The 72,089-nt window shown below is 44.0% G+C and overlaps 1 protein-coding gene and 1 pseudogene across 1 annotated transcript; one reads left to right on the plus strand and one right to left on the minus strand.

Annotated features, from left to right (window-relative positions):
• Positions 1-649: 649 nt before the first annotated feature.
• Positions 650-3,273, plus strand: LOC109891898 (homeobox protein XHOX-3-like). The gene is made up of 3 exons (XM_020484361.2): positions 650-987; positions 1,317-1,555; positions 1,958-3,273. Exons 1-3 carry the CDS (start codon positions 984-986, stop codon positions 2,426-2,428), a joined length of 714 nt encoding a protein of 237 aa, XP_020339950.1. The 5' UTR covers positions 650-983; the 3' UTR covers positions 2,429-3,273.
• Positions 3,274-7,549: 4,276 nt separating this feature from the next.
• On the minus strand, positions 7,550-41,498 carry LOC109891899 (tubulin polyglutamylase ttll6-like; annotated as a pseudogene).
• Positions 41,499-72,089: the final 30,591 nt, after the last annotated feature.

The raw sequence follows: 72,089 nt of genomic DNA on the forward strand, positions 1-72,089 counted from the left end.
TAACAGGGTTCTGATGGAACATAATCCAATGATCACGTTGATCAGTCAATCAGCACCCCATTTACAAGTGCGCACTAGGCGCAACTGTATTGACACATTAGTAAGCACATAAAGTAGAACATTTCCTCTGATTTTAAAGGTACCAACTCGTATTTCAACGGGGGACTCGGATACATTTTGGAACCATATTTAATTTCAAATGTGTTAAATGCATGTAGCTACGTTAATATTTATGTTTGACTCTGTAGCCGATCAATAATATGTTTTTACAATGTTTTAAAGCATGTCTCTGTTTCAATAATCATGAACATCATCATCGCCAAATGTGTTTACATAGGCCTAATTATATCAGTGTATGAGTTGGTGTTTTAAATACTATTTATGCCAAACTATACGTCTAAACTGTATTAAATCGGTCTACACTATCTGAGAAAATTTTAAATGGCCAGTTTTGCACAAATTTACGAACATTAAGGTTCTAATGATTGACTTCCAAAAATACAAACATCAAACGCCACAGAACAATGAGGGTTGGTCTATTTCGACATGGAAGCTTCTGTGACAGTAAGGAAAGGGAGGTCGATCTTAATTCTCCATAACAAAAGTACAAAGACTGGTCGGAGACCAAAGACAATTGAACACCTCATTCCCTACTTGCGCCCAGGCGGCGCCTTGGCGGTTAGACCGTGTCTCTCATTAGCAAAATATGTCTCGACCAGGGAGATATAAACGCTAGAAAGAAGGAGAGAAGGAGGGGGATTCAAACGGGGCGACAAAAACAACTAATCACATCTATGTAAAAGAACTTGGCTCAAGTCTGCAAACAGAGCGTCAACAAGGCATGGAAAGAGACACACATTTTGGATGATGCAGTGGCGCACGCATTGGGAATCATTTGAATTTTAGGCGAACATTTTTAAAGGAGTCAACTTTGTTAATTAAACTTGAAGCCAGGACACAAATAAACTACAAGAATCGACATTATGCGTAAGTAGCCCTAAAGTATTCTCAAATATTTTAGTAGTCTGTACGTAGCCTTGGCTTCCACGTGCTGTGGAAGCCAACCGATAATGTGCTCTAAGGCTATTCTTTTTTAGGCCCGTGCTACTTTAGTAATGTACGCGTAATTACGCATGGACAACACATTGCCAAATAGTATGCTACGGGTGTTTTGGTATTCCTTTCGAATAGTAGGCCTATCCTATTGAGAAGTTTGGATCCAACCAGTTTGCAACAGACATCCACTTTAATTTCTAAAATGAAATCAAAACTGTTCTTTTTCATTTAACTTTACGTTCAATGTTTGTAATTTTCAGTTGCAGAGGGCAGAGAAACGCCGGTCGCCACAGTGGTTTATACAAACAGTGGACATGGAGATGAGCCATGCCCGCGCAGCTCAGTCAATTTTATTGACCACAGTCGGCGACACCGTACTGCCTTTACCCGGGAACAACTGTCCCGCCTGGAGCAAGAGTACCTCAAGGAGAGCTACGTTTCTCGACCGAGGAGATGCGAACTGGCGACAGCACTGAACCTCCCCGAGACCACAATCAAGGTAGTTTACCCTAATGCACACATGGAAATTCTATTTAATTACCTCTCATTCTTGATCATTTTGAGAGTTAAGACTACACTTGGCCCTGACCAACTTTAATAAGTCACTTTAATATGCATATAAATGGCTTGGCTATGCATATAAAAGGCATGACTTCATAAATGAGGGAGTTTAGCAACAGCTTCTGCCATTCACTTTTTTATAGGTAGGGAGTGTCAGTTCAGGCTCCTGAACTACCAGTTTAACAGTGATGGTCCAACCTTACCTGAATGTAAACAAAGCACATTTGTGATGTATTATAGTGTGGGTCTACTGTAATTTATCATTGAGAAATGTGAAGCAGCCCAGGTGTAGTGGGCATCTCGGTTGGTCACTCCTTCCTTCCTCTCCCCCCAACCCCAGGTATGGTTCCAAAACAGGCGAATGAAGGACAAGAGGCAGCGTCATTCTCTCAGCTGGCCACACCCCCTGGACCCCAACCTGTGTGCCCTGATGGTGAGCCAGGCTGCAGCAGGCTTACCTTACTCCTTTCTCTCTCCCCTCCCCCTGCACCTCTACTCTCACCACGGAGTGGGGGCAGGTGCCCCCTCTGTTCCCAGCCCCTTCGCTGCTCCCCTCAGGCCACTGGATCCCCTGCGCCTCTCTCACTCCCCCTACCCCAGGCCGGGTGGTATACCCCCAACGGCCCTCTACCCCCATTCCAATGTGATGCACCATCCCGCCACTTGCCCCTGCCCCCTCTGCCTCCACTGGGGATCAGACCAACTGTTCAAAGCCAGAGGGCTGAGCACTATCGGCCTGAATCGACCATGCAGTCCCAAAACTATGGCTGCCAGTCTGGACAGGAGGGAAGAGGTGCCTTTGCCCAGATGAAGTTTGCTGCAGTAGCTACCAGGAAATTATGAAATGAAGTCAATGGTGGTGACAGTACATTGAGCACAATCACACCTCATGATCAGATAAACTGCCCTCCCTGGAGGAGTGCAATTTGATCCAGCTTTCCATGTTGTTAGAGCTCTAGATTTGCATGTGTCTGTCTGTAATAACACAGCTGGGGATGTTAATACTGTTTTATTTATTTGTGTGAAATGCAACGTTCTTTCCAGATCAATGATCTTGAAACACTCCGGCCTTTACACATACGGTAGCTAATACTGGGGATGACCTTGAGGCAATAAGAAACGTTCGATTTGTTGTAATTGCGTGTTATTATGTGCAAGAACGAGAAGTTTCATTCTAACTGGTGATTCACTAAAAGGCAGAGGAGTTCCATTAGTAGAATGTCCAATTAGACATTGAAGGTAAAACAATATATTTAAAAAAAACAGACATTTTCCAGTCCATAGAAATTCACATATTTCACTGTTTGCTCTGATAATCAAGTATGAATCTCAACACATGAGAAATGGCTTTGCAGAAACTACTGTTGCTCATGTGTTTGTCTGATGTTTGCACTATTCTATTATCTTGTCTAGAATTGAAGAGAATTGCATACAGTGCCAGAATATGTGAAGGCGCAAAGTGTAGATAAGATTTTCCTTTCCATCTTTCGGAATATGCAATGAAATATTTTAGTTAATACATATTTATGAGACATCTCTGGTTCAATATTTTAAAGAACAAATTGTGATTGAGTACACTTGTTTGCATCAACAATGACATATATTACTCTGTCAAGCATACTTTTACAAAGTAAATAAATAAACTCAACACTTCTCAAATCAATCTACATTTTCAATGTACTTTTGAATGGTTCAATTGCACACATAGAACCTATATTATAATCATATGACTGTGTCTTATCTGATAACAGTTCCTTGGTCTAGGGCAGTAATACCTTTTAGTGTAAGGACAGAAGCTTGGAGACAAGAAGCAAGTACAGGGAGTGAACATTTAATAAACAACGGACATGAAACAACACGGGCAGCATCTGGACATGGGAAACAATAGGACATTAATGCTGACACAGGGATCAAACTGAGGAAAAGACAGATATAGAGGGGGCAATCAACAAGGTGAAGGAGTCTGGGTGAGTCCACTGAAGCGCTGATGCTCGTAATGATGGTGATTGGTGTGCGTAATGATGGGCAGCATGGTGCCCTCGAGCGCCAGGGAGGGGGAGCAGGCGTGACAGTACCCCCCCCTCTAGGGGCGTCACCCGCCGTCCCACCTGGACAGGCCTGACGGGCCGGCCGAGGCATGGAAGCCGGCTGAGGCGTGGGAGTCCGACGAGCTGGCTGAGGCGTGGGAGCCCGAAGAGCCGGCTGAGGCATGACTTGGGGTGGGAGCCTGCAGAGCCAACCGAGGCAAGGAAACCTCTTGAGCCAGCTACGGCGTGGAAGCCTGACGAGCCAGCTGAGGCACCCCCGGGTCCTTCGAGAGCAGCACACGGACCTGACGTCACCAACCAAAACAAAAAACAATATGGGTGTCAGCATTCTGTAAAGACAGACGCTGGGAGATGAGAAGCAAGTACAGGCAGTGAACAAATAATAAACAAGGGACGTGAAAGAGAACACGGATCTGGACAGGAGAAACAAAATTACATTAATGCTGACACAGAGATCAAACTGAGGAACAGACAGATATAGAGGGGCAATCAACAAATTGAAGGAGTACGGGTGAGTCCAATGAAACGTTGATGCGAGTAACGATGGTGACAGGTGTGCGTATTGATGGGCAGCCTGGCGTCCTCGAGCGCCAGAGAGGGGGAGCGGGAGCAGGCGTGACAGTTAGACTTGTTTAGATTACTGTAAGTAGTTCTTTGTCTGATTCAGCAGTAATCCCAGACAGACTGTAGACACAGAGGCTATCAATTACATTATTGCTATTTATTGAAGTTCAGGTGCCCTGTTATTATAGATTGTATTACACATACAGAGACTGCATGTTCTTACCAGGCTAAAAATAGAGAAATTATAGTACATGCCAAAACATCAAAAGATAGGAGGTCAAATATGGACAGATTTTTTTAAAAAGGACAGCGAGTAAAATAATTGTTAAAATGACGAATAGAAGCCCTCACTGATGTATGCCATAATCAAAGTAATATTATACTGTAGGTCCGGGAATAAAACAATATCAAAATATCCACCTCTCATTGAAGCTGAAAACAAATGAATAGCCTTCTGCTGGACATGGTTGCAGCTGTGTGCCATTATGTGAAACTGCAAAGCACAACAACCCTCCACATCTTGTAAATTGTTCGTAGAGTGGTCATAAAATGTTCTGGACAGAAATCTGCAAAACAATGTTTGTAATGAAGCTCTGTTAACGTCGTAAAACAGAAACATGGATGGAAGAGTTCGCCCTCCTCCGAGACAGACACAAAACCAACCAATTAGAACACAGCTCTGATAATCAGACTGGAAGTCTGGTTTAACAAGTTGACCATCGGGACAACACACTCTGCTCCAACTCAAACCTGTGCTGTTATCAAGAAGAACAACAGAACATCACACTGCCTTTCTATACTGTAGTCCCAAACACTGAGTGTCCATACAACCGTTTCTTTGCAAGTCTGTCATATCATGAAAAGGTGATAAACCGGGCTACTGGAAAACAGAGGATAATTCTACTTCGCAAGTCTTAAAACTTGTCGAGATCACCCTTCTCAAATGTAGATCAAACACTACTTTAATGATTTACCTACAGGAGTGGTCTAGAATATATTACAGTATGTGTAACAATGTTTTACTGCACATCTTTTTGAAAACAATAACTTTTACAGTGATATGGATACAGTTCACTGAAAAATCAATATGGCACTTAAAGAACAAAAACAAACCAATAACTGCAGCACTATAAGTGCTTGCTACTGTATGCTACATTTTGGGGTGTATTAAGGTGACCGAATGAAGTTCAATGGAAGTTTTCAACCCTATGTTCGTTTCAAATGAAATCAGTCTAGATTGATTGCTTTTATCTAAGCACTCATAATGACTGGGCAGATGATTTCTAAGTGCCAGCAGTGGCTTAGATTACCCTGTGGTCTCCACACCTGCACAGGTGCTTAACAAAGTATAGGGAGAGATTAGTCTGTCTGAACACAGCTTATGTTGGCGGGACACCAAGGGGAAGAGCAGCCATTTGTGAAGGCTCTTCTGTCTAGGGTTCATCTCTACAGATCTATTGTGATCATGCGTTTGCCTGACTAAATATGACTGGCTACCGAGACTGTCGAGGACAGGTTATATAAAACAATAGTATCAGCAATGGGAAAGGAACTCCCCCCCAAAAAGTTGTTGCAACCACAACATTGTATTAGAATGGTAAATCATATGTCGTCATGAGTGGTCATCGTGCCCTTGGATGAAATGACTGAATACATTTGTAAGCAGTTTATTGTTGCATAAATTAGTTAGCAATTTGCCTTCAATAAAATCACTTGTGAGAGGCGCAACCTGCTGGAATGGTGTCAGCTTTTATAGGGACCAAAGGGAATGGAGAATTGCAGTCGTATCCAGGTCGGTCACAGTAGCAATGATGGATAAGGTCTCTCAATCACCAGTCTGTCCTCTGCAACGTAGCTGGCGTAAGATACAAGTAAAAACCTGTTGTCTGAATCACAATCCCCTGCCACCGTCTTGACCAATGCTACTCCAGACCAGCACAATCCCTCAGCATTCAAAGCACAATCTCCAATTCAAAGAACAATCTCAGAGTTCTGAGCTCAAAGAGCTTTTGTCTTTCATATGAACAGTGACTGCTGAATGAAGGAATGAAGCGATAGGGAATGGCCTCTGTAAATGCCATGGAAACACTAGATGGGAACAGAGAGGGGAATCTCTTTCCCTCTGGAAGTCTGCATAGGTAATAAGATCAGACAGACACTGGAAAGGAAGGCTCTCTAACTAGAGAACTATGGGCAATCCAAGCAGCGAAAGCAGAGCAGACAGTAAAATCTCTGTTTCCCATCCAGCGTTTCTGCCTGTGTCTGGGGAACGCCACTGTGTGATATTTACTTTATCCTGCTGCTGGACATGCTAACAACATGCTAACGACATGCTAACGTAGACTCTTTCTCTTAATGGCATCAACAGCCACAATGCTCTGCAACCAGACTTCAACACTTTTATTTTCACATGCAGCTCATAGTAAGAAATTGTTTACGTTTTGGATTGGTTCACAGACCTTAAACAAGTTCTTGAAATGGCATCAAGTAAATAAGGTATACTTTGTAACCCCCCCCCCCCCCCCCAATGATGAATTAATAAGTACTTTCAAATATACTTAATATTGTAAATATGACATTAATGACTACTATGTGACTTGACAGAGATATATTCACAAGAAGCTGCTGAGGTGCTGGATTGTGTTTAACAACTAACCATAACTACGCTCAATGTAATGTTTCCAAATGGAGGCCTACCTTTTTAACCTTCAGCTACCAGACATCTTGTTTTTTGAAATGCTTCCCCTTGTGTTTCCCACTAACCCTCACAGCCAGCCAGCCAGCCAGTCAGTTCCACAAATGGGATATAAATACTGTGGTGGATAACCATCAGCGCTTCAGACAACAGGACAAGTTACAGCCTGAGCATAAGCACCTGCTAGTTCGAGTTGAAATGATGTACCCACCTGAACATTTCAAAACAGCGCTCCGTAAAACATGAACGAGTAGTGACAGATATCGATTTAGATGTTTAGACATTTTTGTTAATTTGATGAAAAAGTCACAGAGACTAAATTGCTGTGTCTCTCGGTAGAAGTGGTCAGATTGAGGAGTAATGTCTCTTGATGATGCTTGATAGATGAACCAATGTTCCAACCACATTCCCATCTGGGCAAAATCATCTTGGCGGAGTTAAAACAAGTGTGAGCATGCAATCCACAAGCATGCCTGTAGTTATGTTGACCTGTACAACATACAGTCTCAACGAGTCTCAGATCGGCTGGTTTCGCTTGTTCATGGAAGGGACAGCAGTCTTGCCGGGTATCTACGTCCATAGCTTCTTCTTTCACCAGGTCCCGGGAGTGATGGTGGTCGATGGCCTAATCACAGCGGTTGACCACGGTCTGGTCTGTAGCCTGGTATATCTCCATCACTCCGTACGATGCCACAAAGTGTGAGAGCTGCGGCAGCCGGATGTGGGCTGCGGGAGTGAGAGCCTTGTGCTGCATCCACTATAGGTCACGGGTCGAAGACAAAGACAGCTGCTGTGCTTTCCCCAACAGGTGTAGGAAAATCTTATTTCACCCACCTTGTATTACCCATTTGCCCAAAACCTCATGAGAGGTGATATTTGTTACCACAAACAATCTTATATGTCATTAGCTGATTTCCTACCTGCTGTTCTGTGACGTGATGTGTATTGGCCGCTTGGTCATAGGGGCTAGCTTAGAGATGGTGTAGAGGCCTGGGGAGCGCTGGGTCCTTCACATACCTGAGGGAGGGGCAGCCTGGGGTGGGGCAGCCTCAGCGTGGTAGGGGGAGAGCCCTGCATGTGCATTTCAGCAAAGCTGTTGTTGTTGTTACCCAGCTTACCCAGAGAGGCACTGAGGATGAGTCGTGGGGGAGGGAGGGGAAAGGTTAGGTGAGGAGTATGTATGACAAACGATAGGGATCTCTATCAATGTGGGGAAAGCAGGCATCACAGAAAAAGGAAGAAGTGGGATAGTTAGTAGTTCACTTACTGGGTAAGAGGAAACATTGTTCACTACGAATCGGTGCACTTCACACCCAATTTGGGCACATGCCCTGGAGAGGCATGGTGGAGACACTGTGGCCCAGCCCCTGGGGGTGCAAGTCTTGGTCCCACTAGGGCCAATAGGGCTAAGACAGAACAGTCCCGGGAGGGTGACACTCAGACAGTACAGAGGGCTCCTTATCTTTGGTCGCACTGCAGCGGTCACCCTACGACTCCAGCTACACAGAAATCATAGTTTAACATCAGCATGTGGTAGAGCAGGGGGGTCAAACTCAATTCCTGGAGTGTTTGCAGGTTTTGGTTGTGTCCTTTCAATGTGTCAAATGAAGTCATGAGGGGAGTTCCTAACTAGTCAATGGCCTTAATTGATTAATCAAGTACAAGGTAGCGAAAACTTGCAGACACTCAGCCCTCTATAAATTGAGTTTGACACCCCTGTGGTACAGCTCTCAAGCATCCATTCACTTCTCCAATGGGGGTTGAATAAGAATTGATGGCATTGTTTGTCTAGTGGCTAGACATATCTGTCCCTATGTGTTGCCCATGTGTGTTGCTGTCTATGTCCCTCTCTACACTTCTAGATTAGTATATCTGGACTAATGATTGAACATTTCTGGGGGCACTCTAAAAGTTAGGATTTCTGAGATTGTAAATATGCACCTCTGGGAATATTAATGTGCTTTGAATTATTTTTAAGTGACCAAATGTATGTGTTAGCATTTATGGGCTATTAAAATAGCATGTGTGTTTGGATTTATGGATAAGCCTATATAAGGCGTGGGTCAACCTTTAATAGAAAACATGGTATTTGCACGTTTACAGTAATGGGATGTTTGAAGGAAATGTTGTTGGGCTTTTTATTAAAGAAACATGTTGTTTTACTGTTGTTAAATTGCAGTCTAAAGAATAATAAGTACTAACCTTTGAACCTGTATAATCTGACATCTTTCAAATAGCTGCTCAGGTATTTATATATGCCTGTCTGTGTACAGCATATACAGTGGGGCAAAAAAGTATTTAGTCAGCCACCAATTGTGCAAGTTCTCCCAATTAAAAATATGAGAGAGGGCTGCAATTTTCATCATAGGTACACTTCAACTATGACAGACAAAATGAGATTTTTTTTCTCCAGAAAATCACATTGTAGGATTTTTTATGAATTTATTTGCAAATTATGGTGGAAAATAAGTATTTGGTCAATAACAAAAGTTTATCTCAATACTTTGTTATATACCCTTTGTTGACAGAGGTCAAACGTTTTCTGTAAGTCTTCACAAGGTTTTCACACACTGTTGCTGGTATTTTGGCCCATTCCTCCATGCAGATCTCCTCTAGAGCAGTGATGTTTTGGGGCTGTTGCTGGGCAACACGGACTTTCAACTCCCTCCAAAGATTTTCTATGGGGTTGAGATCTGGAGACTCGCTAGGCCACTCCAGGACCTTGAAATGCTTCTTACGAAGCCACTCCTTCGTTGCCCGGGCAGTGTGTTTGGGATCATTGTCATGCTGAAAGACCCAGCCACGTTTCATCTTCAATGCCCTTGCTGATGGAAGGAGGTTTTCACTCAAAATCTCAAGATACATGGCCCCATTCATTCTTTCCTTTACACGGATCAGACGTCCTGGTCCCTTTGCAGAAAAACAGCCCCATAGCATGATGTTTCCACCCCCATGCTTCACAGTAGGTATGGTGTTCTTTGGATGCAACTCAGCATTCTTTAACCTCCAAACACGACAAGTTGAGTTTTTACCAAAAAGTTATATTTTGGTTTCATCTGACCATATGAGATTCTCCCAATCTTCTTCTGGATCATCCAAATGCTCTCTAGCAAACTTCAGACGGGCCTGGACATGTACTGGCTTAAGCAGGGGGACACGTCTGGCACTGCAGGATTTGAGTCCCTGGCGGCGTAGTGTGTTACTGATGGTAGGCTTTGTTACTTTGGTCCCAGATCTCTGCAGGTCATTCACTAGGTCCCCCAGTGTGGTTCTGGGATTTTTGCTCACCGTTCTTGTGAAAATGTTGACCCCACGGGGTGAGATCTTGCGTGGAGCCCCAGATCGAGGGAGATTATCAGTGGTCTTGTATGTCTTCCATTTCCTAATAATTGCTCCCACAGTTGATTTCTTCAAACCAAGCTGCTTACCTATTGCAGATTCAGTCTTCCCAGCCTGATGCAGGTCTACAATTTTGTTTCTGGTGTCCTTTGACAGCTCTTTGGTCTTGGCCATAGTGGAGTTTGGAGTGTGACTGTTTGAGGTTGTGGACAGGTGTCTTTTATACTGATAACAAGTTCAAACAGGTGCCATTAATACAGGTAACGAGTGGAGGACAGAGGAGCCTCTTAAAGAAGCCCACCCAGCAAAAACACAGAGAGAAGCTCCTCCAACCCTTAAGTCACAGGGGGGTCAAATACAGACTTATTTTAGTTTTAATTGGAATGCCATCAGAGGATGGACTGTTTAAAGTAAGACCGGAATGGAGCCCAAGCCTCATTAAACAGTTTGGGGTTACCCACGTGAATTTAATTAGATTTTTTCTAGTTTCAGAGAGCACAACACATCTCTCACCCAATATTTATAAGATGGGGGAGCTGCCATCTTCCAGCTCTGTAGTATTAGCCATCTAACTAAAAGAGTACTACCCATGGGCAGTACTCCAAAAAGGGCTGTAAGGGGAGACGGATCTATAGTAGTGTCATATATATCAGAGAAACATTTAAATATTAATTCCCAGAAACCTGACAGTTTATGACAGCCCCAAAACATATGCAACAGTGTGGCTGGTTCCACTTTACATTTGACACAGGTAGGATCAAAATCAGAGAATATTCTTCCAAGTTTGGCCCCCGACCAGTGGATACGGTGAACCACCTTGAATTGAATGAGGCTATGTTTAGTGCTAAAAGAGGACGAGTGCACCCTGTGCAGCACAGATTCCCAGGCGTCTTCCCCAAGTTCCTCCCCCAAATCCTTTTCCCATCGAGTCTTTAAAGGCACCAAAGAAGGGTTCTGTAAGTCATGAATGATTGCCTATACATCTGAAATTGCACCCCTAGGAAGCTTTTTCAACTCCAAGATGCTCTCTATAGCTGTATTCGCAGGCCTATGGGGAAACTCAGGTGTGTTAGCTCTGACAAAGTTTCTAGTCTGGAGATAGCGGAAAAAGTGGGATTGGGGGAGATTGAACTTTTCCTGCAGCTGAGAAAAAGAGGCAAATGTATCATCAAAGAATAATTGGGCTAGCGAGGAGAGGCCTAGTGAGTGCCAAATGCCAAATCATTCAAAGATGGAGGAAATAAAATGTTCTGATTGATTGGGCCTGATAGAGAAAATCCTCGGAGGCTAAAGGCTAAACGGAACTGATTCCAAATTTTAAGAGACTGCTTTACAATTGGGTTGACACACCTTCTGCCTAGGGACACTGAGAGAGACGAGCACAACACAGAGGAAAGTGCTGCAGGTTTACACGATTCAGACTCCATCTGGACCCAGAGTGGTCTCGGGCCAGTAGGATCAGTCTGCAGCCAGTACAGAAGGGCTCTGAAATTTGCAGCCCAGTAGTATGTCTGAAAATTTGGTAGAGCTAAACCCCCCAATGACCTAGGCTTCTGTAAATGTTTTCTACCAATCCGTGGTACCTTGCCATCCCAAATAAAATGTATGAATGTTTGATCCAGTGAAATAAAAAAAGATTTTGGAATAAAAATGGGTAAACATTGAAATAAATATAAAAATTTGGGCAACACACTCATTTTAATGACATTAATCCTTCCGATAAGAGAAATGGGTAGCGAATTCCAAAAAGTAAAAGATTGTTTCAAATTTTTGTTTTTTTCAAGTTTTCCTGAAACAAATTTGAATATTTCCTTGTCACTTTAACTCCCAAGTAGGTGAATTGATCCCGGACAATCCTAAACTGAGAACTTGTAGAAGAGCACTTTAAAGCAGCCTTATTTACTGGAAAAAGCTCACTCTTGCCTAGATTCAGCTTGTACCCTGAGATTGATCCAAACTTTTTAAGAACAGATAGGGCACGTGGCAATGAGGTATCAGGGTTGGAGATAAACAAAAGGAGGTCCTCAGCATATAGCGAGACTTTCTGCTCCAAGCCCGCCCTGATTATACCTTGAATGGCATCATTAGAGCGTAGTACAATGGCGAGAGGCTCGATTGCCAAAGTAAACAACAAGGGGGAGATCTCTCATCTTTTTAAGTGGGAGAACTTGCACAATTGGTGGCTGACTAAATACTTTTTTGCCCCACTGTATGCATAGTACCGTACACAGTTGACTACTGATAAGTGCACTTCAGATAAGTGTACATTTGGAAAAGTGCTCACCTTGGCAGCCATGTTGCTTATGTATTGCCGTGAGTCAGTCTTGACAACAAGTGGCACTGTGACGTCTTTATAGAAGGGCATTCCCTTGAGGAGCTGGTACACCTGGTCTACGATGCCCAGGTCTCTGAGCAGGCTGGCTCTCAGCTGCAGCCCCCTGAGACGAGGAGGCAATGCAATGTTATTCATCAGGTACCAGAAACATTGTTTTTGGGGGGGAGGGGATTGAGGTGACCATAGGACACAGCAGCAGGCAGAAGACAGTGCTCACATCGAGATGGACGGGGCAGAAGGGCACTTTGTGGATTTTACCCTTCAGGCCCAGTCTCTGACACCTCCTCTGGCTCTGTTTCTCATGCGGCTCCTGCAACTGCTCTCTGCACAGAGAAACGTTCCTGAGTATACTTTGTGTAAACAAGCACTACTCTGTATACAAGCACTGCTGTGTGCGCCACACATGGACACAAACATCCCTGCTATGTGTATAGTCTATCCAGGAAACCTGCATGCACACATTATGTATGGCACTGAGGTTGGAACTAACGTGTGGGTGATGTGTGTGTGTCTACCTGGTGCACCTCTCTCTGGCCTTGGTGGCAGCAGTCTGTTGGAAGATGGAGCTGCTGTGTTTGAGGTACTTGTCGTACTCCTCCCTTCCCGGGCAGGGGAAGATCCTGCGGAGGCCGCCCAGGTAGCTCAGGGCTACGAGGACCAGCTGCTACTGGCTCTGCTCCTTGCTCCTGGAGCACAGAGGACATTGGAATTGGCTTGGTAAAATGACATTTTCTTTGTGCTACTTTTTCATTTTATGTTTGGATAATTGCGTATTACTCAGCGCAGACTCTATTATGAGTCTGTGCAGATTGGACCATAAAACTCATAACAGCAGACTCTATTATGACTAAGTCAAGGCAGACTATTATGACTCAAGAGCAGCAGACTCTATTATGACTCAGAGCAGCAGACTATTTTGACTCGAGCAGCAGACTATTATAACTCAAGAGTAGCAGACTATTGACTCAGAGCAGCGGACTATTTTGACTCGAGCAGCAGCCTATTATGACTCAAGAGCAGCTGACTCAATAGCAGCAGACTATTATGACTCAGAGCAGCAGACTTTTTTGACTCAAGAGCTGCAGACAATTATGACTCGAGCAGCAGACTATTATGACTCAAGAGCAGCAGACTATTTTGACTCGAGCAGCAGACTATTAAAACTCAAGAGTAGCAGACTATTGACTCAGAGCAGCAGACTATTATGACTCAGAGCAGCAGACTATAATGACTCAGAGCCGCAGACTTTCATGACTCGAGCAGCAGCCTATTATGACTCAAGAGCAGCTGACTCAATAGCAGCAGACTATTGACTCAGAGCAGCAGACTATTATGACTCAGAGCAGCAGACTATTATGACTCAGAGCAGCAGACTTATGATTCAAGAGCAGCAGACTCTATTATGACTAAGTCAAGGCAGACTATTATGACTCAGAGCAGCAGAGTATTATGACTCAGAGCAGCAGACTTTCATGACTCGAGCAGCAGCCTATTATAACTCAAGAGCAGCAGACTATTATGACTCAAGAGCAGCTGACTCAATAGCAGCAGACTATTATGACTCAGAGCAGCAGACTTTCATGACTCGAGCAGCAGACTATTATGACTCTAGACTCTATTATGACTAAGTCAAGGGAGACTATTATGACTCAAGAGCAGCAGACTATTATGACTCAGAGCAGCAGACTATTATGACTCGAGCAGCAGACTATTATGACTCGAGCAGCAGACTATGACTCAAGAGCAGCAGACTGTTATGACTCAGAGCAGCAGACTATTATGACTCGAGCAGCAGACTATTATGACTCAAGAGCAGCAGACTATTATGACTCAGAGCTACCGTTTTTTTGACTCAAGAGCAGCAGACTTATGACTCAAGAGCAGCAGACTCTATTATGACTAAGTCAAGGGAGACTATTATGACTCAAGAGCAGCAGACTATTATGACTCAGAGCAGCAGACTATTATGACTCAGAGCAGCAGACTATTATGACTCAAGAGCAGCAGACTATTATGACTCAAGAGCTACCGTTTTTTGGACTCAAGAGCAGCAGACTTATGACTCAAGAGCAGCAGACTCTATTATGACTAAGTCAAGGGAGACTATTATGACTCAAGAGCAGCAGACTATTATGACTCAGAGCAGCAGACTATTATGACTCAGAGCAGCAGACTATTATGACTCGAGCAGCAGACTATTATGACTCAAGAGCATCTGACTCAAGAGCTACAGACAATTATGACTCAAGAGCAGCTGACTCAAGAGCTACAGACAATTATGACTCAAGAGCAGCAGACTATTATGACTCAGAGCTACAGATTTTTTTGACTCAGAGCAGCAGACTATTATGACTCAGAGCAGCAGACTATTATGACTCAGAGCAGCAGACTATTATGACTCGAGCAGCAGACTATTATGACTCAGAGCTACAGATTTTTTTGACTCAAGAGCAGCAGACTTATGATTCAAGAGCAGCAGACTCTATTATGACTAAGTCAAGGCAGACTATTATGACTCAAGAGCAGCAGACTATTATGAGTCAGAGCAGCAGACTATTATGACTCAAGCAGCAGACTATTATGACTCAAGAGCAGCAGACTATTATGACTCAAGAGCAGAAGACTATTATGACTCAAGAGCAGCAGATTATGACTCAGAGCAGCAGAATATTCTAACTCTGAGCAGCAGACTATTATGACCCAAGAGCAACAGACTATTATGACTCAAAAACGACTAAAACAGGCTTACATTGGCCAGTTTCATCATGATTTTCAAAACAATTGTTTGTGATACGAATGTAAAATGCATATCAAACATCCTTCCTCCCAATTAAGTTTCTATGTGAGAATTGCCCGAACAATCTGAGATATTTCCGTGCCTTCCTAGCGTGGAATCACCTTATTATGACTCAGTGCTATGACTCCATAACATCCATGTGCTGTGACTCTATCATGACTCAGTGAAGTGACTACAATGACTGTGCTGTGACTCTATTGTGACTGAAGTTTTGCAGGGTCGTCACCACACCTTGTCTCCTTGGAGCGGACGTGCTGCAGCCAGTCTCTGATCCTGCGCCTCTTCCTCGGTGGCTTTGAGTCGGTCACAGGCCCCCAGATTATACATACAGCAGCCTGTCCTTCACCTCTCTGTCCAGCCTGGGGTCTGTGGTGAAGCTAATGGAGTGGTTGATCTCCACACACAAATACACAAGTACATCACACTGTAAAAATACATGAGCAAGTGAGCGTGTGTGGTCTCACCTCTATCAGCCAGGGCTTGAGGCGGTGGTTGATGAGCACGTCGAAGCCCAGGATCTCGAAGTAGGCCCCGGTGGCATTGTTGGAGGTGGCGTGGTGCAGGAAGCAGATGTGGTAGCTGTGGCAGAGCACTGAGTGGGCTGAGACCAGAGCCTTGATCGCCACATCCTCGATGTTGGCCCACAGCTTCCCCGTGTCACAGTGCATCGTCTCCAGGAGACGGGTCAGCGTCAACAACTTCCTGTAAGGAGGGGGAGAGAGACAGACAGAGGGGAGAGACAGAGAAAGACAGACAGCGAGCGAGGCAGCAAGAGAAAGACCATTCAAACAGTCAGACAGGAATGTCGCCACATACAGTATTGGTTGTGCATCGTGTCATAGACCTGTTCAATGTCCTTGCCTCGTCTTGCGAACACTTTTAACCATCACAATGTTGTCTGTGTGTACACTGTAGACACACGTTCATTTTCACTTGATCCCCACTGTTAAAGTTCTAGAAGTTAGTTTTGTTTGGGAGGCTACAATAAGCTCAACATACCAAGGCAGTGACGAAATATGAGTGGCAGTATATCAGCCTCCTGAGTTGTGACACATGTTGCAAATAAGATTGGCTGCTTGGCCTGCTGACAAGCCTGGCTGTGGCTCTTGCATACTGATACAAGTATGGCGCGGGGGACCTGGGCCGGAGATGGCCATAAGTCTCAGAGTGAGACATGACTGACAGCTCTGACTCGTTGCTTTTAGACCGACATAAATTGGTCCAGCAGCTTCATTCTGACACAGGTCGCGTAAGCATGCTCTCAGTTTTGTGACAGACAGGGTTTTCTCAAGTGGATTGAGCTGTTATCCTAATGAGAGGGAAACATATATAATTTATACCTAAAAGAATAGAAGTTGTGCTTGCCTTTCCCTTCCTGGAACCAAGCACTAGTACATGTCCACGCTAGAGGAAAGTGTCAAATACAGCATCAGAGAGAAAGCCCAGGAAGACCCGTGTCAATAGATCACCTTTCGATGCCAGCGTTCTCATCCCAGACAAAGTTCTCACTTTGTTTGTTAATGGCGTAGGTGGTCAGGTACATGAAAGAGGCCAGTGTGTGAGATAGAGACTGTCGAAGAGGAACTTAGAAACCAGGAGTACTTTCACAGTGCTTGCATGTTGGGCATTGTTGCTAAGTCTTTTATGACAGAGCTAGTAAAACGTTAGCTTGAGTCAGTCATTAAGGGGGCCATATCACTGGTAAAAAAAAAAAAACTCTTTGAGAGGCGCAAGATTGATCACACCCATTGTAGGTCTGAGTTCAAGGACAGATGTCTATCTTATCTAAGTCCGTCTGCCTGCGTGTCTGTGTTTGATTGTGTTCCTGTCTGTCCCTGTCCCCTTGAACACGCTTACAACAGACGGACGATATGCAACATGTCAATACCGACAGAAAACAAATGTTACCATGTCTATGGTCCCTAACAAAACTACACAGTATGAACACGAAAGACCAATGACATTGTGTACATCTCATGTTTATTTCAATGTTAAACATGTTGCCCGCTCATTCCCCCTTCTGTGGTTGTGCCCATTGTGCCGTGCCACACCACATTGTTGCGGGTGGAGTTGTAGCGGCTGGTGCAGAAGCGGGCCAGCCGCTCCTTATACAGGAAGATACGGAAGGGGTCGAAGACATCACCAGCACGTAGATGCGTAGGTCAAACTTGAAGCCATCAATGACCAATGGCTGTTTGTGGTGGCAGAGGGAGACAAGAACAACAAATAAGAATGGCTAAGACAAAGTAGAATATCTGGAAATTATGACAAGACAGGTTGAGAAAATTGCTGTTCTGCTTTACCCTGACAACTCAGTTAATGGATATGATAGATTATACTCAGTAATATTGAATACAATGGGAACAGGAGCAACATACATCTCAACGGTTCCCAAAGTTTTCCGTTCCGGGGACCACCAAATCAGTCAAAAGCTTTTGTGGACCACCATTCGTGGAGTTGCAGTATTTAAAATAAATACCATTTAGAGTCAATTTTTATCAATGAATGTCACAGTATAAAGGCCAATTATTATTATTATTATAATGATAAACAATCTGCATTGCGAAACATTATGTAAAATTGCTTATTATACCATTAATAATCCCAGCTGCATCTTTTTCTTCACATCTTCTTGTAAGTGCACTACTGTGTAGTTTCATACTGTGTAGTTTTAATTTTTTTTTAAAGGTCAACAGCCAAAGTTCATCCTGCTCCTATTCTACTTTCATAGATGATTTAGATCAGGGGTTCCCAACCATTTTTCCCCAGGGGCCCCTTTTTCACATGTAAAAAAAAAAGGAATTTAAAAATGTTGTTTATTTAGATAAGAGTATATTAAATAAAACACCAGCTTGAATTTGTTTAATTTGAAGGACCTAGGAAAATGTTTGTTTGAAGCTCATTTCCTGAAAGACTCATTACATATTTTGGTAGGCTATTTAATGACAATAATAATAATGGTAATAATAATAATAAAAATCATCATCATCATTAAAAAAAAATATGATAAGGAAGGTAAAGTCAAGACCCGATTTCCCCAAATGTTATTCTGCTACCAAATATGTTTTAATAGGATAATTTATATGAACTCTCAATTTAATTATACTGATTCTCTTTTACAGAAAGTGATTTGATCAACTGATAGCGACACTGGGAGACGAGAAGCAAGCACAGGGAATGAACATTTAATAAAAAACGAACAAGAAACAAACAAAGGCAGCGTCTGGATAAGGGAAACAAAACTATAGCCCCATCGATAAGAATGGGGGCGTGTTCGGACCTTCTTTTCCTGTAGTCCACAATCATCTCCTTTGTGTTGATCATGTGGAAGGAGATGTTGCTGTTCTGGCACCACACTGGCAGGTCTCTGACCTCCTCCCTATAGGCTGTCACATCGTTGTCGGTGATCAGGCCTACCACTGTTGTGTCGTCGGCAAACTTAATGATGGTGTTGGAGTCGTTTCTGGCCATGCAGTCATGAGTGAACAGGGAGTACAGGAGGGGACTGAGCACACACCCCTGAGGGGCCCCTGTGTTGAGGACAAGCGTGGAAGATGTGTTGTTACCTACCCTTACCATGGGTCGGTAGTCATTTAGGCAGGTTACCTGATTTGATTTGAAATAAATTTGATTTGATTTGGTTACCTTAGTATTCTTGGGCACAGGGACTATGGTGGTCTGCTTGAAACCTGTTGGTATTACAGACTCAGACAGGGAGAGGATGAAAATGTCAGTGAAGACACTTGCCAGTTGGTCAGCGCATGCTCGGAGTACACGTCCTGGTAATCCGTCTGGGTGGCCCGTCGGGAAGTCCAGGATCCAGTTTCAGAGGGAGGTGTTTAGTCCCAGGGTCCTTAGCTTAGTGATGAGCTTTGAGGGCACTATGGTGTTGAACTCTGAGCTGAAGTCAATGAAAAGCATTCTCACATAGGTGTTCCTTTTGTCCAGGTGTGAAAAGGCAGTGTGGGGTGCACTAGAGATTGCATCATCTGTGGATCTGTTGGAGCGATATGCAAATTGGAGTGGGTCTAGGATTTCTGGGATAATGGTGTTGATGTGAGCCATGACCAGCCTTTCAAAATACTTCATGGCGACAGACGTGAGTGCTACAGGTCGGTAGTCATTTAGGCAGTTTACCTTAGTGTTCTTGGGCACAGGGACTGTGGTGGTCTGCTTGAAACATGTTGGCATTACAGACTCAGACAGGGAGAGGATGAAAATGTCAGTGAAGACACTTGCCAGTTGGTCAGCGCATGCTCAGAGTACATGTCCTGGTTTTACTGTTTGCTTATGGCCGTATACACCTCATTGAGTGCGGTCTTAGTGCCAGCATCGGTTTGTGGTAGTAAATAGACAGCTACGAAGAATATAGATGAAAACTATCTTGGTAGATAGTACGGTCTACAGCTTATCATGAGATACTCTACCTCAGGCGAGCAAAACTTTGAGACTTCCTTAGATATCGTGCACCAACTGTTGTTTACAAATATACATAGACCGCACCCTATGTCTTTACCAGAGGCTGCTGTTCTATCCTGCCGATACAGTGTATAACCCGCCAGCTGTATGTTATTCAAATCAAATCCAATTTTATTGGTCACATACACATGGTTAGCAGATGTTAATGTGAGTGTAGCGAAATGCGTGTGCTTCTAGTTCTGATTACGCAGTAATATCTAACAAGTAATCTGACAAATTCACAACAACTACCGTATACACACAAATAGACAAAAATGTAAAGGGATGAACAGAATATGTACATATAAATATATGGATGAGCGATGGCGTGCGGCATAGGCAAGATGCAGTAGATGGTGTAGAATACAGTACATACATATGAGATGAGTAATGTAGCATATGTGAACATTATTAAAGTAGTATCATCTAAAGTGACTAGTGATACCTTTATTAAGTCCATTTGTTAAAGTGGCCAGAGATTTGAGTCTGTATGTTGGTAGCAGCCTCTCTATGTTAGTGATGGTTGTTTAACAGTCTGATGGCCTTGAGATAGAAGTTGTTTCTCAGTCTCTCGGTACCAGCTTTGATGCACCTGTACTGTCTTCACCTTCTGGATGATAGCGGGGTGAACAGGAAGTGGCTCGGGTGGTTGTTGTCCATGATGATCTTTTTGGCCTTCCTGTGACATCGGGTGCTGTAGGTGTCCTGGAGGGCAGGTAGTTTTCCCCCAGTGATGAGTTGTGCAGACCGCACTACCCTCGGGAGAACATTACGGTTGAGGGCGGTGCAATTGTCGTACCAGGCGGTGATACAGCCCGACAAGATGCTCTCGATTGTGCATCTGTAAAAGTAGTGTTTAAGATGACAAGCCAAATTCCTTTAGCCTTCTTCACCACGCTGTCTGTGTGGGTGGACCATTTCAGTTTGTCCGTGATGTGTATGCCGAGGAACTTAAAACTTTACACTACTGTCCCGTCTATGTGGAAGGGGGAGAGGGGGTGCTCCCTCTGCTGTATCCTGTAGTTCCACAATCATCTCCTTTGTTGACGTTGAGTGAGAAGTTATTTTCCTGACACCACACTCCGAGGGCCCTCATCTCTTCCCTGTAGGCCGTCTCGTCATTGTTGGTAATCAGGCCTACCACTGTAGTGTCGTCTGCAAACTTGATGATTGAGTTGGAAGCATGCATGGCCACGCAGTCATGGGTGAACAGGGAGTACAGGAGAGGGCTGAGAACACACCCTATGGGGCCCCAGTGTTGAGGATCAGCAGCGTTAAATGCTGAGCAGTAGTCAATGAACAGCATTCTTACATAGGTATTCCTCTTGTCCAGATGGGATAGGGCAGTGTGCAGTGTGATGGCATCGTCAGTGGACCTATTTTTTTATATATTTTTTTAACCTTTATTTAACCAGGCAAGTCAGTTAAGAACAAATTCTTATTTTCAATGACGGCCTAGGAACAGTGGGTTAACTGCCTGTTCAGGGGCAGAACGACAGATTTGTACCTTGTCAGCTCGGGGGTTTGAATTTGCAACCTTCCGGTTACTAGTCCAACGCTCTAACCACTAGGCTACCCTGCCGCCCTGCCGGGAGGTAAGCAAATTGGAGTGGGTCTAGGGTATCAGGTAGGGTGGAGGTGATATGATCCTTGACTAGTCTCTCAAAGCACTTCATGATGAGGTGAGTGCAATGGGGCGATTGTCATTTAGTTCAGTTACCTTAGCTTTCTTGGGAACAGGAACAATGGTGGCCATCTTGAAGCATGTGGGGTCAACATACTCGGATAGCGATTGGTTGAATATGTCTGTAAACACACCAGCCAGCTGATCTGCGCATGCTCTGACGACGCGGCTGGGGACGCAGTCTGGGCCGGCAGCCTTGCGATGGTTAACACGTTTAAATGTTTTACTCATGTTGGCCACGGAGAAGGAGAGCCCACAGGCTTTGGTAGCAGGTTGTGTCAGTGGCACTGTATTGTCCTCAAAGCTAGCAAAGAAGTTGTTTAATTTGTCTGGGAGCAAGACAATGTCCGTGACGTGGCTGGTATTATTTTTGTAATCCATGATTGACTGTAGACCCTGCCACATACGTCTCATTGTTTGAGCCGTTGAATTGCGACTCTACTTTGTCTCTGTACTGACGCTTTGCTTGTTTGATTGCCTTGCGGAGGAAATAGCTGCACTGTTTGTATTTGGTTATGTTTCCGGTCGCCTTGCCATGATTAAAAGCAGTGGTTCGCGCGTCCAGTTTTGCGAATGCTGCCATTAATCCACGGTTTCTGGTTAGGGAAGGTTTTAAAAGTCCCAGCGGGTACGACATCTCTGATGCACTTGCTAATAAACTCACTCACCGAGTCAGCTATACATCAATGTTGTTGTCTGATGCTATCCAGAACATATCTCAGTCCACTTGATTGAAGAAATCTTGAAGCGTGGAGTCCGATTGGTCAGACCAGAGTTGTATTGACCTGAGCACGGGCATTTCCTGTTTTAGTTTCTGTCTATAGGCTGGGAGCAACAAAATTGATTCATGGTCAGATTTGCTGAAGGCAGGGCGCGGGATGGCTTTGTATGCATCGCAGAAGTTCAAGTAGCAATGATCCAGAATTCTGCCAGCTCGTAGTTCGTCCACTTATTATCCAGCGATTGTATGTTGGCCCATAGTACCGACGGCAAAGGTAGATTAGCCATTTGTCACCTAATCTTTACAAGGCACCCCGATCTCCTTCAGCGATATCTGTCTCTCTCTCCTGCGAATGACTGGGATAAGGGCCTTGTCGGGTGTCTGGAGTAAATCCCTCTCGTCCGACTCATTAAAGAAACATTCTTCGTCTAGTTCAAGGTATGTAATCTCTGTTCTGATGTCCAGAAGCTCTTTTTGGTCATAAGAGATGGTAGCAGCAACATTATGTAGAGATCTTTGTGGGCTATACTCAGCCTTGTCTCAGGATGGTAGGTTGGTGGTTGAAGATATCCCTCTAGTGGTGTGGGGGCTGTGCTTTGGCAAAGTGGGTGGGGTTATATCCTTCCTGTTTGGCCCTGTCCGGGGGTGTCCTCGGATGGGGCCACAGTGTCTCCTGACCCCTCCTGTCTCAGCCTCCAGTATTTATGCTGCAGTAGTTTATGTGTCGGGGGGCTGGGGTCAGTTTGTTATATCTGGAGTACTTCTCCTGTCCTATTCGGTGTCCTGTGTGAATCTAAGTGTGCGTTCTCTAATTCTCTCCTTCTCTCTTTCTTTCTCTCTCTCGGAGGACCTGAGCCCTAGGACCATGCCCCAGGACTACCTGACATGATGACTCCTTGCTGTCCCCAGTCCACCTGGCCATGCTGCTGTTCCAGTTTCAACTGACCTGAGCCCTAGGACCATGCCCCAGGACTACCTGACATGATGACTCCTTGCTGTCCCCAGTCTACCTGGCCATGCTGCTGCTCCAGTTTCAACTTCCACCTGACTGTGCTGCTGCTCTAGTTTCAACTGTTCTGCCTTATTATTATTCGACCATGCTGGTCATTTATGAACATTGAACATCTTGACCATGTTCTGTTATAATCTCCACCCGGCACAGCCAGAAGAGGACTGGCCACCCCACATAGCCTGGTTCCTCTCTAGGTTTCTTCCTAGGTATTGGCCTTTCTAGGGAGTTTTTCCTAGCCACCGTGCTTCTCCACCTGCATTGCTTGCTGTTTGGGGTTTTAGGCTGGGTTTCTGTACAGCACTTTGAGATATCAGCTGATGTACGAAGGGCTATATAAATACATTTGATTTGATTTGATTTGATGTACAAAATAAGTTACAAAGCCATTTTACAGCTTGTTTCTAGCCTAAAGCATTGCAGATATTTTTGTTACTTTAGATCTGTATAAACAATCGAGAACTGTAAATTGTTTTATAGTTTTTTTAATCAAAGGTCCCACATCCCCCCACGAAACGGTAGCGAGCCCCCTAGGTTGGGAACCCTTGACTTAGATAACAAATAGACAGCCGTATCAAATTTCAAAGTCCACTGCAGGGTACAGGGCCAATTGTGTCCTTCTCCCCTCTAAGAAAGAGTTTGGGATTTCCATTCACAGACATCATGCAATTAAAGGATAAGGGTATATTATCTAAAAGGTGTATCAATCTGTAAAAGGTGTATCAATCTAGCCTTGGTTAAACCAGATTGAATGGTGAGCAGGTCATAAAATGAACACCGGCCACCTGCCAAATGCAGGTAGATTTTGGCATTGTTGGGTTAGATGTCTATTTCACCAGCCACGTGTGCAGTTGGTCAGGACTCCACAGTGCAAGAATTTAATTTGTGAATAAAAATAGTCAAGTATGATCACATTTATAGTAAAATAAATGCTGCAGCAGCGGTTTTGAAAGCTTTTGCGCCATTTTGTTTCATAGCTGATAAATTAATCGCAGAGAGTCAAAGAAATACAAATCCTATATAGCCCACTCCACTTCGTACTGCAACACTGCCTGGTTGGGAGCTATGCACACGTGAAAAGCTGAGTGAAAGATGCCTTTTTTTCGAAGCGCTGCGCACAGGCATAAAAATGGGTCTAATTTACTTGAAAGGAAAGTCTACTGAATTGAGACTTTGTCCTTGTGCTATTTGCTAATTTACATTGTTTTGTTCACAAGCTAAGTTGTTTTTCTATGTTTGAAATGATAGGGAAGCTAAAGACCACTTCCACTAATCAGACTTAATCTCACAGGCACAAACATGACTTGAGTCTCGCTACCACAGTAACAGTAACACAGTAACTCTCTTTGCATCTATGATATTTTGGTTAAGGCTCAGGTCACAAAAATGATTATTTAAGCAATAAGGCCCGAGGGGGTGTGGTATATGGGTGGCAGGTAGCCTAGTGGTTAGAGTGTTGGACTAGTAACCGAAAGGTTGCAAGATCGAATCCCCATGCTAAAAGGTATAAATCTGTTGTTCTGCCCCTGAAAAAGGCAGTTAACCCACTGTTCCTAGGCTGTCATTGAAAATAACTGACTTGCCTAGTTCAATAAAGGTATAAATAAAATATGGCCAATATACCACAGCTAAGGGCTGTTCTTGCGTACGACGCAACGCAAAGTGCCTGGACACAGCCCTTAGCCGTGGTATATTGACCATATATCACAAACCCCAGAGGTGCCTTATTACTATTACAAACTGGTTACCAACATAAGTAGAGCAGTTAAAATAAATGCTTTGTCGTACCCGCGGTATACGGTCTGACATACAGCATTCAGGGCTCAAACCACCCAGTTTATGGTGTAATTTTAGTGGCCCAAAAATATTTTGGCTGGTAAAAAAATCTGAGTTGCTAGATTTTTTAATCTACTGGCCACAGTGGCTAGCGGACCAAAAAGTACATTTTATGCCCTGATGGTGAGCGCAACATTCAGTTTGGTTTAACTAGGCTAGTGCCAATTGACTAATGGGAGCATCATGACTCCACCGAGAGGCACCAGGTGCGGGGGAAGATGTTGTACTCCTTGGGGAAACTCTTCAGCATGCAGTTCATGTTGCGAGCCAGCATGTACTTCCTGCTCAGCTCCATCATGCAAGGGAAGTGTCTTCTGTCTTCACATCTTCTGTCAGAAATACTATAGTTTACTGTTGTTTAAATTCTGTAGTATTACTATGGTTAAAAAAGCATTGTGTTTATGCAGACTGTAGTATACTGTAGTATTTATTACTGTTTTTGCAAATATTAAAGAAGTATGCTATAGTATTTACAGTTTACTATAGTATAAATAGAACAGCTGCCTCCGGTAAGAAAAGGGGTGGCGGTCTGTGTCTATTTGTAAAAACAGCTGTTGCACGCAATCTAATATTAGATATTAAGGAAGGTTTTGCTCGCCTGAGGTAGAGTACCTCATGATAAGCAGTAGGTTACACTATTTACCAACAGAGTTTCCATCTATATTTTTCGTAGCAGTCCATTTACAACCACAAACCAATGCTGGCACTAAGACCGCACTCAATGAGCTGTCCATGGCCATAATCAAACAAGAAAATGCTCACCTAGAGGTGGCGCTCCTAGTGGCCGGGGACTTAATGCAGGGAAACTTACATCCATTGTACCTCATTTCTACCAGCATGCTACATATGCAACCAGAGGGAAAAAAAACTCTAGACCACCTTTACTCCACACACAGAGACACATACAAAGCTCTCCCTCGCCCTCAATTTGGCAAATCTAACCATAACTCTATCCTCCTGATTCCTGCTGACAAGCAAAAATTAAATCAGGAAGCCCCAGTGACTCGCTCAATGAGGAAGTGGTCAGATGAAGCAGATGCTAAGCTACAGGACTGTTTTGCTAGCACAGACTGGAATATGTTCCAGGATTCTTCCGATGGCATTGAGGAGTACACCACATCAGTCACTGGCTTCACCAATAAGTGCATTGATGACGTCATCACAGTGACCGTGCGTACATACCCCAACCAGAAGCCATGGATTACAGGCAACATCAGCACTGAGCTAAAGGGTAGAGCTCCCGCTTTCAAGAAACGGGACTCTAACCCGGACGCTTATAAGAAATCCCGCTATGCCCTCCGATGAACCACCAAACAGGAAAAGCATCAATACAGGACTAAGATTGAATTGTACTACAACCGGCTCTGACACTCATCAGATGCCGCAGGGCTTGCAAACTATTACGTACTATAAAAAGGGAAGCACAGCCGTGAGCTGCTCAGTGACATGAGCGAACCAGACAAGCTAAGTAAATTCTATGCTCGCTTCAAGGCAAGCAACATTGAAGCATGCATGAGAGGATAAGCTGTTCAGGACAAGTGTGTGATCATGAACTCCATAGCCGATGTGAGCAAGACCTTTATCAGGTCAACATTCACAAGGCCGCAGTGCCAGACAGATTACCAGGACGTGTACTGCGCTGACCAACGGGAAAGTGTCTTCACTGACATTTTTAATCTGTCCCTGACCGAGTCTGTAATACCAACTGTTACATTCCCCAGTTTCTGTGTTATGGGTTTGTATGTGTTTGAATGTGTGTTTTTCAGGAAATGGCTTCCTGAAGTCCAAAGCAGCTGATTGGTCGGCCCCATTGCAGATTGGAGCTCTGACCCCGCCCTCTCTTCAGGAGATACAGCTACTGCAATTACCAACTTCTTCTGCAGCTTGAAAAGCCAGTGTTCCTTTGAGCAGAGAGAGTTTCTTTGATGTCCTGTGTTGGTTGTTGCCCAGACAGTTTTTGTAAAGTATTTTGTAGCCGGTCCTGCTGAGGTATGTTTATGTCAAAAGGACTGTGTTTTTGATTAAAATTGTTCACTTTACGTTAGTAATTATTGTTTTTGTTCCCGGGGGGGAAGGGGAACGCACCTTGGGAGTGCTTAGGCAAGAAGCCTGCGGGCATATACATACCAGTAGTATGTACTCTGTCTATGTAGACTAGGTAAGACCTGGGCGGACCACCCCCTGTATTTTGGTTAGCGCGCCAGGTGGCGTTAAGAATAGGTAACCAGTGGGTAGGTAGGTAAGGCAGTAGAGGCTACTCTTTAACGTTTACATTCTTTGCTTTGGTTCCGTCCAGCTCCTTTTCCCCACATTACCGTGTTAAGGATAAATTAATTCCCAGTAAATGGTAATATTCTCTGCCTCTGTCATCCTTAAAGGCACCTACAATCACATACAACTTTCACTACACGGGGAGTTGAGTGTCGCAGGGTGTTGCGTTCCCTCCTCCAAGAGGTGTGCGTAACACCAACATGTTTCAAGCAGACCACCATAGTCCCTGTGCCAAAGAACACCAAGGTAACCTGGCTAAATGACTAACACACCTTAGCACTCACGTCTGTAGCCATGAAGTGCTTTGAAAGGCTGGTGATGGCTCACATCAACACCATCATCCCAGAAACCCTAGACTCATGCCAATTTGCATTCTGCCCCAACAGATCCACATATGATGCAATCTCTATTGCACTCCACACTGCCCTTTCCTACCTGGACAAAATGGAACACCTACGTGAGAATGCTATTCATTGACTACAGCTCAGCATTCAACACCATAGTGCCCTCAAAGCACTCATCAATTAGCTAAGGTCCCTGGGACTAAACACCTCCCTCTGCAACTGGATCCTGGACTTCCTGACGGGCCAACCACAGGTGGTAAAGGTAGGTAACAACACATCTGCCACGATAATCCTCAACACTGGAGCCCCTCAGGAGTGCATGCTCAGTCCCCTCATGTACTCCATGTTCACCCATGACTGCATGGCCAAGCACGACTCCAACACCATCATTAAGTTTGCTGACGACACAACATTGGTAGGCATGATCACCGACAACAATGAGACAGCCTATAAGGAGGGGGCCAGTGTGGTGCCAGGATAACAACCTCTCCCTCAATGTGATCAAGACAAGGGAGATGATTGTGGACTACGGGAAAAGGAGGACCCGAGCCTGGTGCGAACACCGGGGTCTCACTGCGGTGACGGTCCGCGCTGGCTTTCTGGCGACGTGTGGCACGCTGGAGATGGACACAGGCGGCTTCCCATGTCTCCTCCGCGCGCCTAAACCAGTCGTCCACCGCAGCAGTCTCGGTCTGACCCTGATGCCACGGTGCCAGAACCGACTGGTACCCCAATACACATTGAAAGGGGGAGAGGTTAGTGGAGGAGTGGCGAAGCAAATTCTGTGCCATCTCGGCTTAGGGCACAAACACTGCCCACTCCCCTGGCCGGTCCTAGCAATAGGACTGCAGAAGCCTGCCCACATCCTGGTTAACTATCTCTACCTGCCTGTTACTCTCAGGGTGAAAACCTGAGGTAAAGTTGATCGAGACCCCCAGACGTTCCATGAACGCCTTCCAAACTCTCGACGTGAACTGGGGACCCCGATCTGACACTTTATCCTCAGGCACCCCGTAGTGCCGGAAGACGTGTGTAATCAGGGCCTCCGCAGTCTGTAGGGCCGTAGGGAGACCAGGCAGAGGGAAGAGACGACAGGACTTAGAAAAACAATCCACAACGACCAGGATCATGGTGTTTCCCTGTGAGGGAGGAAGATCTGTTAGGAAATCCACTGACAGATGTGACCAAAGTTGTTGTGGAACGGGTAAGGGATGTAACTTACCTCTGGGCAGGTGTCTCGGAGCCTTACACTGGGCACACACCAAGCAGGAGGAGACATAAACCCTCACATCCTTAGCCAAAGTGGGCCACCAGTACTTCCCAGTCAGACAGAGCACCGTCCGACCGATCCCCAGATGACCAGAGGAGGGAGACATGTGGGCCCAATAGATCAACTGATCATGGACAGCAGACGGAACGTACATCTGTACGTAACGCCTGCTCAATGTCTGCATCCAGATCCCACACGACCGGCGCTACCAGGCAGGAGGCCGGGAGTATGGGAGTCTGATCCATGGGCCTCTCATACAGCCGGGACAGTGCGTCTGCCTTCTTATTCTGGGAACCTGGTCTGTAGGATAGGGTAAACACAAAACGGGTAAAGAACACCTCTATAGTCAATGCAAGGGCGCAGACCTCCATCCTTCTTCACAAAAAAGAAACTTGAGGAGGCAGGTGAAGTAGAGGGCCAAATTTACCCCTGACGCAGGGAATCAGAGACATATGTATCCATAGCCACCGTCTCCGCTTGCGACAGGGGATACACGTGACTCCTGGGAAGCGCAGCGTCTGCCAGGAGATTTATCGCACAATCCCCCCGTCGATGAGGTGGTAATTGAGTCGCCTTCTTTTAATTAATTGAGTCGTCTTCTTTTTACCTGGTCTGGACTTTCCACCATGGTAGCACCAACGGAAACCCCTACACACGTCCCTGAGCACTCTCGCAACCAGAGAGCCCTCTGTTGCCAGGAAATAGTGGGGTTATGCAGAGCCAACCAGGGAAGGCTTAGTACCACAGGAAACGCAGGAGAGTCAATGAGGAAGAGACTGATTCTCTCCTCATGATCCCCCTGCATAACCATGGCCAAGGAGATGGTTGCCTCCCTGATTAGCCCGGACCCAAATGGTCGACTATCTAGAGCGTGTACCGGGAAGGGTCTAACTATAGGAAAAATGGGGATTCCTAACCTAATGGCTAATGCTCTGTCGATAAAATTCCAAGCTGCGCCTGAATCGACGAGCGCCTTATGCTGGGAATGTGGGGAAAACTCAGGGAAACAAACAGGCACAAACAGTTGCTCAACAGAGGACTCTGGATGAGTGTGGTGCAAACTCACCTGGGGTGACGCTAGAGTGCCCTGCCTGTTACTTCGACTCCCAGAGGAACCAACACGGCACCGACTGGCAGTGTGTCCTCTGCAGCCACAGATGGCGCACGTGATGGCTCCTCCTCCAATCTCTCTACGAGCAGCCCCTCCTAACTCCATGGGCACCGGAGCGGGGGTGCTGGACGATGGAACCAACAGAGCCCACTCTGGACGTCCGCGGGTGACCAACAGGTTATCCAGCCGGATGGACAAATCCACCAGTTGGTCAAAGGAAATGGTGGCATCCCTACAGGCAAGCTCACATCCTCTCGTAGGCTGCAACGATAGTGGTCGATGAGGGCCCTGTCATTCCAGCCTGCTCCGGTGGCCAAGGTCCGGAATTCCAGTGCGAAATTCTTGGCGCTCCTCTTCCCCTGCCTCAAATGGAAGAGCCTTTCCCCCGCCACTCTGCCCTCAGCTGGATGGTCGAAGACGGCCTGGAAGCGACGGGTGAACTCCTCGAAGTGGTCTGGGGCCGTCTCCTTCTCTCCACATGGCATTTTCCCACTCCAGCGCTCTTCCTGTGAGGCAGGAGACGAGGGCGGCCACTCTCTCCCCTCCCGAGGGGGCTGGGTGCACTGTGGCCAGGTAGAGGTCCAGTTGTAACAAGAATCCCTGGCACTGTGCTGCCGTACCATCATACTCCCTGGGAATGGAGAGACGCATCCCACTGGAATTCTCTCAAGATGGAACGGGCGGAGACAATCCCGGTTGTGCTGGTCGAGGCACTGGAGAGACTTCCTGTCTCTCCCAGCGGTCCATGGTCTGGACAACACAATCCATCATGGCACCAAGATGATGTAACATGGCCGAATGTTCCTGGACGCGCTCCTTGACTCCTCTAACCGGGGTACCTGCCCCTGCTGACTCCATTAGAGGTGTGTAATTCTGTCAACGGGTATATTAGAGGTGAAGTCAGGTGCAGGAGAGTAGAGTGATTTATTTTAGTTCCAAAAGACAAGAGCACTACATAAATCAAACGCGCTCAAAACACGGAACATAAAAGTAAAGCGCATAATAAAACACCACAATAACATGAAACAATTACACACAAAACATGATGGGAAACAGAGGGATAAATACAAGTAGATTGATTAGGGAAATGAAAACCAGGTGTGTATGGAACAAGACAAGACAAATGGATATATGAAAAATGGAGCGGCGATGGCTAGAAACTGTAGTGTTTTTGCGGATGGTAGTACATTATACTGTAGTATTTAGTATAGTGTTCTACAGTACACTACAAAATGCTATAGTAAGTACTAGACATGATAGAATACTACAGTACTTACTATAGAATTATGTAGTAAACTGTAGAATCTCTCCATCATAAACTGTAGCATTTTTTTATGGAGGGGAGAGGGTAAATCCTATAAAGTCATATGCAAGGAAAACGTATGCATTTAAAATGAAACTTGAAGAATGTCATTGTGAGCTAGTCGTAATGGGTAGGGCCCAAAGGTTTTTCCTGGTCAGGATGTTAGGAAAAACTTCGGACCCAAAACCTATGAACAAGGGTTTTAGGGGACATCTTCAAAAATGGTAGGCTATGTAGCGTAAATCTTTAGAAATTGATTACGGGGATACCTGGTAGCATTTCATTGCCATGCCGAGGTCCAGAAAGACTGTGATGTCAGTCCAGAAGACTGACCAGTCCTCTCCCTCTAGTGCCTCCTTCAGGCCAAACCTGCGTGTTGCACTGGCACCACAAAAGAGAAACAGAGTGCCTTCAGAAAGTATTTACACCCCTTGACCTTTTCCACATTTTGTTGTATTACAGCATGAATTTTAAATGTATAAGATTTAGATTTTGTGTCACTGATGTACATATAAAATCCCATGATGTCAAAGAGGAATTATGTTTTTAGAAATGTTTACAAATTAATAAAAAATAAAAAGCTGACATTTCTTGAGTCAATAAGTATTGAACCCTTTTGTTATGGCATGCCGAAATAAGTTTAGTAGTAAAAATGTGCTTAACAAGTCACATAAGTTGCATGGACTGACCCTGTGTAATAATAGTGTTTATCATGATTTTTAAATGACTAACCCATCTATGTACCTCAAACATACAATTATCTGTAAGGTCCCTCAGTCAAGCAGTGAATTTCAAACAGATTCAAGCACAAAGACCAAGGAGATTTTCCAATGCCTCACAAAGAAGGGCTCCTATTGGTAAACAGGTAAAAACAAAAGCAGACATTGAATATCCCTTTGAGCATGGTGAAGTTATGAATTACACTTTGGATGGTGTATAAATACACTCAGTCACTTCAAAGATACAGGCGCACTTCCAAACTCAATTGCCGGAGAGGAAGGAAACTGCTCAGGGATTTCATCATGAGGCCAAAGGTGATTTTAAAACAGTTACAGAGTTTAATGGCTGTGATAGGAGATGATTGAGAATGGATCAACAACATTGTAGATACTCCACAATACTATCATAAATGACAGTGTGAAAGGAAGAAAGCCTTTACAGAATAAAACATATTCAAAACATGCATCCTGTATGCAATAAGGCACTAAAGTAAAACTGCAAAAAATGTGCCAAAGAAAGGAACCTTTTGTCCTGAATACAAACGTTATGTTTGGGGCAAATCCTACACGACACTGAATACTACTTCATAAATTCAAGCACGATAGTGGCTACATTATGTTATCGTCATGGACTAGGTGGCACGCCTTGGCCTTAGTTATCTTTGTTTTCTTTATTATTTTGGTTAGATCAGGGTGTGACATGGGGGTTTTATGTGTTTTGTCCAGTCTAGGGTTTTTTGTATGTTTATGGGGCTGTTTCCTTTCTAGGTAGTTTGTATGTCTATGGTTGCCTAGATTGGTTCTCAATTAGAGGCAGCTGTCTATCGTTGTCTCTGATTGGGAACCATATTTAGGCAGCCATATTCTGTGGGTACTTTGAGGGTGGTTGTCTTCTGTCTGTCATTGCACCAGATAGGACTGTTTCGGTTTTCACATTTGTCGTTTTGTAGTGTTCTCGTGTACGGTCTTGATTGAACATGTTGAACTCTAACCACGCTACATTTTGGTCCTCCTCTCCTTCAACGGAAGAAAACCGTTACACTAGGACAGCGTTTCCCAAACTCGGTCCTGGGGACCCCAAGGGGTGCACATTTTGGTTTTTGCCCTAGCACTACACAGCTGATTCAAATAATCAACTAATCATCAAGCTTTTATTATTTGAATCAGCTGTGTAATGCTAGGGCAAAAAAAATAAACGTCCACCACTTGGGGTCCCCAGGACTGAGTTTGTGAAACGCTGGACTAGGGAAGTTTTTTTAGGATAAAAATTTATTAAATAGAGCAACGCACAAGCAAAATCCGAGAGGAAAACTTGGTTCAGTCTGCTTTCCAACAAACACTGGGAGACAAATTCACCTTTCAGCAGGACAATTACCTAAAGCACAAGTGCAAAAATGCACAGGAGATGCTTACCAAGACGACATTGAATGTTCCTGAGCGGTCTAGCTACAGTTTTGACTTAAATCGTCTTGAAAATCTATGGTAAGGCTTTAAAATGGCTGTCTAGCAATGATCAACAACCAACTTGACAGAGCTTGAAGAATTTAAAAAAAGAATAATGGACAAATATTGTACAATCCAGGTTTGCAAAGCTCTTAGAGAATTACTCAGAAAGACTCACAGCTGTAATCACTGCTAAAGGTGATTCTAACATGTATTGACTCAGTTGGTTCAATACTTATCTAAACAAGATGCACTATGCAGTGGATTTGAAAAATATTCAGACCTCTTCATTTTTCCCACATGTTATGTTACAGCCTTATTCTAAAATGGATTAAATAATTTTTTCCACTCATTAATCACAATACCCCATAATGACAAAGTGAAACCAGATTTGTAGAAATTTTAGCAAATTTATAAAAAAAAATAAAAAAAAATAGAACAAATAGTTATTTACATAACTATATGAGACTCGAAATTGAGCTCAGGTGCATCCTGTTTCCATGGATCATCCTTGAGATGTTTCTACAACTTGATTGGAGTGAAGCTGTGGAAATGAGATGGATTGGACATGATTTGGAAAGGCACAAACCTGTCTATATAAGGTCCCACAGTAAACAGCGCATGTCAGAGCAAAAAAATCAAGCCACGAGGTCAAAGGAATTGTCCGTAGAGCTCCAAGACAGGATTGTACGAGGCACAGATCTGGGGAAGGGTACTAAAGAATATCTGCGGCATTGAAGGTCCCCAAGAATACAGTTGCCTCCATCATTCTTAAATGAAAGAAATTTGGAACCACCAAGACCACCGCTGGGACAAACTGAGCAATCGGGGGAGAAGGGCCTTGGTCAGGGAGGTGACCAAGAACCCAATGGTCACTAACAGAGCTCCAGAGTTCCTCTGTGGAGACGGGAGAACCTTCCAGAAGGACAACCATCTCTGCAGCACTCCACCAATCAGGCCTTTATGGTAGAGTTGCCAGACGGAAGCCAGTAAAAAGGCACACAACAGCCCACTTGGGACTCTCAGACCATGAGAATAGATTATCTTGTCTGTTGAAACTTAGATTAAACTCTTTGGCCTAAATGCCAAGCGTCTTGTCTGGAGGAAATGTAGCACCATCCCTAAGGTGAAGCATGGTGGTGGCACCATCATGCTGACTAGTCAGGATCGAGGGAAAGATGAACGGAGCAAAGTACACAGAGCTCCTTGATGAAAACCTGCTCAGGACCTCAGACTGGGGGCGAAGGTTCACGTTCCAACAGGACAATGACCAAGACAATGGCCGGAGGAGAAGAGGGATTCGGAGGGGTCTTCTGGTCAGACTTAGGAGGCGCGCACACCACCCACCGCTTCCGAGTATATTACTCGCTAATGTTCAGTCCCTGGATAACGAAGTTGACAGGATCAGGGCAATAGTTTCTTTCCAGAGAGACATCAGGGATTGTAACATACTCTGTTTCACAGAAACATGGCTCACTCAGGATATACTGTCAGAGTCGGTCCAGCCATCTGGATTCTCAGTTCATTGCGCCGACAGGAATAAACATCTCTCCGGGAAGAAAGGGGGTGTATGTTTTATGATTAATGACTCATGGTGTAATTGTAATAACACACAGGAACTCAAGTCCTTTTGCTTACCCGACCTAGAATTCCTCAATCAAATGCCGACCGTATTATCTTCCAAGAGAATTATCTTTGATTATTGTCACAGCCGTGTCTATCCCCCCTCAAGCCGATACCACGACTGCCCTCAAGTAACTTCACTGGACTTTATGCAAACTGGAAACCATATATCCTGAGGCTGCATTTATTGTAGCTGTGGACTTTAACACAGCAAATCTGGGGAAAATGCTACCTAAAATCTATCAGCACATAGACTGTAGTACTCTTGCTGGAAAAACACTCAAACATTGTTATTCCAACTTCCGGTATGCATACAAGGCCCTCCCCCGCCCTCCTTTTGGCAAATCTGACCACGACTCCATTGCTCCTCCCTTCCTTTAGGCAGAAACTCAAACAGGAAGTACCCGTGCTAAGGACTATTCAACGCTGGTATGACCAATCGGAATCCACGCTTCAAGATTGTTTTGATCATGCGGACTGGGATATGCTTCGGGTAGCTTCAGAGAATAATATCGATGTAAATACCGAGACGGTTACTGAGTTTATCAAGAAGTATATATGAGATGTTGTACCCATTGTGACTATTAAAACCTACCCTAACCAGAAACCGTGGATAGATGGCAGCATTCGTGCAAAACTGAAAGAGTGAACCACCGCATTTAACCATGGCAAGGTGACTGGGAATATGGCAGAATACAAACGGAGTAGTCATTCGTCTGCAAGGCAATCAAACAGACACAACGTCAGTATTGAGACAAAGTGGAGTCGCAATTCAACGGCTCAGACACGAGACGTATGTGGCAGGGTCTACAGACAATCACAGACTACATAAGGAAAACCAGCCACGTCGCGGACATTGACGTCTTGCTTCCCGGACAAGCTAAACACATTCTTTGCCCACTTTGAAGATAACACAGTGCCACCGACGTGGCCAGATACCAAGGACTGTGGGCTCTCCTTCTCCGTGGCCGACGTGAGTAAGACATTTAAACATGTTAACCCTCGCAAGGCTGCCAGCCCAGATGGCATCCATAGCCGCGTCCTCAGAGCATGCGCAGACCAGTAGCTGGTGTGTTTACGGACATATTCAATCTCTCCTTATCCCATTCAGCTGTCCCCACATGCTTCAAGATGGCCACCATTGTTCCTGTACCCAAGAATGCAAAGGTAACTGAACTAAATGACAATCGCCCCGTAGCACTCACTTCTGTCATCATGAAGTGCTTTGAGAGACGAGTCAAGGATAATTTCCCCTCCACCTGTCACCCTAGATCCACTTCAATTTGCCTACTGTACCCATAGGTCCACAGATGACGCAATCACCATCACACTGCCCTATGAGGGCCCTGGTAGTGTGGTGTCAGAAAAATAAACTCTCACTCAACATCAACATCATCACTTCATGAAACAGCAGAGGGAGCACCCCCCTATCCACATCGACGGGACAGCAGTGGAGAAGGTGGAAAGTTTTAGGTTCCTCGGCATACATATCACTGACAAACTAAAGTGGTCCACCAGTGTGGTGAAGAAGGTGCAACTTCAACTTCAAGGCTGAAGAAATTTGCCTTGTCATCTAAAACCCTCACAAACCTTTTCAGATGCACTATTGAGAGCATCCTGTCGGGCTGCATCACCGCCTGGTACGGCAACTGCACCACCCACAACCGCAGGGCTCTCCAGAGGGTGGTGCGATCTGCACCAGTCACTTTAATAATGTCACTTTAATAATGTTTGCATATCTTGCATTAATCATCTCATACGTATATATATGTATATATTGTATTCTATACTATATCTTAGTCTATGCTGCGCTGACATTGCTCGTCCATATATATATATATATATATATATATATATATAATATTCTTAAACTCCATTCCTTTACTTAGATTTGTGTGTATTAGGTATTTGTTGTGAAATTGTTAGATATTACTTGTTAGATATTGCTGCACTGTCGGAACTGGAAGCACAAGCATTTCGCTATACCCGCAATAAAAACCGCTAGACACATGTATGTGACCAATACAATTTGATTTGATCTGTTACCATGACAAACTGTCCATATGCTGTCCATAACGATTTCAGAAACAAACAGATTTCAAACAACACAGATTACCCTCAGCTCCAGCTAAATTAGAAACATATTTTCTTGCCGTTCAGAATATTTTAGCATGAAGATACTGAACATTTCATAATTTATGGAAATAATCATCTAAATCTGATACTCAACTAGAGAAAGGATCTAAGGATCTGTATTTGCCATTGGCAGGAAGTGAAGGAAATGTGTAGTTTGGTTTATGATGTGTATGAATGGACACTGTTCTTGGTTGCGTATAGCAAGTGTTACTTTGGTGTTGAATTGTGTGCCGTAGTGTAGTTCTGGGTTTGTGGATAACATAATCAAAGGTTGCGGTAATGGATAGGACTTGTGTAGTTGTGTGGGTTTTGTGATTATGTAGATCTGTGGCTGTGTACTTGACCATATGATTGTATTTAGTTCTGTGGTTGCGGATCGGATATGGTCGCAACGCTTACTGCTTAGTTCTGTGGTTGTGTACATGGTTGCTCATGTTCTCCCTCTCTTTGTGTGTGTGTGTGTGTAGGTGTGTTTGCATGTGCGTGAATATTGTACATTTTACACACATATAGTATGTTGTTTGAACCCAGAGACACAGTGTGGGAAATCCCTATGCGAAGGGAAAGGAGGCAGAGCACAGCTGCCCTCTCATCACATGCCCTGAATGTAGAGCAGTCTGAATGCCGTCTGGCTCTGCCAACAAAGCATGCCACAATTTTATGGGCTTGTATATACGTGTGGTTCACCCATGATCCTAAAGCCGGTCTCTTAACATCTCTTCCACAGCCCAGACAGTCCTTTCCCTTTTCTCTATCTTTGTCTGTCTCTCTCTCCCACAGAAAGTCCTACAGCGCTTACTAAACACACCATGTCATAATGTAGGAGGCTGAGCTTCTCTTCAACTCAAAGATATTGCTTTTGACATTTAAATTAGGCCAATATGAATAGTTGGCTAGGCCGAGACCGTTTTGGAAGAGTCTGTAAATACTTGGTGTGTCAGGATAATTCCTTTACTTTCAATCTGACCAGACAGAACCATTCGGTCGTTCCAATTTCTAACGGTTGTGTATTATTGAAACCGTACGACGGGTCAAATAGTCTGTCATTACACTGGTGTACCAACATTTGACTTTGAAAGTACTAAACCAATTTGACACTTAATTCTACTGCCGATCAGGATAACAATATTACACTAGATCAGCATTTGATAAATATTGCGATACAGAATGAGAAAAAAAATCACGTTTTGCTTCTTCCTAAAAACCTGATGCTCAAGGCCACGAGTGCTGAGCCAAATAGGTCTAGGTTAATGAGCTCAATTGATGATATTTTAATGACGCTCAATCAATGGCAATACATCAAGGAGACAATGGTGTTGATTGATCAGCTCTTTAGGGATTAAGCACGATCCATTATCATTAGTCATTACTGCATTCAGTCATTCAGTGTGTACATCTCTTTGCTAATCATCAGGTTTGATCGTTAGGAGGACAGGGATAGAGGTACTCACCGCTCTCAAACTTGCAGTTGGTCAGGTTGATCCACAGTCATCTGAAAGAGAAGAAACAGACAGACCGAGGGGCAGATAGGTGCATTCTGACCATCCGCGACTAAACAATGACCGTTCCCGACTAAACACTGACCGTCCCCGACTAAACACTGACCGTCCCCGACTAAACACTGACCGTCCCCGACTAAACACTGACCGTCCCCGACTAAACACTGACCGTCCCCGACTAAACACTGACAGTCTCTGACTAAACACTGACTAAACACTGACCGTCCCCGACGAAACACTGACCGTCCCCGACTAAACACTGACCGTCCCCGACTAAACACTGACCGTCCGCGACGAAACAATGACCGTCCCCGACTAAACACTGACCGTCCCCGACTAAACGCTGACCGTCCCCGACTAAACACTGACCGTCCCCGACTAAACACTGACCGTCCCCGACTAAACACTGACCGTCCCCGACTAAACACTGACAGTCTCTGACTAAACACTGACCGTCTCTGACTAAACACTGACAGTCTCTGACTAAACACTGACTAAACACTGACCGTCCCCGACTAAACACTGACAGTCTCTGACTAAACACTGACTAAACACTGACCGTCCCCGACTAAACACTGACCGTCCCCGACTAAACACTGACAGTCCCCGACTAAACACTGACCGTCTCTGACTAAACAGTGCCCTGCTAATGCCAAGTTTAACTGAATTTCCATTCACAATATTGAAATGTTTTCTCCAAACATCCAGATTTGAGTGGGATGTACTGCATTGACTATAAATCCTTGTAATAATAATGTATGGTTCCATCAAACATATGGTTTCATTGGGACGGCTTTCTACATTGATTGTAAATTGTGCTTCAAGTCAAACACATTGCTAGCCAAGCTTTTACAATAAGATCCAGCTATACTGAGCTGCTCAGTGTCAGCAGCATGTCATTTCTGTAAAGGCCTGAGTTCCCCAGTGCCTACTAACAGGAAGCACAGTGCACCAAAGGCCCCTCCTTCCATTTATCCCCCTCTCCCTTCCCCTGGTTACTGAGCCAAGATCCTAGACATACACATCATTGGCCAATACAGGAGTCTGATTCATACTAGTGTTACTACCACCACCTACTGGCTACTGGTCTACGGAGCACCATGCTCACCCACACTGCCAAAGCTCACACCTCATAGCAAGCAGTGCTAGCTAGAGGCTGCTAAACCGCAAAGCCACATTCATGTTTTCAACGTGCCCAAAAGTCAACCTCATGTGCATATACATAAACAAAAACATAAATAAACAAACAAACAAATACATAAATGACAACGTAAATAAATAAAGAAATGTACTGAACCAACCACTCTCTTTTAATAAGAGTCTAAATTAAATTGTCAGGTGTATCATATTGTGACTGGTCCTCATAAAAAATCATGCACCCTGACAATAATTAAGAGCAGGGCAATTTGACTTCCCGCCGTTGGAAAAGACAGACTCTTAAAAGGTACTGGTCTTGTAAACAGCATCTGAGAGCTCATTTTAAGGACCTGTATAGTTCACATGGCGCTTATTACTAGTTTCTGAACTGTTAAGCCTTCTCCTATCCCAGTAAAAAAAAAAAAAAAGGGGGTGTGCCAAACTGTGCAGTAAAGAAATCCGCCATAAACTGTCCTTCGCTCTGCTCTCTCAGAGTCCTTCATCGGCTCCTGAATGTCATACGGTATGCAAGATATTTTAACGAGGAGATCAACTGGGTGGTGTGCCGTGGTGGGTACAATGTTGACAACCAGGGTCTGGGTAAAAAAAACACATTGCCTTATACATGATATAATTTTAACTACCAATACTGTTTCTATCATTATTATTATCATCAATGTACATAGAAATACTAAACGATTATAACAGTATTCGGTATGCAGTAATAACATAAACCAATAAATGGGATGGTCCTTGCATTCTGGTCGTTGCTTTTAGGAGCCCAGCTCACTCTGGGGTGTCTCCATTTGCCACCACCACCTGACACCCCTACTCAACCACCTGTACTACCCAGCAGCACCTAATCCTATTTGGATCTCCGACCCTCAATGTTGGGCAGCAGACATCAAAAAGATCCTCTTGTTTACCCCTTGTTTGTGGGGTTGTGGCCCCATAGCCGCAGCTTTCGTCGCCTTTGCGGTTTGTGGGCGTGCCGAGGGACCTTGGGGGGCCTCTGGAGGGGAAAGAGTAGGACGAGAGGCCTGGTTTTATGGACAGGTACTGTAACCGGAGAGCTGTGCTCCTGGCTGCTGCAGCGTCGCCCACTGTCTTTACAGACAGGCAGCTGCTCATAACCAGCCCGACGCTGCCTCCAGGCCCCACCCCCCCTGTGCCACCTCCCTCCCTTCCAACCCCCTAATACATTTCTCCCAGCATCCCCCTCAGACAAGGCTCAGGCTGCCCCTTGGGAGCCAAATGGGCTGCCAGCACTGCCACATTTATGACATAAGTAATGTGTGTGTGTGTGTGTGTGTGTGTGACCACGTTCATCCAATCACAAAAGGATTAGGAAGAAAATGGAGCCTTGAGGTACCTCTTCTTCCTCTTTTTCTTCTACCTGATGAGTGCCACTCATGGAGGGACATTTGGAGTGTTGGGCTCTTGTCCCTGCTGACCACCATGTGCCTTGTTGGTCCCAGGGGATTCACACGATGATGATGGAGACGTATCCTCATCTAGGACATCCTCAGGAGGCCTCATCCTATTGAATGCAAGAGGAACCAAAATTAAATCATGTTTTCAATCTATAGGCATATATACAGTACCAGTCAAAAGTTTGGACACACCTACTCATTACAGTGTTTTTCTTTATTTTGACTATGTTCTGCATTGTATAACAATAGTGAAGACATCAAAACTATGAAATAACACATATGGAGTCATGTAGTAACCAAAAAAGTGTTAAACAAATTGGTATTTTACCAAATAGGGCTATCTTCTGTATCCCACCCCTACCTTGTCACAACAACTGATTGGCTCAAACGCATTAAGGAAAGAATTTCCACAAATTAACTTTTAACAAGGCACACCTGTTAATTGAAATGCATTCCAGGTGACTACTTCGCGAAGCTGGTTGAGAGAATGCCAAGAGTGTGCAAACCTGTCATCAAGGGAATACTTTGAAGAATCTGAAATATTAAATATGTTTTGATTTGTTTAACACTTTTTTGGTTACTATATGATTCCATGTGTTATTTCATAGTTTTGATGTCTTCACTATTATTCTACAATGTAGAAAATAGCAAAAATAAAGAAAAACCCTGGATTGAGTAGGTGTGTCCAAACTTTTGTCTGGTATGTAAGTATATATATATATATATATATATATATTCGGCATTTGTTCAAAAATATTTACATTCAAGACCAATATAAAATCTTAGTTGGTCCCCATTTGAGAAAGTAGGAAATTGTATGTGCTTTGAATTAAAAGCATTGCGGGTGTTCTGGGAATTAATCATTATCAAACTACCAGAATAAACACTGAACAACCACATCTCTGCTACCAGTGTTAACTGCTGTGTCAGTGTCAACTGGCTCCAGACACAGAGTCCGCTTCTGGGCAACATGTCAGCATAGCAGTAGTAAACACGTTCACCTCTAGGAAGAGAATAGTAGAGATGATGTATTCTACTAACCAACACCCCTGTGAATGTAAACAGTGAGGAGTACCCACATGGCTAACCACGGGGACACCTGAGCTAAGTAGGGCAGACAGTAAATAGCTCAGATTACGAGTGTGGGCTCATCAAAGCACTGAGGTTAACCAAGAGGGTTACTATGAAAGTCCCAGGTAGGTAACTGGCGACCATGCAGGTGGATGGGAGCTGAGACACCCAACCTGGGTAGACTGGGATATCCAACCTGGCTGGATACCATAGCAACATAACCACCTTGTCTGGTCCTTATTCATCTGGTTCCACGGATGGACTGTTTGAACCCAGGTAAGGTGACAACAGCCCTCTAACTAAAAGCACAAGCTGAGGTGTGGAAACGGGTGTGTGTAACTGATAGCCTACCTGGCATTCCTTACAGCACTGCTCAAATATGACCACACTGGTCTGGTACTATTCTCTTACCACACTTCCGCTCTCACGGTGGAACAGCTATGGGGCAAAACTGAATTATAACGCAGCTGTACTTTACATGTGTCAAGTGTATGCCTACTCTGTCCCAAAAAACACAGAATGATTCTGTTAGATTGTCAGAACCATAGCCTACACATATCAGTAAGCTACTCTACAACCATAAAATGCATGACATAGCTAGCTCATCTTTGACATTCTGTGTAAGTTACAGACAAACTGGCATGAGGGAAATGGAGGGAAACGTGAGGGCACAACTCTGTAATGTTAGCTACCCTACAGTAGACAGTAACGCAGCATACTTAAAACATTTATAATTTCAACATCAAACTATGCCACTGTGGACCAACTTCCACCCATTCTAGCTAGCCATTATTGACTGTCTGTCATTAGCGTTAAATATGATTTTTTTTTTTTATATATACCGATACCGAATGATTCTTCGCCACAGGTCAGCAGGCATGATGCTCCAGACCGAAGGAACGTCGTCTTTTGTTTGGTCTAGCACAGAGACTTTTCAACCAACCTTAACAATTTCTTCCAAACATGTATCTTCTAAAATGTCTGTGTCCAGTTACAGGTGGTGCGTTTGAATTTGAAGTAATGAAGTAATCCAACAATGTGTACACGCCATCTTTCAAATCTTCTCTCATTGATCGAGACAGGTGAGTGTCTCGATCTGCGGCACTTTGGGGTGGACACCTGTCTTAATCAATGAGAGAAGATTTGAAATAGACAAGATGGAGGTGTACACATTGTTGGATTAATTCATGGAGCATTTTCTAAATTCAAACATACCACATGCAACTGGACACAGATATTTTGAAGGATACATGTTTGACTGAATCGAGAACAAAGATATCAGCAAGTTAAGGTTGGTCTAAAATTCTCTGTGCAACCAGTGCCTAACCTATAACTCCCGGTAATAAATACCAAACATCTTTGGTTAAATGACATTATACGGTGTAACAATCTGTAGCTAAGCTGTAGCCTAACGCATCAGCTCAATTTCTATATTCTCTATGATTCTATCTATTCAACTGGTCACGGAAAGCTATAGGCCTACTGGGTGTGCAAGCTTTTGTTCCAGACCTGATTCATCATCTTACTGTTGACTAGAGGGGTTCAATTTGAATTGAATGCAGTAAATTCAGGAAGTCATTTTAATTTAAAATTCTAAAATGAAAAAAACATTTGAAATAAATAACTTTTACTTCTCAGTTTATTGAGAAGTCATTTTGAATTGTTATTCAAGCTTACTTCCTGAATTGACTGCCTTCAATTTGAATTGGTAGGCCGCCCTGGTTCACCAGACTGAAGACCATGAGTGACCCAAAAATCAAGATAAACACTATCATTCAGTTCACTGTGCACATTATGCTCCCTGGATCAGTCTCACCTTTTCCTCCCTAAGACCTAGTAAGCCTATTTACTCAATGTGGATGGGCGCTGGGCGCTGTCCTGCTATATCCCCATAGAGCACTGGTAGTTTAGATATAATCTTGCTTTCACCCAGAACGTTTGGAGAGATACTTTTGGACACAACAGCTAGCAGTGAGTGGACTTTTTCATGGTAGGCCGTCATTGTAAATGAGAATTTGTTTTTAACTGACTTGCCTAGTTAAATAAAGGTTAAATAAAATAAATGCAATAAATGTTCAGTATCATAGTAACACATTAACACCCCAAGGGGGCAGGTGGTGTGAGTGTAGCCTACACCAGCTGTTTCTTCTGTGAGTTGGCCATGGCCCCAGTTGGAACCAATGGATGGTGGGTGGTGGCTGCTCAATAGGTCGGCCTGCTAAGGATGGACTGCTTTGCGTCAGTGCTGTTTCAGCCACACATATGCTATTTGAGTGACTGACTGCTTGGTTGGGTTTACAGCACACCCATTGTCTGAACTATGGGGATGGCTTCTATATCAGCCTACATGACATAGCCACTACAGTCTACTTCCTCCCCCCATCAGTACTCTCCTCTGACTGATCCTGTCAGATATCTAGCTGTTGGGTGGCCATTTTCCTTCCTCGCCCTGAACAGGGCCTATAAATCAGCTGATCCCCTCCTCCACCTCCTCCCCCTACCCTTTCACGCATTCAATTAATCCAAATGATTTCTACAGGAAATCTGATGAACCAATCAATTCACCTGCACATTTCAATACCCCTGCAGATCCATCGAGTGCCTCTGTGGCTGTAACTGCATGGCTCCATCGCTCTTGTAAAAACATTATTAATTGCCACGCGAGCTAGGCCATCCATCTTTCTCCGTCCGTCCGTCCGTCCGTCCATCCGCCCGACACGGCCCCGACAGGCAGCACAGAAAAGGCTGAATGTGTAATAATGTGCTCTGGCGACAGGCCGCGCCTACTACTACGTCCCTTTTAAACCTATTAAAACAGCTAGCAGCTAAAGGGCCGCTCCTCTCCTCTCTCTCTCGCCATGCAGGGCCCAGTGTGATGCTACTGACACTGGGAGACAATGGTGTGGGCAGGAGGTGGGGTAATTTCAAAAGACTCGTCGGCCTCTAGACTCTGCACCTATCGATCGCTCTGATGTGTGTGTGTGTGTGTGTGTGTGTGGGGGGGGGGGGGGCTTTGGTTGTAGCTACGGTAACCTACCACCACCCCCCCATGACTCACTGTAACCCGTGTGCCTGCCATTGTCTGCTAGAAACTTCCCTCCTTCCCTCTGCTGAATAAATGGAGTAACAAACTGCTCCAGTTGTTTTGTGGTAGTTCAGTGCTTGTCTTTGGACAGTTATGTACTGTGTATCTGGTGAATATTATAACTTAATGACTGTCTTTGTCAGAGACAGCTGTGGCACCACCTTTCTTCCATTTTACACGTCTAAAGCCACATCACCAGCAGATGGTCAGTGGGGAAGAGAGAACCCTGGACCTCTACCCTCCCCCTCATCCACACACCAACCTCCACGTATCCCACCTCACAAAGCTGGTCAGTGTCCATCAAGGTCTGGACAAGCCCCACTCACTATAAAGCCATTGCATGAAAACACTAGCAATCATGGATATATCTGAAAGTCTATATGTTGAATCTGTGACACTTTGGGACAGTGTTTAGAAACTTGATCTAAAATCTATAGATCTACAACCTTCCCTATAAAGGCCTGATGAAGCAGATTCGTGCTCTTTGGTATAGTGTAGAACATAGCCTAGAGAATTGGTTCTAACATAATTTCCTCACTCAGCCAGCTAATTAAACCAGCGGCGCATCAGCAGTTAGCACTTAGTCATAATGACAATCATAACCCTTCTGTAGTCTCGGCAGAGTAGTCTACAGGGTTTTACATTCACAGTGAATGGGCACAATAAGCATCCATTCATTCACCCAGTGGATGAATGAGGGATCAGGGTCCATGTTCTGTGTTTGTGTGGTTCTACAAACACAAATCCAATGGTCAGCGGGCCAGTCGGACACATTGCGTTTTAATATCAGCCTGCTGAGAGATTGCCCTGTTTCAGAGCGCTAATCAATTAGCATGCTCTCGTTTGTCACAGCCCGTGCCCAGAGAAATAAGCTTCAGTCGCCTGTTAAGAGTATATTGATTTTACACTTGCCACAGTCAAGGCATATTGTTGATGGTGCGTGTCGTAGGGGTGGTGAGGGGAGGGAGGGAGGTTGTTGTGGTCTTTAAAGAGCTTGCATGTGATTCAGTACACCGCCCACTCCCCTACTCCCTCCCGTCTTGCAATTTATTAGCGACTTCAGCCCTAACCCAGAAGATCCTTTGACACAAGCAACTGAAAACAATTTTCACAGCCAGGCCCACTTTTTCCAATACCTCAGGCCACGTTGTGCTGCTCCGGCTGTGGTTATAGGGTTAGGGTTAGGGTTAGGCCAGGCCCAGCCAATCAGAATTATTTTTTTCCCCACAAAAGGGGCTTATCACAGACAGAAATACCCCCCCCCCCCCCAGTTTCATCAGCTGTCCAGGTGGCTGGTCTCACATGATCCCGTAGGTGAAGAAGCCAGATGTGGAGGTCTTTGCCTAGCGTACACATGTTGTGAGGCTGGTTGGACGTACAGCCAAATTCTCTAAAACGACATTGGAGGTGGCTTATGGTAGATAAATTAACATTAGATTCTCTGGCAACAGCTCTGGTGGACATTCCTGCAGTCACAGCATGCCAATTGCACGCTCCCTCAAATCTTGAGACATCTGTGGCAATGTGTTGTGTGACAAAACTGCACATTGTAGAGTGGTCTTTTATTGTCCCCTGCACAAGGTGCAAATGTGTAATGATCATGTTGTTTAATCAGCTTCTTGATATTCCATAACTGTCAGGTGGATGGATTATCTTGGCAAAGGAGAAATGCTCACTCACAGGGATGTAAACCAATTTGTGCACAACATGTTCGAGAAATAAGCTTTTTGTGCGTATCGAACATTTCTGGGATCTTTTTTTTCAGCTCATGAAATATGGGACCAACACTTTACATGATGCATTTATATTTTTGCTCAGTATTGTCCCATCACCGACAAAATCCCAACCGTAGTTCTACATTGCTTATGACACTTTGAGATGGTTATTCTGTTGAGAGGGAATAAAAAGGATTCATGTACATATGATCAAATTGCCTGGCACTACTTCTATATATTGTGATATGGATAAGTGTAATCATTATTTTCTGTGATATATGAAAACTCTTTTATATTTTTTGCTTCAGAGGATAAAAAAAACCCAAATGGCTTCATAAATTGACACCCACTGCCATTGGTTACAACATAAACGCAACCCATACCATATTATCCGCCTATCAACATCCTCTGTTGTCTCCATCTGCGCTGTGGGCTCAGGTGCCAGGCTTCAAACACAGCTGCCCTTTGACCTCATCGACGGATTACCTCACCACCCAACTGTTTTGCTTAGGAGGGTCAGTGTTATGTCGTTTTTCATCCTCCGTTCACTGCATTGTCATGGAAATCATGTCTACATGGTCGCAGCAGCAGCGTGATCACAGTGAACGAGCCTCAATTTCTGGCCAAAATTGGATATATCTCACAACCGTATGGGCTCATGAGAGATGGGCTGTAATATATTGTTAATTAAAACAGCCGTAGTGGGCATCATGGAAGGCCCAGTGGAGGCTTCCATTTTAACCAATGGAGGCTTCCGTTTCAACCAGAACCAATGAAGGCTTCCATTCCAACCCAATAGGCTAATAATTCAAATATGTATGGTTCTATATTGGCTATGACAGGTAATCACTATTTTTCTCTCCCCTTTTTTTAATCACACACACACACACACGGATGTCAGCTGTCTGGTATTTCACTCTTGCAGCTTGGCTTAGCCTTTGTGTGTGTGTGTGTGTGTGTGTGTGTGTGTGTGTGTGTGTGTATAGGTCCAGTAGGAAACACAGGGGTTTTGCCTCCCAGCCTCTGGTCTCAGTCCGTCCTGCCCATGTGTGTGGCGACCAGGGTGGGCCTGATGGAAACTTGACACCCTGGCCCCATGTGAGACCCATCTCCCCCTTTCCGATTATAGGAAAAGTCCCCCTAGCTGCAGCTGTCTCAGCCCCCCACCTCCAACACATGTACACACACACACACACACACACCCATAGTCCACAACACAACACTACACCTCACCACATGACCATATAAAGACACCAAAACACAAACAACAAAACCACCTCTTTACTACTCCTCCCAGCCATTATGAAGAACAGAATCTGCCCCCCCCCCCCCCATATCTCCTCAATCTCATCCACCATCAACCACTCCAACTCTCTCTCTTTCACACACATGCACATGCATGCACGCACGTCCACAGACACACACACACACACAAAAACACACACTAAGCTGGTTAGGAAACTATACACGTCTGAGTGTGGGTTTATCGGCATCCGTGTGGACAACAGCCGTCAGCCCGTAAAACCCTCTCAGAGCCTCCAACTGCCCCACAATGGAGACCTATTAGACTTTTTATCACGTCTATGCCGGGGGTTTTGAGGAAGAGGGGAATCTCACAACCCCCAAAATGGCTGCCCAACGACCAATAGTGCCCACTGTTGTGACAACATGATTGGTGTGGCTTTTCTATGGTTTTTATACATTCATTGAATTGTGTTTCTAATTTACAATAACTCGCATGAAGCTGCGTAGTGAGTAGCGACACCGTGCAGTGATTGTTGTGTGGTGCGCTAACTTTGACTTTAGCGTGTAGTTCTCACCCTTTGACGTCAAGCTGGCACTGTGGAGAGCTGTGAGATAGCCAACATACCCGCAGAAGCCAAAGCTGCTGGATTGAAGTTTTGACACTGGTTCAGCCCCATGCTGATCTGACTGCAGCCACTAAATTAAGAGCTCCCCCTCGAGCCGTCAGAAGGGGAAAGGATCAGCTCTGGAGGATTTGGATGGCAAGAAATAGTTGGAAGTTGGATTCCATAAACATCTCCTCGTGCAAGTAGCCTTTAGTGGCCATGATATATCTGTAGTTGTAAAGGATTGCAATTCGAAGTTGCTTGAATACAGTGTGTCCGGTCAAGTCACAATTCAGGGATATCACCTAGTCATATTCAACAATCAAGGTGTATTTTTCAAAAGTTTAAATTGTCACTGACACCTTGAGAGAGTCTCATTTTCCCCCCTCTAGTGAGCAGGTTCGTCATTCACAAGCTACAGGAAAGTATATTCAGAACCCACTTCCCTCACAACCCCATGTGACCAGGAGAATTTGTAATATTAATAGAAATCTAACTGAACTTGTTTTAAAGATCTCAAATCTGGACGATCATGACCTGACTGCTCAATTCTCTGCGTCCAGTGCATTATCTGTATGATTGAATCACACATTACACATGGATATACAGCTATTGTCAGTGCGGTAGACTTAACTGGTAGCCCACTCTGTGTGAGAATGTCTGGATGAATATGTTGGATTATTGATGAGCAATGAATATGAAACATCCTAATGATGAGCTATGATGGATGAACTGCCACCTGGCTTTTCCCGTTAACGCATAGTTTATAGCTCGGTATTTCGAAATAGATTGAGGCTGAGCATTTTTTCATTCAGATTCAGTTATAAGCGAGGGGTTTCATACAACTAAGTAGACTGAAAGTGAAAGTGAAAAAAGCTATTTAGAATTCATTTTTTCAAAACCAGACCGGACCACTGAGAAGATAGTGCCACCTGATGGTCTGAATTAGCACATTACACCCCTTCAGAATTAAAACGCTTGAAACGCAATGGAGCCAATCTCAATAACTACCGGAATAGTGTAAACGTGAGATGAAATGTGGATTAGATGGGATATTACGGCAGTCTGACTTCTAGTGAATTATTAGGGATTCTCATGGATTCTTTCCACATCTCTATAATATAAATGCAATCCCCCGCCCTTTTGTATGTCGCTCCTCTTCCCCCCAACAGCATGCAGACGGACTCTGTGCTTCTCCCACTGCAGCTTGTAAAGGCGCCATAATTTATTGCTCTTGTCATCTGTAAAACATATCAAATCTACCTCCTGCTGAAGTGAAGCAGCTTCGCATAAGAATAGGATTTGTCTCGCTGTATCAGTGCAGGACGAACCCAAAAAACAAGGGAAGACAGAAAATGTGTCGGTCTCAATATATGCCTACGTTTTTATGATATTCTGTATAATTAGGAATATATTATGGATGATCTACTCTTGCATCCTCTTACAGGGGTTATGACTGTATTGAATGAGAAGCTGGCCATGTCCATATCTAGATGCTTTGAATGTTCATGGTGAATGTTGAAAAGGTCAGTTCCTTTGTTCTTATCTGCCATAAATGTTGTCTCACTAAATGTTGTCTCACTAAAATTGTCATGAGAGGAAATAATACATAATAAATCACAAAAATTCAGCTAAAATGCAGCAATTAGTCCTCAATCATTTGAAAATACAAGCAGAAGCACATAAATGTTACAAATGTCATATATCTAACTAGGCAAGTCAGTTAAGAACAAATTATTATTTACAATGATGGCCTACCAGGGGCAATTGTGCGCTGCTCTATAGTACTCCTAATCACGGCCGGATGTGATTCAGCCTTGATTCGAAACAGGGACTGTAGTGACACGTCTTGTAGTGAGATGCTGTGCCTTAGACCGCTGTGCCACTCGAAAGCTCAACCTGTCTTGCAAATAGTGAATGATTTCATACCAATCCTTTAACAAAAAGGGGGAATCAGATTTCAATATCAATTACATCTGAATCTGTTTTTATGTGTCAGCATGAGCTTGTTCAAAGTATTCCCACCAAATGAGGGTTTGCATTAATTAGTTCTACATCTTGCTGCACTACATCTTGCTGCACTACATCTTTCTGCACTGCATCGTGCTGTATTACATCTTGCTGCACTACATTTTGCTGCATGGTGAACTGTATCTAACAGTTTCAAGATACATCCAGAATCCTGACATCTGTAAATAGTAATGGAGTAACTTTATAGCGATAATGTTGGCATTTGACCAAATCTTTTCTCTTAGAAGTTTCAGATTTGATATTCACGGCTGTCAATGCCACTTTTGGCTACAGCAGTGCTACAGTTGTTACACATTCTTTGGTTATTGTCCAATGGCAGTAAGGGTTATTAGAGCATGACCAACCACAGAGGAGCAGCAAAGAGGTTGATTAATTACAAGACTCTCACTTGTGGTGTATCAACATGGCATCAATGAGTGACAGATGATTGGACACACGCATCTCAATAGACTTCGTCTCCTCTTCTTCATCTGCACTGATCTGAAACTCCAGGATACTGTAGGTGAAAGCAATATAGCGGGTGAAAGAGGAGGCATCCTGGTTTAAAGTGAAGGTGGAGGGTGCAGAAGGGTGGTGGTGGTGAAGTGGGGTAGGAAGGAGAAGGAGAGAGATTTTAGGGCTGATTTATACTCTCGCTATAATCCAGCGAGGCCCATGTTCAGAGCGGCAGTTAAAATGATATAGACGTCTTGACATGGAGAGAAGAAAAGGTCTGACAGCTCCGGTCATCGGGGAGAAGAGACTCAGAGTTCACCATCAGGGCTGAAAGTATGCAGGTATATTGCATTCCCGCTCATAATAACCTTTCACTCGAACAGGCTCCAGTTCAGCATAGGAAGGGTGAATTATGAGGACACATACAGATGGACACACACCACCAGTGGCTCAAATTGATAGTAGTGTACAGGCAGATTGTCACCAACAGGTGGAGACAAAGCTCTTATCAATTGAGTGGATGGAGCTAACATTTCTGGGATAATTTAGTTTCTACCTGGAACTACTTGTTGATGAAATAATATATGGACAGGGAAGGACAAGAGTGAAGTGACTTATTGGCAAAAGCCATGAAATCGAAGGGTTGCATCATATTTACTGACAGTGTTGGCGGAGCTACACTGATAATCTAGTTTACCAAGCCACCAATTACTTCACACTGGAAGAAGATACGCTACACTAAAGCTACCCTTAAGAAAAATATAGTTTACTTAATTAAAGCTATTTTGAAAAGGTAACAAGATGACTAGCATGATTTTGTAATTACATTGTTTGTATACCAACCAGGACCAATGTTGATGACTATTCACTACTGAATACAGGCTTACATTAGGAGTAAAAGAAAACATCATACTGGATGTCAATCTGAAATGTCATAGACTATACATTGCATATGTTAACAGAATGTGTAATTAAGCCTATTAAACACATAAACAATGTTTCAAGTGAGAATTAGGCATGTCTGATGCAAAAAGATCAAGGAAATGATTGCCTACTTCACCCATATTTGTATTTTTTCAAAAAGAGTAGGCCTAGTGGGTAGTTCCAGTAGTTAGCTACACCGATATATGGCAAAAAAGTAAAGGACTTTAATTTAGTTCAACTACCACCAAGCTATTGTAAAATGTAGTTGAACTACACTACCGGTCAAAAGTTTTAAAACACCTACTTATTTAAGGGGTTTTCTTTATTGTAGAATAATAGTGAATACATCAAAACTATGAAATAACACATATGGAATTATGTGGTAACCAAAGAAGTGTTAAACAAAGTGTTAAACAAATCAAAATATATTTTGAGATTCTTCAAAAAGCCACCCTTTGCCTTGATGACAGCTTTGCACACGCTTGGCATTCTCTCAACCAGATTCATGAGGTAGTCACCTGGAATGCATTTAAATTAACAGGTGTGCCTTCTTAAAAGTTAATTGATGGAATTTCTTTCCTTCTTAATGCGTTTGAGCCAATCAGTTGTGTTGTGACAAGGTAGGGGGTATACAGAACATAGCACTATTTGGTAAAAGACCAAGTACACATTATGGCAAGAACAGCTCAAATAAGCAAAGCGAAACGACAGTCCATCATTACTTTAAGATGTGAAGGTAAGTCAATACGGAACATTTCAAGACATTTTTGCAGTCACAAAAACCATCAAGCGCTATGATGAAACTGGCTCTCATGAGAATCGCCACAGGAATGGAAGACCCAGAGTTACCTCTGCTGTAGAGGATAAGTTCATTAGCGCTACTAGCTTCAGAAATTGCAGCCCAAATAAATGCTTCACAGAGTTCAAGGAACAGACACGTCTCAACATCAAATGTTCAGAGGAGACTGTGTGAATCAGGCCTTCATGGTTGAATTGCTGCAAAGAAACCACTAAGAAGAAAATACTTGCTTGGCCAAGAAACACGAGCAATGGACATTAGGTCTGGAGTCCAAATTGGAGATTTTTGGTTCCAACTGCCGTGTCTTTGTGAGACACGGTGTGGATGAACGGATGATCTCCGAATGTGTATTTCCCACCGTAAAGCGTGGAGGACGAGGTGTTATGGTGTGGGGGTGACACTGTCTGTGATTTATTTAGAATTCAAGGCACACTTCACCAGCATGGCTACCACAGCATTCTGCAGCGATATGCAATCCCATCTGGTTTGGGCTTAGTGGGACTATCATTTGTTTTTTGACAGGACAATGACCTAACACATCTCCAGGCTGTGTAAAGGCTATTTCACCAAGAAGGAAAGTGATAGAGCGCTGCATCAGATGACCTGGCCTCCACAATCCCCCGATCTCAACCAAGGGAGTCTGTTGCATCCCGCAATGTGTGTGATGTTTAGTGTGGCATTATGTTTTACATTTTTACACTTAGGTTACAAACAATCTGCCATCTGTCAATGATGGATTTACAGTGGTGGGGTGTTGGACTGATCTTGTTGATCTACAAACAGACAAAATTATGAAAACGCTGCTGGCAGCGGAATCCAACTGTACTTTGCACAAAGTCCTGCGCACATACCACCATTATGTGAAATGTCACACTAGGAAAAATAAGACTCTTGATTTGTGCTATGGGACAATACCAAATGCGTTCTCTGCCACCACCACACCACAATGTTGTCTACCTTAGGCCAACCTACTGTCGCCCCTTGGAGAGGGAGAAACCCACAGTTAAAACTGTCCAGATCTGAAAGGACAACAGTAAAACTTGTCTCCAGGGGTGTTTTGACTGTCCCACCTGCTACCGTCCCACCTGACCAACATCCAGTGAAAGTGCATTGCGCCAAATTCAAACAACAGAAATATCATAATTCAAATTCCTCAAACATACAAGTATTATACACAATTTTAAAGATACACTTCTTGTTAATCCAACCACAGTGTCCGATTTCAAAAAGGCTTTACGGTGAAAGCATACATTACGATTATCTGAGGACAGCGCCTAGTCACAAAAAACATACAGCCATTTTCCAGCCAAAGAGAGGAGTCACAAAAAGCAGAAATAGAGAAAATTTATCAATAACCTTTGATGATCTTCATCAGATGGCACTCATAGGACTTCATGTTACACAATACATGTATGTTTTGTTCGATCAAGTTAATATTTATATCCAAAAATCTTACTTTACATTGGCTCGTTATGTTCAGTAATGTTTTGCCTCCAAAACATCCAGTGATTTTGCAGAGAGCCACATCAATTTACAGAAATACTCATCATAAACATTGATGAAAGATACAAGTGTTTTACATAGAATTAAAGATAAACTTCTCCTTAATGCAACCGCTGTTGCAGATTTCAGATTTCAAAAGCTTTACGGCAAAAGCACACCATGCGATTATCTGAGTACAGCACTCAGCCACCAAAACAAGCCATACAGATACCCATCATGTTGTGGAGTCAACAAAAGTCGGAAATAGCATTATAAATATTAACTTACCTTTGATCTTCATCGGAATGCACTCCTAGGAATCCCAGTTCCACAATAAATGTTCGTTTTGTTCAATAAAGTCCATCTTTATGTCCAAATACCTCCTTTTTGTTTGCGCGTTTAGTTCACTAATCCAAATTCACAAGGCGCGGGCACTAAGTCCAGACAAAAAGTCAAAAAGTTCCATTACAGTTCATAGAAACATGTCAAACAATGTGTATATAATCAATATTTAGGATGTTTTTATCATAAATCTTCAATAATGTTTCAACCTGACAATTCTTTTGTCATAAGAAAGGAAAGGAAAGGGAACAGAGCTCGTGGTCACGTCCGCGCGCGATAAACAACTCATAGCTCATCTGACCTTCAGTCTACTGTGACTGGTCTTATTCTCTCCCCTTTCACAATAGAAGCCTTAAACAACATTCTAAAGACTGTTGACATCTAGTGGAAGCCTTAGGAAGTGCAATTTGACCCCATTTACACTGGTTAGGCAATCACCTCAGATTTCCCACTTCCTGTTTGGATTTTTCTCAGGTTTTTGCCTGCCATATGAGTTCTGTTATACTCACAGACATCATTCAAACAGTTTTAGAAACTTCAGAATGTTTTATATCCAAATATACTAATAATATGCATATATGCATATCCAGGCAGTTTACTCTGGGCACGCTTTTCATCCTGACGTGATAAATACTGCCCCCTATCCCAAAGACGTGTTAAGAGATGTACAATGTGAGATCAAAACACAGATACTGGTGCACAAGGAGGCATACAAGCAAAGGGTGGAGAGGACCCTCTCCTCAGGAAACTCAAGGGTGGCCTGGCAAGGGATTAAATCCATGGCTAGTGCCCCCCACATAGGCAGGGGAAAAACCAGTGCTGACCTTGTGAACATGAGGGCTAGGACATAGCTAACGAACTGAATGTTTTCTTCTCAAGATTTGAATCAGACAACCTTGTGTCAGAGGTAAAACAAATGGAAGCATCATTACAAATGTTTGAGAGGGTTGTTGTTAAACAGGCTGGTGTTTTGAAGTTGTTCAGAGATGTAACACACATAAAAGCCCAAGGCCAGACAAAATAAGTGAACATGTGTTAAAGCACTGTGCTGAACAATTGGCTGGTGTTTTTACAGACATTTTCCAATCCTCGCTTGACCAGCAACACGTACCAGTATTGTGGAAAAACTCAATAATTATGGCAATTTCCATAGCATCTAATCCCTCTGTGCTGTATGATTACTGCCCTGTTGCCTTGACATCCTTAGTAATGAAATGCCTTGAGAAAATTGTGAAAAGTGACATTGTCAGCATCACTCAGAAGCTCCTCGACCCATTTCAGGTTGTCTATAAGCCCAGAAAGGAGTTGATGACATACGCAACACCAACACAGGCTCTCCTCAGGAATGTGTTTTGTCCCAACTCCTGTACATTTTATACACTAATAGTTGTACTAGTTCCCATCCTGACAGACACCTCGTTGAGTTCGCTGATGACACTGCCTTGATCAGCCTGTTGCATAATGACGAGGAACACCATGGACCGGTCCTAAATTACTTTGTAGAGTGGTGTGAGGAATCACACTTGGTCCTCAATACCAATAAGACCAAAGAGATGTGCATAGACTTCAGGAAGCATACAACACCTACCTATGCAACATCTATCAGAGGTCAGAACAAAGAGATTGTAGAGGAATACTAATATCTGTGTGTCCTCTTGGACAATAAGCTTCAGTGGAGTAAATGTACAGACCTGATCTACAAAAAGAGTCAACAGAGACTGTACTTTCTCAAAAAGCTGGGATCTTTTAATGTTAATTGTACTATACTGACTCTGTTTTACTCTGTTTTGTTTGTTGGTTTGGCAATTCCACTGTCAGACAGGGAAATATGCTGAGAAGGATTATCACCACATCAAGCAAGGTACTTGGAGTCAAACAGACGGGCCTGGATGATATCTTTAAGGTCAGGGTCCTCCGCAAGGCTCACAAAATAATTTTAGACCCAAGCCCCCCCCCCCCCCCTCCCCTCGTACCCGGACTTTGAACTACTCCCCTCTGGGCGCAGGTATAGGGCACCCCTCGGCAGGAGAAACAGAACAAGACAATTTTTGCCAGGTGTGATATCACTCCTAAATAGCTCGGGCTAATGTTCCTATCGACCCAGTAAGGCCAGTAGGCTAGTCTCCTTTTATTGGTATGTAACTGTTATGAAAGTTGTATTGTTAATTTGTTTTGTTATTTAAACGCCACTTTAGACATGTACATGACACTGCAACAAAATCTCCCCATGGGGATAATAAAGTCAGTCAAATTGAGAAGGTTTGGGATGAGTTGGACTGCAGAGTGAAGGAAAAGCAGCCAACAAGTGCTCAGCATATGTGGGAACTCCTTCAAGATTGTTGCAAAAGCATTCCAGGTGAAGCTGGTTGAGAGAATGCCAAGTGTGTGCAAAGCTGTCACCAAGGCAAAGGGTGGCTATTTGAAGAATCTAAAATCTAAAATATATTTTGATTTGTTTAACACTTTTTTGGTTACTACATGATTCCATATGTGTTATTTCATCACTGTTATTCTAGAATGTAGAAAATAATAAAAATAAAGAAAAACCCTTGAATGAGTAGGTGTTCTAAAACGTTTGACTGGTAGTGTACATGCAGGCCTAGTTCACTACTCCCCAACACTGGCCACATGATCAAGCACAGGCCATAAGCATAATGCCTGTTCCTAAGAGGTCCCTACGACAGCAGTACGGTCAATACAGTGGCCACATATAAATCAGTCCAGCTACTCTGGGAAAAGGAGAATGGCCCACAGCAGGTTTAAGTTTACAGTTGACACCGAAAATAAAGAACACTTTAGACAACTTTACTGCGTCCCAAATGGCACCCTATTCCCTACACTCGAAGAAAAAAAGGCTTCTAAAAGGGATCTTCGGCTGTCCCCGTAGGAGAACTCTTTTTGGTTTCAGTTTAAATCCTTTTTGGTTCCAGGTAGAACCTATTGGGTTTCATGTAGAACCCTCTGTGGAAACGGTTCTTCATGGAACCAAACGGTTCTACTTAGAACCAAAAGGGTTCTGCTACCTGGAACCAACAAGGGTTGTTCAAAGGGTTCTCCTATGGGGACAGCCAAATAACCTTTTTAGGTTTTAGATGGCACTTTTGTTTCTAAGAGTGCACCTATAGGCTCTGGTCAAAAGTTGCTTTGATATGGTCTCTCTTGGTGTGCACTGCAAATGAATGTTCTCTCTTTCTCTTGCAGAAGAGGCTGCTCAAACCTGTATGCCTCCAAGAGTAAGGTGGCACACCACCAAACATGTCGGTGGAGGATATAGGTTTATGATGTCAGCCTGCCTAACATAGCCTACTTTGAAAAATACATATTTTCCTGTGCTTTAACTACAGCTGGAAAAATAGATTGGAGCTATTTAATTGGCCAGTACATAATTGCGCACCCCACCCCCAAAATTCTCCTCCCTTTCCCGTCTGACTTTGACGATGAGCAGTGCACATAATATTTCTTTATCTCTTAAACATTTATCTCTGAACATTTTCAAGTTATTTTTTATGTAAATATTTTTCTTATTATTATAAATATTTTTTAATACTTTTTCTTGTTTTATTACCAGACGGGTTGGTTGTTCAGCAACAAAACCAAAGTGCATGCAACTGTGGGCAAAACAGACATTATTGCCATAGATTGTTGACATGTAAAATACACTGAACAAAAATATAAATGCAATATGTAAAGTGTTAGTCCTGTGTTTCATGAGCTGAAATAAAAGATCCCCAAAATGTTCCATATACACAAAAATCATATTTCCCTAAAACATTGCGCACAAATTTGTTTACATCCTTGTTAGTGAGTATTTCTATTTTGCCAAGATAATCCATACACCTGTCAGGTGTGGCATATCAAGAAGCTGATTAAAACAGCATGATCATTACACAGGTGTACCTTGTGCTGGGGACAATAAAATGTAATCTAAAATGTGCAGATGTCTCAAGTTCTGAGGGAGCATGCAATAGGCATGCTAACTGCAGGAATGTCCACCAGAGCTGTTGCCAGATAATTGAATATTAATTTCTCTACCATAAGCTGCCTCCAACGTCCTTTTAGAGAATTTAGTACGTCCAACCAGCCTCACAACTGCAGACCACATGGCGTTGTATGTTGTCGTGTGGGCAACCGGTTTGCTGTTGTGTACAGAGTGCCCCATGGTGGCGGTGGGGTTGTAGTATGGGCAGGCATAAGCTATGGACAATGAACACAATTGCATTTTATCGATGGCAATTTGAATGCACAGAGATACCGTGATGAGATCCTGAGGCACATTGTCGTGCCATTGATCCTCTGCCATCACCTCATGTTTCAGCATGACAATGATGAATAAGAATTTGTTCTTAACCTTTATTTAACTTGGCAAGTCAGTTAACTACAGGAAACGTATGCTCTCTGTAATTGCAAACAAAGGTTTCTGTACCAAATATTAGTTTCTGCTTTTCTGATGTATCAAATACTTATGTCATGCAATAAAATGCTATTTAATTACTTAAAAATCATACAATGTGATTTTCTAGATTTTTGTTTTAGATTCCGTCTCTCACAGTTGAAGTGTACCTATGATAAAAATTGCAGACCTCTACATGCTTTGTAAGTAGGAAACCCTGCAAAATCGGCAGTGTATCAAATACTTGTTCTCCCCACTGTACATTGTTACATACAGTTGTTGGTTAGCTACCTAGCTAATTTAAGCCATATTAGCATTAACAAGAGCAAGACTAAATTAAAGCTGCAACTGTTGCCGGGGATCAGCTGTGTGCTCACTGTGCCACCATCAGGACAAATTGGACACATTGCCTTAGCATGAGCTACTTCTATACTGTTTACCACACTTGGCAAAGGTATTCACAGTGTTCGTAACATGTGTACCAAATGTTGTTACAATATGAATATTAGTGACTGCTTTATATGCATTTACAGTGGGGGGGGGGGGAGTATTTAGTCAGCCACCAATTGTGCAAGTTCTACCACTTAAAAAGATGAGCGAGGCCTGTAATTTTCATCATAGGTACACTTCAACTATGACAGACAAAATGAGAAAAAAAATCCAGAAAATCACATTGTAGGATTTTTAATGAATTTATTTGCAAATTTTGGTGGAAAATAAATATTTGGTCACCAACAAACAAGCAAGATTTCTGCCTCTCACAGACCTGGAACTTCTTCTTTAAGAGGCTCCTCTGTCCTCCACTCGTTACCTGTATTAATGGCACCTGTTTGAACTTGTTATCAGTATAAAAGACACCTGTCCACAACCTCAAACAGTCACACTCCAAACTCCACTATGGCCAAGACCAAAGAGCTGTCAAAGGACACCAGAAACCAAATTGTAGACCTGCATCAGGCTGGGAAGACTGAATCTGCAATAGGTAAGCAGCTTGGTTTGAAGAAATCAACTGTGGGAGCAATTATTAGGAAATGGAAGACATACAAGACCACTGATAATCTCCCTCGATCTGGGGCTCCACGCAAGATCTCACCCCGTGGGGTCAAAATGATCACAAGAACGGTGAGCAAAAATCCCAGAACCACACGGGGGGACCTATTGAATGACCTGCAGAGTTCTGGGACCAAAGTAACAAAGCCTACCATCAGTAACACACTACGCCGCCAGGGACTCAAATCCTACAGTGCCAGACGTGTCCCCCTTCTTAAGCCAGTACATTTCCAGGTCCGTCTGAAGTTTGCTAGAGAGCATTTGGATGATCCAGAAGAAGATGTCATATGTCATATGGTCAGATGAAACCAAATTATAACTTTTTGATAAACTCAACTCGTCGTGTTTGGAGGACAAAGAATGCTGAGCTGCATCCAAAGAACACCATACCTACTGTGAAGCATGGGGGTGGAAACATCATGCTTTGGGGCTGTTTTTCTGCAAAGGGACCAGGACGACTGTTGAAATTATTATGGCTAAATTAATAAACAATATCCCCATTTTAAATAGAATTGTAACTAAGTAAACTTATACGCTGTTTTAGAAGTGATTAACAATATGAGTTCATAAGATGGGATTGTGTGACACGGACAAGGAGTAATAAAAAGTTAATGAACACCATTCCAACTAGGCAGAAACAAATGGGTTGTGGACTGTGTAAACACATAAGGTCGTTAGCCTATGGTTGACCCTACTGAAACTTAGCTCTGGGGTTTTTAGATAAGGCAGTGAGTGCATTCCTAGGTTTTCTGTTAATTAAAACTGTCAGTTCAGTGGTGATCGATAATGTTGAGGGGTCAAAAGTTATCTGGGAGTGTGTTAGTAAGTTAGTGTCACGCCCTGGTCTAAGTATTTTGTGTTTATCTTTATGTATTTGGTCAGGCCAGGCTGTGGCATGGGGTTTTTGTATTGTGGTGTGTTTTGTCTTGGGGTTTTGGTGTTGGTATTGGGATTGTAGCTTAGTGGGGTATCTAGCTAAGTCTATGGCTGTCTGGAGTGGTTCTCAATCAGAGGCAGGTGTTTATCGTTGTCTCTGATTGGGAACCATATTTAGGCAGCCATATTCTTTGAGTTTGTGGTGGGTGATTGTCCTTAGTGTCCTCTATGTTAGTTTGCACCAGTATAGGCTGTTTCGGTTTTCGTTACGTTCTTTGTTTTGTAGTGTTTGTGTTTATTCGTTGTACGTTGTTCATTAAACATGGATCGAAATCTACACGCTGCAGTTTGGTCCGACTCTCCTTCACACCTAGAAAACCGTAACAGTTAGAATGAACTTTTCACCTTACTTTGTCCCGGTCGAGAGGAGGGGATTCTGTTAAAGCTGTGAAATGACGTCATGATCTGTATATAAACTGCTGCACGTGATTAAGTGGGAGCGCGCTCCGAGAATAAATTCTATGACCTATTATTGAAAGACTGGTCTGCATCTATTTTATGCAAACAAGAAATCTTACAAATTCTCATAAAATAGATTAAGGGCTTTCAATTGATGAAAGCACATTGGCATAATTAAATTACAGTAACAACGACTGATCCGTGTAAAGGAAAGAATGAATGGGGCCATGTATCGTGAGATTTTGAGTGAAAACCTCCTTCCATCAGCAAGGGCATTGAAGATGAAACGTGGCTGGGTCTTTCAGCATGACAATGATCCCAAACACGCCACCCAGGCAACGAAGGAGTGGCTTCGTAAGAAGTATTTCAAGGTCCTGGAGAGGCCTAGCTAGTCTCCAGATCTCAACCCCATAGAAAATCTTTGGAGGGAGTTGAAAGTCCGTGTTGCCCAGCAACAGCCCCAAAACATCACTGCTCTAGAGGAGATCTGCATGGAGGAATGGGCCAAAATACCAGCAACAGTGTGTGAAAACCTTGTGAAGACTTACAAAAAACGTTTGACCTCTGTCATTGCCAACAAAGGGTATATAACAAAGTATTGAGAAACTTTTGTTATTGACCAAATACTTATTTTCTACCATAATTTGCAAATAAATTCATTAAAAATCCTACAATGTGATTTTCTGGATTTCTTTTCTGTGCCAGAGGAGTAGCATTTTTAAGTGTTTTTCACAAAATTCAAAATGGTGTAAAATCCACCATGGCAGGACTTATTAGTCCTTGGGGCAAAATTGTTTGTTTGGTGGAGAGGGACCCATGTATCGGATTTCATGACTCTAGGTCACACTGGGTGAGGGACATTACCATTCAAAGTTTACATTTTCAATCGCTTGATATATTGCCAGCATGTGGCTAATTGGCTGGGCATTGCATAGGAGGGTGTGGCCCTTGGACCTTTACCATCATGCAAGGTTGCACCCTCCTAGGCTTTCCAATCTCACGGGAATTTGCATTTTAATTTAGCCTTATTCAAGAAGAAGAGTAATAATAATAATTAGGGGTTCGCTACTTGAACCACTAGTAATGAACCCCAACAAATACATTCGGGTTTGACCAACTTAGCTGCTGAATCCCTAATAGAACATGGTATCAAGAACAAGATAAAACTTGCTGAAATGAGCCACCTACAATTCCCCACATGGCTGCTTCTTATCATTGGGAAAGTTTGTTTTGATTGGCCCGGTACCCCGGTTGAGTGGTTTTTGCACATTTTAGAACCTTCCATTAATATTTAAGTGTAACCTCCACCAACCTGGGGCACCGGGCCATTCAAAACGTACTCACCCATTGCTGCTAGCTATCTGACCATTCAGAATCATAACAAAGCACGGATTCAGCCCCCATCGGTGGGCACCCATAATTTTCGGGACGTTTTCAGCCAACCTGTCTATTAGGCTAGCTATAAAAATGTAGAGGGTCGTTACTAGTTACCAAAGTCATAAACCCGCCTGATTCTGGTCAAATTGGGATTACTAGCTAACATTCGGGCTCCTTAATTTATGTTTTCAAAGGCTAAACTCTCCTGCAAACTATAAAGTGATCACCAATCACAGACATTTCGAAAGGGACGAATGTGTCAACACGTGCTACGAGTTAAATTGTCATTAGTTGATCTAAAGGGACGAGATGCAAGTCACATTGTGTAAAATATGGATATATACTGAACAAAAATGTAAACGCAACATGCAACAATTTCAACAATTTTACTGAGTTACAGCTCATATAAGGAAATAAGTCAATTTAAATAAATATATTAGGCCCAAATCTATGGATTTCAAATGACTGGCATGGGTACAGCCATTGGTGGGTCTGGAAGGGCCTAGGCCCACCCACTTGGTAGCCAGGCCCACCCACTTGGTAACCAGGCCCAGACAATCAGAATACGTTTTTCCCCACAAAAGGGCTTTTATTACTGACATAAATACTCCTCAGTTTCATCAGCTGTGCGGCTGGCTGGTCACAGACGATCCCAAAGGTGAAGAAGCCGGATGTGGAGGTCCTGGGCTGGCATTGTTACACGTGGTCTGCGGTTGTGAGGCCTGTTGGGCATACTGCCAGATTCTATAAAACGACGTTGGAGGTGGCCTATGGTAGAAAAATTAACATTAAATTCTCTGGCAACAGCTCTGGTGGACAATCCTGCAGCCAGCATGCCAATTGCACGCTCCCTCAATATTGAGACATCTGTGGCATTGTGTTGTGTGACAAAACTGCACATTTTAGAGTGGCCTTTTATTGTCCCCAGCACAAGGTGCACCTGTGTAACGATCATGCTGTTTAATCAACTTCTTGGTATGCCACACCTGTCAGGATTATCTTGGTAAATGAGAAATGCTCACTAAAAGGGATGTACACAAATTTGTGCACAAAATATGGGAGAAATAAGCATTTCGTTCATATGGACAATTTCATAGATCTTTTATTTCAGCTCATGAAACATCAAATCAAATCAAATCAAATGTATTTATATAGCCCTTCGTACATCAGCTGATATCTCAAAGTGCTGTACAGAAACCCAGCCTAAAACCCCAAACAGCAAGCAATGCAGGTGTAGAAGCACGGTGGCTAGGAAAAACTCCCTAGAAAGGCCAAAACCTAGGAAGAAACCTAGAGAGGAACCAGGCTATGTGGGGTGGCCAGTCCTCTTCTGGCTGTGCCGGGTGGAGATTATAACAGAACATGGCCAAGATGTTCAAATGTTCATAAATGACCAGCATGGTCGTATAATAATAAGGCAGAACAGTTGAAATTGGAGCAGCAGCACAGTCAGGTGGACTGGGGACAGCAAGGAGTCATCATGTCAGGTAGTCCTGGGGCATGGTCCTAGGGCTCAGGTCCTCCGAGAGAGAGAAAGAAAGAGAGAATTAGAGAGAGCATATGTGGGGTGGCCAGTCCTCTTCTGGCTGTGCCGGGTGGAGATTATAACAGAGCATGGCCAAGATGTTCAAATGTTCATAAATGACCAGCATGGTCAAATAATAATAAGGCAGAACAGTTGAAACTGGAGCAGCAGCACGGCCAGGTGGACTGGGGACAGCAAGGAGTCATCATGTCAGGTAGTCCTGGGGCATGGTCCTAGGGCTCAGGTCCTCCGAGAGAGAGAGAGAAAGAGAGAATTAGAGAACGCACACTTAGATTCACACAGGACACCGAATAGGACAGGAGAGGCACTCCAGATATAACAAACTGACCCTAGCCCCCCGACACATAAACTACTGCAGCATAAATACTGGAGGCTGAGACAGGAGGGGTCAGGAGACACTGTGGCCCCATCCAAGGACACCCCCGGACAGGGCCAAACAGGAAGGGCACTTTACATGTTGCATTCATATTTTTGTTCAGTATAATATAATCAAACTTTCATCAAACTTCACATTTATTGGGATTTAACCTCCATCCTCTACTGACAAAAATGGATGGGCCTCCCCTAGGTTTCTTACTTTCTTCTTCCAGGGAGATTTTCCTGGCCACTGTATTTCTGCTTTTGCTTGTTCTTATGATCTAGGCCGGGTTACTGTAAAAGCACTTATGTGACAACTGCTGAAATAAAAAGGGCTTTATAAAAATTTGATTACATTGAATTAATATTGCAGGTTGTACTTTTATAAGTAGATTTTTAATGTCTGCATTTCAGCTGCTTGATGCGTGTTCGACAATGGTAGCAGAGGAGGAGAAGGAGATATTGGCGGGTCGGAGACGGTTGACATCATGTCGGACGAGATCGTTGAGGGGAACTGCATTGGGTGGTGAGACCTCCTAGGTTCCGCAGCGAGGAGCTCACTACTTTGTGTAAGGTGCTGCAAGGATGTCTGGAGGCTGATTGCAGGTTTCAGGCTACACACTCCAGATGTCACACCATAGGGGCGGCAGGGTAGCCTAGTGGTTAGAGTGTTGGACTAGTAACCGAAAGGTTGCAAGTTCAAATCCCCAAGCTGACAAGGTACAAATCTGTCATTCTGCCCCTGAACAGGCAGTTAACCCACTGTTCCTAGGACATCATTGAAAATAAGAGTTTGTTCTTAACTGGCTTGCCTAGTTAAATAAAGGTAAAATAAATCTGAACCTTTTTTTTAATTTGTGGTTGTTCATGTCCAGTGTATCCCCACCACAGATATTGATTTGGCTTTTGTATAACTATTTAGCTTTTCATTCAATCTACTTTTCTTCAATAACAAAACTTGCATTTTAGTTGAGTAGTCTTTAATTGGTCATTTATGTAAGTGTGATATTCATAGAAGAAAATAACAATTGCACATCCCATATTTTACAGAATGAGAAATAACAATGCCATTCACAGTTTATTTGACAAAAGTTTCCAGGGGATCCAGAGACCCCCTTATCATCCCATGATGAGGTGAGAAATGTCTGATATTGCTGAGATGTAGGCTATTCTGTTGGCTATATACCATCCATATTTGGTCTGCTGAAATTAACTAAATAATAATGTATTCTTTGATATATTTCATAAGGGTTATGTATTTGTATATTTGTGTGCAACAGAATTTGCTGTCGAATTTTAGGTCCCGCTTTAAAAGGACGTTCAGCTTATAAAGGCTTCAAAAAGCCTTCATAAAGCCTTCATAAACACTACATAGATGGGTTACATAGCATCTATAACAGTATGTCATGTTTTATAAAGGGTTCAAAAATGTGGCATAACTATGTGACATAATCACCAATGTCAAATGTGACATAACCAACTATGTCAAATTCTACTGAAGGATGACATATACTCTAAAGCGATGTCATGTTAGTCACATTACACTTGATCTCATTCCCAAACACTTCTGCCCAAAGGCACAAAATGTCTGGTGGACCAATGCATCAAACTTGGCCTTCATTAGTTAGGGTTAGGTATCAAATTAAAATGTAATTAGTTCAATTGTGTTAATAGGCAGGGTTGTGCAATAATTGACTTTTTGACTCTGAGAGAGAATAAAGTAGACGGCACACGTCAAAAGTATGATTTATGACCCTATGTCAGGATGACGTATGCACGCCCATATTTGGACATCCGGTCAGGACATCCTGTTCCTGTTCCAACGCCTTAGAGGGTGTGTGAAATTATGTATATATTGTATCTATTCCTTTGAAGTAGTCATGATGATTGATGTGTAGGGACCTGGTTGAACTGGGGTGGTCTGTGTTTGAACATTTCAAAGAGTATGGCCCCCACACCCCCTATTTTATTGCCATTAGGGTTGTTATCTATGAAGCAGGAATGTCTGGGAGGGTGATTGTGTGTGTGTGTGTGTGTTAGAAACAAGGTCCCTTCGCATTGTGTACATTTCAAGCTTTCAACAACAATAAAACAGCCATCTAAATCATGTTTCGCGGCCTAACACACTGTTGAGTTTCCTATTTAGTTCTCTTTATATGTACATGCACCGAGCTTCCAGGTGGCTCCAGCCTATGGATGTTCGGTGCATGTACACCGGGGAGATTAGAACCCCAAAGTAATAGGGGGTAAGAAAGATCCTAAAGGTCATTTCAGATTCAGGTTTTGGGTGTAATAACTTTAGGGAAACTGCATTTCACACTATGTACAGACATAGAGAACCAACACATAAAGGTGTAACAGGGATGAATGGATATTCAATGTACAACAGTAGTCTTCTGTAACAAGCACAATACATGTTAAATATGTGCCACAGTCAATCATGACAGCCTCTTTATGAAAGCCCTTTACTTATGACTTAAACAGTTTCATTTTCTACCCATCTTATTCATTAATGCTGTGTGATAAATCAGGTGTTTCTTGGTGGGCATACCCAGGACCTACATGCCGGGCGGATTATCTACCCATGGAGGGAAAACTTACGGAGCTTTGATGGAGCGTGCAAGAATGTCCCCATTCTCACCGACGGTGCTGTAGTTGAGCAGATTGAGAGCTTCAAATTCTTTGGTGTCCACATCAACAACAAACTAGATTGGTCCAAACACACCAAGACAGTCGTGAAGAGGGCATGACAAAGCCTATTCCCCCTCAGGAAACTAAAAAGATTTGGCATGGGTCCTGAGATCCTCAAAAGGTTATACAGCTGCAACATCGAGATCATCCTGGTACGGCAATTGCTCGGCCTCCGACCGCAAGGCACTTCAGAGGGTAGTGCATACGGCCCAGTACATCACTGGGGCAAAGCTGCCTGCCATCCAGGACCTCTACACCAGGCGGTGTCAGAGGAAGGCCCTACAAATTGTCAAAGACCCCAGCCACCCCAGTCATAGACTGTTCTCTCTACTACCGCATGGCAAGCGGTACCGGAGTGCCAAGTCTAGGACAAAAAGGCTTCTCAACAGTTTTTACCCCCAAGCCATAAGACTCCTGAACAGGTAACCAAATGGTTACCCGGACTATTTGCATTGTGTGCCCCCCCAACCCCTCTTTTAGGCTGCTGCTACTCTCTGTTTATCTTATATGCATAGTCACTTTAACTATACATTCATGTACATACTACCTAAATTGGCCCGACCAACCAGTGCTCCCGCACATTGGCTAACCGGGCTATCTGCATTTTGTCCCACCACCCGCCAACCCCTCTTTTTATCCTTCTGCTACTCTCTGTTCATCATATATGCATAGTCACTTTAACGATACCTACATGTACATACTACCTCAATAAGCCTGACTAACAGGTGTCTGTATGTAGCCTTGCTACTCTTTTTTTCAATTGTCTTTTTACTGTTTTATTTCTTTACTTACCTACACACACACACACATACCTTTTTTTGCACCATCGGTTAGAGCCTGCAAGTAAGCATTTCACTGTAAGGTCTACACCTGTTGTATTCAGCGCATGTGATAAATAAACTTTGATTTGATTTGATCCCCCCAAGCAGATCCCTCGTTGGCCCTGAAAGAACTTCACTGGACTCTATGAAAACTGGAAACCATACATCCTGAGGATGCATTTATTGTAGCTGGGGATTTTAACAAAGCTAACCTAAAGAACCATACATCCTAAATTCTATCAGCATATTGAATGCCAGACGAGCTGGTATGTCACGCCCTGACCGTAGAGAGCTTTTATTCTCTATGTTGGTTAGGTCGGGGTGTGATTTAAGGGTGGGTTATCTAGGTGAATTATATTTCTATGTTGGCCTAGTATGGTTCCCAATCAGAGACAGCTGTTTATCGTTGTCTCTGATCGGGGATCATATTTAGGTAGCCATTTTCCCATTGTGCTTTGTGGGAACTTGACTATGTATAGTTGCCTATGAGCACTATCTTACTACTAGCTTCACGTTTGTTCGCTTTATTGTTTTTGTTATTTGAGTTTTCTATTACATAAGAAAGGATGGAAACATACCACGCTGCATTTTGGTCCACTCCTTATGACGATCATGACATGGTAGTTTTCTGGATCATTGCTACTCAATCTTCTGCGATGCATACAAAGCCCTCCCCTGCCCTGCTTTCGGCAAATCTGACCATGAATCAATTTTGTTGCTCCCAGCTTATAGACAGAAACTAAAACAGGAAATGCCCATGCTCAGGTCAATACAACACTGGTCTGGCCAATCGGATTCCAAGCTTCAAGACTTCTTCGATCACGTGGAATGGAATATGTTCTGGATAGCCTCAGACATGTCATGCCCTGGCCATAGAGAGGCTTTTATTCTCTATTTTGGTTAGGCCAGGGTGTGACTAGGGTGGGCTTTCTAGTTTCTTTATTTCTATGTTTTTCTGTTTCTATGTGTTGGCCGGGTATGGTTCTCAATCAGGGACAGCTGTCTATGGTTGTCTCTGATTGGGAATCATACTTAGGCAGCCTTTTTCCCTTTTGTTATTTGTGGGAAGTTATCTTTGTTAGTGGCACTTTTGCCCTCGTAAGCTTCACGGTCATTTCTTTGTTTCTTGTTTTGTTGGCGACATTTATAGAAATAAAGTAATGTACGCTCACCACGCTGCACCTTTGTCCGGTCATTTCCACGATGACGGCCGTGACAGAACTTCCCACCACCAAAGGCCCAAGCAGCGAGGCCAGGAGAGGCAGACCCCCCCCAAAAAATCATTTGGGGGGCACACGGGACGGTCGGCAGAGCCGAGGTTGGAACCAGAGCCAGTCTGGGAGAAGAAGGTGAACTTGGAGGGGAGTGAAGCAGAGACAGTTAATGAGTTGATGGGGAGATCAGAGGAGAGAGTTAGGAGAGAGCGGTTGTGTTGGTGCATGAGGCACGACATTTGCCCTACGGAGCGTGTCCTCAGTTTGATGTCACCTGAGTCAGCTCTCCATACTCGTCCTGAGGTGCGTGCTAGCCGTCTGGTGAAGACTGTGCCAGCCCCACGCACCAGGCCTCCTGGCCTCCCCATCCCTGCATGTCTTGTGCCAGCTCTACGCTCCAGAACTCCAGTGCACCTCCACAGCATGGTGAGTCCTGCGCCGGCTCTGCGCACTGTATCTCCGGTGCGCTGTGACAGCCCGGTTCGACCTGTACCTGCGCTCTGGAGGTGCCGGGCTAGAGTGGGCATTCAGCCTGGAGGAGTGGTGCCAAGGATACACACCAGATCTCCAGTGCTCCCCCACAGCCCGGTTCATCCTGTGCCTCCTCCAAGGACCAGGCCTCCAGTAGGTCTCCCCAGCTTGGTTCATCCTGTGCCTCCTCCAAGGACCAGGCCTCCAGTAGGGCTCCCCAGCCTGGTTCATCCTGTGCCTCCTGCAAGGACCAGGCCTCCAGTAGGTCTCCCCAGCTTGGTTCATCCTGTGCCTCCTCCAAGGACCAGGCCTCCAGTAGGTCTCCCCAGCCTGGTTCATCCTGTGCCTCCTGCAAGGACCAGGCCTCCAGTAGGTCTCCCCAGCCTGGTTCATCCTGTGCCTCCAAGGACCAGGCCTCCAGTAGGTCTCCCCAGCTTGGTTCATCCTGTGCCTCCTCCAAGGACCAGGCCTCCAGTAGGTCTCCCCAGCCTGGTTCATCCTGTGCCTTCTGCAAGGACCAGGCCTCCAGTAGGTCTCCCCAGCCTGGCGAATCCTGTGCCTGCTACACGGGCCAGTCCGGGGCCTGCGGCGAGGGTCCCCAGTCCGGGGCCTGCGGCGAGGGTCCCCAGTCCGGGGCCTGCGGCGAGGGTCCCCAGTCCGGGGCCTGCGGCGAGGGTCCCCAGTCCGGGGCCTGCGGTGAGGGTCCCCAGTCCGGGGCCTGCGGCGAGGGTCCCCAGTCCGGGGCCGCGGCGAGGGTCCCCAGTGCGGGGCCTGCAGTGAGGGTCCCCAGTGTGGGGCCTCCGGCGAGGGTCCCCAGTCCGGGGCTCGCAACAAGGGTCCCCAGTCGCCACATGCTTCAAGGTGGCCACCATTGTTACTGTTCCCAAGAAAGCTAAGGTAACTGAACTAAATGAGTATCACCCCATTGCACTCACTTCTGTCATCATGAAGTGCTTTGAGAGACTAGTCAAGGATCATATCACCTCCACCCTACCTGGTACCCTAGACCCACTCCAATTTGCTTACTGCCCCAATAGGTCCACTGACAATGCAATCGCCATCACACTGCACACTTCCCTATCCCATCTGAACAAGAGGAATACCTATGTAAGAATGCTGGACCTACAGCTCAGAATTTTACGCCATAGTACCCTCCAAACTCGTCATTCAGCTCAAAACCTTGGGTCTCGATCCACCCTGTGCAACTGGGTCCTGGACTATCTGATGGGCCGCCCCCAGGTGGTGAAGGTAGGAAACAACATCTCCGCCCCGCTCATCCTCAGCACTGGGGCCGCACAAGGGTGCCTTCTCAGCCCTCTCATGCACTCCCTGTTCACCCATTACTGCGTGACCATGCACGTTTCCAACTCAATCATCAAGTTTGCAGACGACACTACAGTGGTAGGCCTGATTACCAACAATGATGAGACAGCCTACAAGGAGGAGGTGAGGGCCCTCGGAGTGTAGTGTAAGAAAAATAACATCTCACTTAATGTCAGAAAAGCAAAGGTGATGATCGTGGACTTCAGGAAAGAGTAGAGGGAGCACGGCAAGGCTCTCCAGAGGGTAGTGCGGTCTGCACAACGCATTACCGGGGGCAAATATAATAAATACTTATTTTCCACCATAATTTGCAAATAAATTCATTAAAAATCCTACAATGTGATTTTCTGGATTTCTTTTTCTCATTTTGTCCGTCATAGTTCAAGTG

The sequence above is a fragment of the Oncorhynchus kisutch genome, linkage group LG6 (genome assembly GCF_002021735.2).
Source record: "Oncorhynchus kisutch isolate 150728-3 linkage group LG6, Okis_V2, whole genome shotgun sequence".
Taxonomy (NCBI): Eukaryota; Metazoa; Chordata; class Actinopteri; order Salmoniformes; family Salmonidae; genus Oncorhynchus; species Oncorhynchus kisutch.

Bases quoted from the DNA above. Each gene is read 5' to 3' on its own strand.
- LOC109891898 (XM_020484361.2), top strand. The intron at 1,556-1,957 runs GTAGTTTACCCT...CCCCAACCCCAG, and splicing joins TCCCCGAGACCACAATCAAG to GTATGGTTCCAAAACAGGCG.